Source organism: Papaver somniferum, chromosome 6, assembly GCF_003573695.1.
Source record: "Papaver somniferum cultivar HN1 chromosome 6, ASM357369v1, whole genome shotgun sequence".
Lineage (NCBI taxonomy): Eukaryota > Viridiplantae > Streptophyta > Magnoliopsida > Ranunculales > Papaveraceae > Papaver > Papaver somniferum.
Genome location: NC_039363.1, coordinates 56,778,187 through 56,850,275, shown reverse-complemented (window position 1 = coordinate 56,850,275; position 72,089 = coordinate 56,778,187). Strand labels below are relative to the sequence as shown.

General features: G+C 36.3%; 3 protein-coding genes across 4 annotated transcripts; all 3 read right to left on the bottom strand.

The window, feature by feature from the left end:
* Positions 1-26,472: 26,472 nt before the first annotated feature.
* Positions 26,473-27,441, bottom strand: LOC113290822 (probable cyclin-dependent serine/threonine-protein kinase DDB_G0292550). Its single transcript, XM_026540415.1, has one exon. It carries the CDS (start codon positions 27,439-27,441, stop codon positions 26,473-26,475), a length of 969 nt encoding a protein of 322 aa, XP_026396200.1.
* Positions 27,442-30,216: 2,775 nt separating this feature from the next.
* On the bottom strand, positions 30,217-34,178 carry LOC113287638 (lipoyl synthase, mitochondrial-like). Of its 2 annotated transcripts, XM_026536437.1 has the most exons (5): positions 33,594-34,178; positions 32,766-32,977; positions 31,029-31,408; positions 30,521-30,672; positions 30,217-30,373 (listed from the first exon to the last, which is right to left on the bottom strand). In XM_026536437.1, the coding sequence occupies exons 1-4, from the start codon at positions 34,070-34,072 to the stop codon at positions 30,550-30,552; spliced, it is 1,194 nt and encodes a 397-aa protein (XP_026392222.1). In that variant the 5' UTR covers positions 34,073-34,178; the 3' UTR covers positions 30,217-30,373; positions 30,521-30,549. The 2 variants fall into 2 exon arrangements, with proteins under 2 accessions (XP_026392222.1, XP_026392221.1); XM_026536436.1 differs by having other exon boundaries at positions 30,314-30,672.
* Positions 34,179-37,777: 3,599 nt separating this feature from the next.
* LOC113287637 lies at positions 37,778-42,189 on the bottom strand. Its single transcript, XM_026536435.1, has 10 exons — positions 41,717-42,189; positions 41,473-41,627; positions 41,272-41,365; positions 41,066-41,136; positions 40,868-40,974; positions 40,641-40,762; positions 40,225-40,313; positions 39,724-39,783; positions 38,634-38,741; positions 37,778-38,314 (listed from the first exon to the last, which is right to left on the bottom strand). Exons 1-10 carry the CDS (start codon positions 41,994-41,996, stop codon positions 38,198-38,200), a joined length of 1,203 nt encoding a protein of 400 aa, XP_026392220.1. The 5' UTR covers positions 41,997-42,189; the 3' UTR covers positions 37,778-38,197.
* Between the last annotated feature and the right edge of the window lie 29,900 nt (positions 42,190-72,089).

Here is a 72,089-nt window from a genome sequence, read left to right as displayed (position 1 = left end):
TCTCGATCTCGTATCCATAGGCGATCACACGAAGTGTGAACCATTAGTTGTATTGTCTCGACTCAGTCCATAGACAATCACTTTCGGAGAAAGAACTTATAGGTGGAAAAGTTTTAAATTGAGGTATATTTGGGTACCCTCGTCTTTTCAGATTCCACGATATCTTGTTTCGCTACCATACGATTAAGATTATTGTGAGGTGATTGATAATACTAGGTTTTTCTTCGGGTATATAAGTTCGGTTTATCAATTGGTTTTTGTGCACCTTGATTTATAAAAAGATGGAACAAAACTCGTAGGTATTTTTGTGGGAGACAGATTTATCTATTTCAATAGACTTTTATGTATGAGACAGATTTGTTTATCAAGTCTTCGACTTTGGGTCGTAGAAACTCTTGGTTGTGGGTGAGATCAGCTAAGGGAATCAAGTGTGTATTATCCTGTTGGAATCAGAGACGTAAGGAGCGCAACTGTACCTTGAATCAGTGTAAGATTGATTAGGGTTCAACTACAGTCCAGTCCAAAGTTCATTGGTATGAGGCTAGTGTCTGTAGCGGCTTAATACAGTGTGGTGTTCAAAACTGGACTAGGTCCCGGGGTTTTTATGCATTTGCGGTTTTCCTGGTTAACAAAATTCTGGTGTCTTTGTTATTTCTTTTCCGCATTATATTTTGTTATATAATTGAAATATCACAGGTTGTGAGTTGAATCGATCAATTGGGAAATACAACCTTTGGTTGTTGATTGAAATTGATTGATCCTTGAATATTGTTCTTTGTTACCGTTCAAGTTATTTCTCTTATATTCAACCGGACTCGCAAATTCCTATTTGCTGATTACGGATTAAATTGAGAGATAGAGATATAAAACTCTTTGATATACTTTTCTCTAGATTGAGTCTGACCGTTTAGTTATTATCTTGAAAGTATATTGGAGTTTGTTTATTCAGATTGCCAAACGAAATATTGGGTGTGGTTGTTAGACCCCCGCTTCTTCAATTGGTATCAGAGCAGGCAAACACGTTAAGACCTCATAAGTCTGTGTTTGTAGCGATATGAATATGGATAGAAGTGTTATCTCTGATAAACACATCACCAGAAATAAAAGTTATGTTTCTATGAAATCTATTAAAGAGAAGGGTTATTTTGTTTTTGGTACTCAAATTTTGACCAACTTTGTTGTTTGGTCTAACATTTGTCCAGCTTGGTGTTTGGTACTTGGAAATGACGTTGACCCGCGTGGACTCGGTTTGACCAACTTCTAATTAATTAACAGAGAAGTGGACACGTCAAGGTCAAACCGAGTCCACGCGGGTCAACGTCATTTCCAAGTACCAAACACCAAGCTGGACAAATGTCAGACCAAACAGCAAAGTTGGTCAAAACTTGAGTACCAAAAACAAAATAACCCTAAAGAGAAAGATTTGTCAATCTCAAATATAGAAGAACCCTGTGTTCCAATGAAACAGACTTGCATTGAGAAGTGTTACCCGGATTACCTTACTAACGAGTCTGACTCTGAAGTTGAAAGGGAAGCAGCCAGAGAGAGTGCAGTGATTCTAAAACTTGTTAGAATTCAGGATGATGATGTCAACCGGTTGAAACACAAAGTCAATGCTATAGTTGGTATAGTAAATGATCATGACTCTCTTCTAAAAGTCCTTCGAGAGGAAAATGCCTCAGTCTGTTCTTCATGAACTCTTCTTGAGGAAAATCTCAAGGAGGATGCTTTGGAAACTGAACTTCCTTTGAGTAAACTCTCCATTCAAGGATGTTCCAAGGATTCTACTATACCAACTGCTTCTGATTTAACTGAAAAATTTCATTTCCAGAGGCAAAATCGAAATCCCTTCCTGTTGAAAATAATGTGCTTGTGTCTTCCTCTAATCAAGGAATATCCACATCACATGGAAGAAAGAGATATTCCAATGATGGTGTTAAGACTGTTCAGTCTAATCACTCAGGTGATCAGAAAGTGTGTCTCTTTTGTGATTCAAAAGGACAAGGTGAACAAAAGAGGAAATCTATGTTGAATGACAATTCTATTGTTCGTCTTCAACACACCTCAGATTCCATTCACAAAGGTGTAACTGACATTCGTATGTCTATACCAATTGCTTTGAGTACTCACCCTGTGTATCCCACCAGGAAAGTCAGTTCGATGTGTTCCTCAAATGTTCAATTGCAAAACAGTCTTCCTAAACCATTTCGTCCAAGAAGAACTCAAGGATCTTCTTCTATTAAAAAGGGAGAAAATGTTGGTCATGATGTGAAAAAAGGTACCATAAGAAGGAAGCAAAAATGGAGATGTGGATGACAACCTAAAAATGATAATTGAAGGTTATAAAGAAATCATTAACAGGTTGTCGATTCCTTCTTGTCAGCATTCTTCAGGTAAGAATACGTACTATGCACCGTATTTTGATGATAGTAAATTTTATGATAACTTTTCACATCATAACGGTTTTCCTCTAAAGATCACGAAAAGGAGGTTTAAACGAAAGCATCGTTCATTTGATGAGTTCAAGGCTCATACTTGTGCTAGTTACTCACAAGGTTGAAATCTCACTCACAAAAAATTCTTGGTTGAGTGAGATATAATCAGGTATACTTGTTGGCAAAGTGTTTTCTGATTCTCTTGCTATTTTCTTATTTTTCATAGCCGTATTATCATTCACAAACACTTTTTTCACAAGTATGTCTGTGCTTTTGTTTTGTCAAGCATGTATTTTTTTTTCTTTTCTTGTGTGTGTCAAAAATTGCTATTCTTATGCTCTAAATTTTTTTCTCCTGTGAGAATATAAAATGTATTGAGCTAAGGCTTGTGAATTGTTTCACTCAGCAAAACACTGCTTTGAAAATTGTATCCTTGAACTGCATCCGTCATTACTATGGTGTGTTTCTCATGGGACAAAGTCTCGGTCATACGGGCACTCGTGTTACAAGTCACAGACCATCTTTGAAAACCCTAAAAATTAGTTCCTTATGAATCTATTTAAATACCAAAACCTTTTTGCTTGAGTATGCTTACTCCAGGTTATCTTGTCAAAAAATGGCAGCTCCTTCGGGAACCTGTAACTTCGCAAAAGGTTTTCTTGATAAGGGTTGTGGTTTCAAAGAATAGGAGAAAATAAATTTTGTGTAAGTTAATGACACCTCTCCTCGATCTCTTAATAATTATTCAGAATGTGAGGATGATGAAGAGATTTCTGCTGAAGTTGTTCAAGGTTTTATAGGTCAGTTTAATGATGCAAAACTGCTTCTTGTTGATACCTTAAGAAAACTTGATATGTTAGGAACTGAGTTGAAAAAGGTTAACTCTGACCTTGCTCTCATGAAAACACATGTTAAGGATCGTCTCAAGAAGAATATTTTGTCCATAGATGCAGTCGATACAGTCTGTCACAAGCTTGAAGCTCTTGAAACCCATGAAGCTTCCCTACATGAACGCTGATTTGAATTTATGGTCGGTTTTCTCTCTATAGTTGTCTTTTTTGTTCTTTTTGATTAATATCAAGAAAACTTCTTATGAAAATTTATTCTTGTGTTTTTAAGAAGGATAACTAGGGTTTGGAATAGTCATTATTGTGAATACACATATCTATTGCCAACGTTTTCATCTTGCTATGTTTTAGATTTATTTGTTTAAATTATAAAGTTTATTTGGAAGATGATTTTTGCAGTATTAATCTTTATGGTTTTATATATTACAAAGTGTTATGGGATATGTTGTTTACGTCCGTGAACCTTGACTATCCAATATTTGTTCAAAAGTTGAAAGTATGATAAAAGATAGAATGAACTTTTGACTACAAAAGTTAAGACCTTTATGTCATTATGCAAATATTGATGGAAGAAAGGATGAACTTTTGTTTTCAAAGATTAAGTCTATTATATGTCATTGTGCAAATAGTGATGAAAAGTTCAATGAATCTTTGGTTATTCCGTAGTATTGGTCTTTCCCTGATCCACATCTTGGTGTATGTATTGTGTTGCTCCGTAAGTTTTCTTACGTTGAGCATGAAAAATTGAATTGATCATTTTCCTTGTGGTTAATTCAATTGAGATTTTTGGATACAAGTTCATGTTTCATGTGATTTGTTAATGTCCAAAGAAATCCTTATTTTATTGTAAAAGTAAGGTCGCTCTTGTTGTTCTTTAGGGAATGACATTTTATGGGGGAGAGTTCTTAATTGAACTTGTGCTTTATTGCCAAATCTTTGTGGGAGTGCGGATGTGGAATATTGTAGTGGTTATCTTGTATCTTTATAAACTCCTTGATGAATGCATTTAGTTTCGGCTATGTGATTGCATCTAAACAAGTTGATATGTTGTTCTCTTTTGGTCATGAAGTATCTCTACGAAAATTTCATGAGGATCCCACTAGTTTTCTTACCTTTGCTAATTTATATTGACAAAAAGGGGGAGAATTAATGTGTAGTTCACACTACAAATACATATGGTTTACGGATCATTATGTAAGGGGGAGTGGTTTTCATGCGAGACGAAGTATTGACTAAGGAGGAGTGATACATATTACCATAGTATTGTTGTCAAAGTTGTGATACAATTGAACTTTGATGTTGTGTAATAATACTATGACATTGTATAACAATGATTAAGAGCAACTGTTTTCTCATTGTTATTGCTATGGATCTTGAACAACGGTGATGGCGGAATTGAATGCATTTGCAATCATTGGAGTACTTGTAAGTGAAGAAGATTTCGAGTAATCTTGAAGAACCAAGGAGATCAAGCATTGGATGAGAAGCTACAAAGTTTATTTATTTTGTAATCCATATGTATTGATAGTTTTGTCACTAAAATTGACAAAGGGGGAGATTGTTAGAGCACTGCTCGGTCGAACTCGCAAGCGTTGCTATCTCAAGCTTGTTTGTCAATGTTAGTGATCAAAACTATAATTCTTGATTTCTAGTCTACTTATAGTGATGTCTCGGACTAGGATAGATTGTGTAGTTGAGAATTAGACTTCACGACGATCATCAATTGAAGACGAAGAACTACTAAGGCGAGCTTGTGGAACTTCATCAATAAAAGGTATGTGGATACTAAAACTCACCTATCACTTGGAAAGTATATTTCTACTCTATATCCTATATTGAGACACAAGTCGTATTACTATGGTTTTCGTTTATACACATTTGAGATTTCGAGCTGAGATTAACTCGCTTACATATTTCTCGGGATATGTGTTGGTAAGCTTTTGCTTCAACCAAGTTCATCTTACATTCTTAACGGAAGTCAAAAGATGATCATGTGAAAAATTTCCAAGTAACATCTTACATGGTTTGTGTGATACAATCATTTGGTGTAGACTTGGAATGTTTCGTAATGATTATTTCAATAACTTGAAAATTGCTTTGATGCTAATAGTGTATGAAAACGGCTATTGTCATCCTATAAGAAAGTTTCAATGATTGAAATAAAGTTTAGAACTATTGGATTATGAACATAGTTTGCATTTTTGCATGTATGTTATCCATGACCGGAACTATAGTATGCATACCCGTATGCGTACTTGTAGTTGTGAAATTTCGTGTACCAAGTACACATACCGGTACGCATACTGGCGAACCCAAACTCAGACCGGCTACTTAAGTATGCGTACCCGTTTGCATACTTGAGTGGATAAAGTTCTAAAATCGGTTTGTTTATGAACTAATACATTTATATATTAAGGAATGCATTCTTTGCAAACCATGGCTATAATGTTCATGAATTGATTCGAGTGAATCAAACCGATTTTGCTTCAATTTTGTTCTTGTATACTTCTATGAGAATATATCAATTGGACAACTCTTTAACTAGTTTCATTTGAGTCATTTGAACTAGTTATGGTTCAGATGAATAAGGTTGATATGAGAGTGGTTATATAGCTAACCTCGGTTAACTACTATTGAGCCAACATGGTGTACATGTTTAGGTACAGTTACATAAACCTAAATGAGGGTACATTTCATTCGTGTATAACAAGCTAAGTTTGATATAACAGTTGAAAGATTTTAGCTTGAATATAATTAGTTTTTCATCTAACGGTGAATATTGAATGCTTTATGACCAAGGTAAATTAGATTGCAAACCCTGATTTGAAAACTATATAAAGGAAAACTCTAGCAACTGAGAAACCTAATCCCCACACCTCCTGTGTGATACTAGTTGTATAAGCTAGAGTCAATTCTCCTTTAACCTTAGGTTTTTCACGAAAACCTGTAGGTTAACGACTTGAAGACTTCATAGGGATTGTGAAGCCAAACCCAACTATTTTATCTGTAGTTGCTTGTTCTGATCTTACTTTTACTATCGTGATTGAGTATTATCTTTGCTAAGATTTTCTTGAGATTTATCTCCGATAGGTAAGATTAAAAGTAGTCACAAACATCTTCGTCTCATCATTTGTGATTTCACAATATCTTGTTTTGCTACCATGGGATTAAGATTATTGTGAGCTGATTGATAATACTAGGCTGTTCTTAGGGAATATAAGTCCGGTTTATCAATTGGTTCCCGTAAACCTTGATTTATCAAAAGAAGAAACAAAACTCGCAGGTATTTCTGTGGGAGATAGATTTATCTATTTCAATAGACTTTTTGTGTGAGACAGATTTGTTTATCAAGTCTTCGACTTTGATTCGTAAAAACTCTTGGTTGTGGGTGAGATCAACTAAGGGAATCAAGTGCGTAGTATCCTGTTGGGATCAGAGACGTAAGGAGCGCAACTGTACCTTGAATCAGTGTGAGATTGTTTAGGGTTCAACGATAGTCCAGTGCGAAGTTCATTGGTAGTAAGTTAGTGTCTGTAGCGGCTTAATACAGTATGGTGTGCAAAACTGGACTAGGTCCCGGGTTTTTCTGCATTTGCGGTTTTCCTCATTAACAAAATTCTGGTGTTTGTGTTATTTATTTTCCGCATTATATTTTGTTATACAATTGAAATATCACAGGTTGTGCGTTGAATCGATCAATTGGGAAATCCAACCTTTGGTTGTTGATTGAAATTGATTGATCCTTGAACATTGATATTTGGTACTGTTCAAGTTATTTCTCTTATATTCAATCGGGCTCGCATTTTCTGATTGCAGATTGAATTGAGAGATAGATATATAAAACTTTTTGATATACTTTTCTCTAGATTGAGTCTGACTGTCTAGTTGATTCTATTGAAAGTATATTGGAGTTTGTCTATTCAGATTGTTGAACGAAATATTGGGTGTGGTTGTTAGACCCCCGCTTTTTCAGCCTCATATATGGCTTCATTGTTAGTTGCGATGAAAGACAGGATATAAGAGTGCTCTATGAAACTATTTTCTAGGGTGATAGTGAGCACTCTGGCACCTCCGCCTCTTTAATTTGAAGCTCCATCTACATATACTTTCTAAACCCCCAGTATGTTCAGTGATGAATCATCATATGTAGGTGACACTTCTGGTTCAGTCTCATACGAAATTTCTAGTTGCTCTTCACAGATTTGAGATCCAATTGAGAAGTCAACTAGAAATTCAGCTACTGCTTGTCCTTCGATTTCCTTTTTTGGCGTATAATACAGTCTGAACTGATTGAGATGAATTCCCCACTTAAAAAGTCTTCTTGTTTTGTTCACTTTCTACAACATATCTCAACTGGGTACTTCGTGACAACATTTATCTTCCAGCTCGATAAGTATAAATTCATCGTAACATAATAGAAGTATATTGCAAAGATAACCTTCTCGATATGTGAGTACCTGGTTTTTGGGGGTTGTAAAAGTCTTGCTAATGAAATTGGTCGGCCTATCTTGGGATTGTTACTTATATGCAGATATAACTCTTCACTTGGTACTTGGGAAGAAAGAATTGACACGGATGATAGATAAGCTTTAGTCTGCCCGAATGCCGCCTGATGGTGGGCCCGGGAAAGCGTATAAAATTGAAGCGAAATGAAACGGGCCTACAGTAATACCGCAAGTGCACGGTCGTCAGATGTAGCTCGTGCAAGTACGGGTTGATCCACAGAGACTGGGGGTGTTTGGAGTTTCTAACTATTTGGGCTCTAAATTGCTATTGGGCTTCTAATTGTGCTTTGGGCTTAGTGGGTTTGTTTGTAACAATGAAATGGTTTTGGGCTCAGTGGGCTTTGTAGTGCACTAGGCTTGGCCTTTGAAGTGCACTGGGCTTTGAGTGTCAATGGGCTTTGAGTACCCTTGACAGTGAACTGGGACTTTGGTGGACTGAATTGGACTGGGCTTGTGATGTGATTTGAGCCTTGGGTTGAGCTGGGCTTTCAAAGTGAACTTTCACAGTAAAAGTGAACTGGGCCTTAGTTTGAGCTAGGCTTCTGAGCTATGAACTAGGCTTTAGCCAAGCAAGAGAACAAATGGGCTTTTAAGTGACAGATCTTGAAACTGAAGTAACAAAAGTGTGTGAGAATGTGACAGTGAACACATCAAAAGCAAAACAATGAACAAGAGCAAACAGAACAAAAGTATTATGAGAAAGTGACAGAACAATGAAACTAAACAGAGAACAAAAGCAAAACAAAATGGAACAAAGTGAAAGTGAGAAGGTGACAGTGACAGTGGAGAGTGATAGTGAAGAAAAGCAAAGGAAATGGTGAAAATGGCAGTGAAGATGGCAATGGAAATGAAGCAAAGAGAAAGAACCAAGGCCTAAGCCAAGGGCAATGGCAGGCAGTGCACTGATTTCAGTGCACAGCAAGATGTGAAGTGCAAAAGCTAAATAAAACAGCAAGGAAAACTCAACTGAGCAATAAGAATAACAGAATTAGAGTTGCAAGTGACTGTAAAAACAGATTGTGGGCTAAGCTAAGGCTTTGAATCCACCCTTGTGTCCTAGCCAAGCAATGTGATCCTAGGTTGAATTGAACATCCTATGCATACATCTAGAATGGGAGGAAAATCAGCTTGCTCACTGATATGCCCCTAGTATTGACTGTCTTTTGACAGCACAGTCAATCACAGGCATACCAGAGCACTAATTTCTTCCCATTGCACAAGCAAAACAGGCACTAAGGCTTCTAACCTAACATTCCACTACCTAACAGTCCACTAAAGCTTCATCTGAGCCTCAGCTAGTGAGACTTAGCTCATGACTAACATGCTAACACTAACATACATCATACAAGATAATTGAAACATGAATTCAAAAATTGAACATAAACAGAACATGAACATTACACAGTGAAAACCAAGAATAGAACATATACAGAACAGCAAAGTTCTGGACACTGGCTAGTCCAGCATAAGCCTTTACATCACACCCACAGTCATATTTATACCCAATTACAAGTTAGGGTTCTTCCCAAAAAATCCCTAAAATCAAACAGAAATTAGGTAAATTATTTCTACCTAATTTGACAGTACAAATCAGACCCATATCTTCTATAATGCTCCTCCATGCTTCTCCCTGACAGTAATTAGAGTTTACTCGAAAATCCCCAAATTAACTGAAATTAGGGTTTGGGTTTTTTTTCTTACCTTGATGTGACAAATCTCCTCAATTAGCATCGACCCATGTCTTCTCTGCTTCTCCTGGTGCCTTTCCCATACCTTGATTTCTTCTCTAGGTCACCTACTTCATCAACCTCTCACGTTAAGGGTTTCAGGGAAGAAACGTGAGAGATTGAGGGAATAGGGGGCTAGATAGTTAGGGAGTGATGATGGGTTGGTAGTTTAGGGATGATGTGAGACAGGTAGAGGTGGTGGCGTGGCAGTGGAGTGGGTAGTGGTGATGATGGAGAAGGTGGTTCCGTTGCAGAGAGGGGGGGGAAGAGAAGAAGTCGATGGAGAAGAAGGAGGGGGCGTTTGGTTAGGGTATAGGTATAGGATACTAGTGTGTTGAGCAGGTGTAGAGGATTTTGATGTTTCGCGAAGCTGGACCGTAGGATTATAGGATGATGGAATGATCCAACGGAGCGATGGAAATGGATGAGGGGAGACCGTTGGATGACGAGATACATTAAAACTGACGGCGAAGATCGAGGTTAGGTGTTGTAGTGTTAAGCGGAAGTATCGAGATTTGATGAGCAGGCAAAGAAGCGACCGTAGGATCTAAATGTGATCTAATCTGAAGGCTTGGAATTTAGGTACTATGGTGTTTTGCAGGGACTTCAGATTTTGATGAACGATGAAGAAGCGACCATTGGATGATGAGATGGATCCGATCTCACGGCTGAGAATGGAGGCGGGTATGGATATAGAAAATGGGTTTGGGTAAGGGTTTTGGGCCTTGGGTATGCCAAGCCCATATCTTCTTTAAGAACAATTCTTCCTTCTTGAGCCCATTCCTAGCTTTTTGGACGTGCGCTCCATTCTTTGCGGCTTCCTTGCGTAATTCTTCCTGGCTTTTCACCACTTTTCTGCTCCGCAAGTCATCCGACTTTATTTATTACCTAAAAATGCAAAATTAATTAAGAAAAATATTTATTCTTGAAAACAATGAAAATACATAATATGGGATAAAATGTAGAATTAATGCACAAAAGATGAGTTAAATGCCAAGAAAAATATATAGAAATATACGCTTTTTAGCACTCATCAAATACCCCCAAACCTGAATTTTACTTGTCCTCAAGTAAAACAAAACTAAGGAAATCCTACCTGTACCACTGTCGCTGGTCTCTCGAATGCATTTAGCATATGCACTAAGCCTTTTAAACCACTAAGTGTCCCTAGTGGACGAGTTGAAGTCTCGTAAAGGTTTGCTTAGAACGTACCTACAAAGTTCTAGGTCAAAATATGAGCTCAGAATCCATGAAACGTGACATGTGCAAGTCAGTTTAAGCTCATAGCAAAATGGAGATGTCAATCTAGCTATCAAAGGCACAATCCTAGCACTGATAACAAATAAAGACATGTGATAAGAGTGTAAAGTGTATCTACACATGTGTAAAGAAATATCGGATGTTATGACTACTAATCACCAAGAGATAGTTTCTCAGGCTAAGAACCAAGGTCGAAATCTAGCTAGCTGTCCGGACTTTACGAGAATTGTGAATGAGTTGGAGGTATTTCACAATTACTCGCGTTGTACATCAATGGCATACACCCTTCCTTGCTTATTACAATGAAACAACAAAATGACTATTTACATGACTCTTATTTACATTGACTACTCTCTTTTATTTTTGGAACAAGAGAGAATGGAATTGATAAATACTTGATTTTTTTGTATTTTTCTGATTTTTTTTTTTTTTTTTTGATAAAGAAACACTTTTGATACATATACAAAAGGAAACAAAAGATTACATGACACTTTGCAAGAGGTAGCACTTTTTGATGCACCCAGTTAAATTCGATGGTTGTCTTTCTTAATGTAACCTCCACCTTCTATCCCAACCAACCAAAGAACAAGCTAGTCAAGTTTCGTTCAGTATTCTAAAGTGATTGGCAATCGTAACTTCCTATCAAACACATTGAAGATCGAGGCCATACATGTATTGGTAGATCGTGCGCGTGCAAATTTCTTATCACTATGTGAATTGTGCTAGAATCAGGGTGCCTAAATATCTAGACTAAGACTCCTAATAATTACATATTTGCACAAGAGTCAACATTTCAAGGTAAATGAGCTCCATTTTTATGATTTTTTTTTTTTAATTTTTTATTTTGATTTTTTCATTTTTTTTCAAAAAGAAGGAGTTCTTGTTTTCAATTATGGCATATTATCAAAGTATCTACTTTTCACCCCCAAACCTAAACTAAACATTGTCCTCAATGTTTCAAAATATGAACAAAATTATAATACAACATATGAAGAGGATCATGTTGAGTAGAGAAAAAGGAAAGAGAATACCCGATTTCGGCGAAAGCAATATTAGAACTCCGTTATTCAAGGCAAGAATCCAACATATGTCAGCCGAGATCATATTGGATTAGCAAAATATATACAAAAGGAACAAAAAGGTTTTTAAGAAATTTTATCTACTGGATTATATACAAAAATTCACCATACACCAAAAGTCTAAAGAGTTGAGGATCAACCCAAAAGACGAAGTGTTGAAACGTCGATAGTTTCAAACAACTAAAATTGGACTGAAAAGAGAGTGAAAAACCGGATGGATCACCCCCAAACCTATATTTTTCAACAGGTTTACTTTTAAGCACAAAATCTTTCAATTTTAGGGGTGCAGGATTCATAAGGTCTAACTCAAAATGGACTGTGTTTGGGATGGTCAGAGAAATTAATTCCAACTGTGTTTCTTTAAAGATGTTATATTTAGATGCAAAATGGTCCAAAAGGACTTGGGAGGCACACAGTTCCAATCCTAGATTAGGGACTCTCAGAATAGTTGGTTTAAAAATTTTGTGACAAACCAAATCTAGCTTGGGTGGAAAAATCTCAATCTGTGATTTAGGCGAGAAAGTAGGTGCATCTAAGTTATTTTCATTTGTACGATCAATAGTACTAGCACATACTTTCCCTAAATCAGAAACAGGTAAATCATGCACACATTCATGGAACAAAACATCAAGACCTAAATCGGGATCATGATTGTCCAAAGTACTCACATCAACATCAGAAGGGACAGCATCTTGTGACTTAGGCATGGAATCAGACACAACTAATTCATTTTCAATTATAGGAACATTAGTGTCTACAGAAGATTCAATTTTTCCTATATCATGCTCATCTTCAATGAACAATTGTACAAGCCCCAAATCAATCTCAAAATCATATGAGTTGCAATGATTATTAGAATTAGAAGAAAAACATTCATGAAGGTCGAGGGCGAGAAGCCATATGTTATTGAACCAAAAGGTTCCATAATGTTTTCATGTTCTTCTAACATAGCATCATCATCATAATCATCATCATGGTAACATGCATATTGGTCCCTATTAGCAATTGTGGTATCCTTAGTCGACTCATGTTCCTCTAGGTTAGGATCATATTCAACATCATTTACATGAATGGGACTAGACACTTCATTAGGAACAACACACATTTCATCATGAATTTTTTCATTTTGTTTAATAAGCAACATCCGATCTAAACATGCCTGCATTCGCAATTCCAATCTAGCATTATTTTGATCAATGAGTCTGAGATTTTCCATGATAGATTCGTACTTCATAGGGGAACAAAATTCTTCATGTTCGAATTGTGGTGATGGGTACATGTGTGCATGGTCATTTGGGTTATAAAAGATTGATCGCAACCCTCAAAGGATTGATTATGGTCCCAATGACTACCAGCCTCACAATTTGTGGGCATTTCATAATTTGGATTTTCATGGGACTCTCTAAATTGTCTAAATCATGCAACATATAACAGTTCTCAACAGGATGGTCTAAACCACCACATAAGGTACATGCATAGATTTCAGGTTGTGTTGGTTGATACATGTGTGAATAGTTATCAGGGTATTGAGGCTCCAGACTATGAAAATGTCCATAACAATCCCTATAACTATTGACATCATGGTCTATGGAGGGCTCATAATGTGGCACATGCCCATAAGCAAGTTCTCTAAGAGTTTTATTTCCATCCCCAAGAGTAGACCAAAATCCAGACATGTTATGTTTATCAAGCAATTACACAATTAAAAAGAGAATAAGGCCCACAATTTTCAGTAATGGGTTTCAAAATTTTGGTTTTAGACTTTAAGGATAAAGCCTATTTTGGGAATTTGGTTTAAATGGGAGCAATTTTTGGTTTTTTTTTTTTTTTTTTTTTTAAAGAAAATAAAATTTGGTTTTTGAATGGGAGCAAGCCCACTGTTGGTTTTGTGTTTGCTTTGGCTCAACTGGTTTGAAAACGCTTGGTGAAACTGAGTCCAAAATCTCGGCCTAGAATTTGGGTACTCGGCCCACTAACGAGTTAACCTAGCGTGATCGGTTACAAGCTCAGCTGGGTTTAAAAACCCAGAATACAAAATACCAGTCCAAATTAAACAAGCTCACAAAAATTAAATACAAGCCCACAAATTAAACAAACAAGCCCACAAAAATTAATTACAAACCCAACAGAAAATAAAAAGCCAAAAATTGGCTTTAATATTACAAGCCCACAATTAAAAATTGGAAGCCCACAATTCGGGTTCTCTTAAATGGGTTACCTTTTAAGCACAGCCCAGCTGCTCTGATATTGTTGCAAAAACCCAGTTGGGCTTTGGTTCTATTCCTTGGTGGCGTCCCAGCAGAGGAAAAACTGGTCCAGAACAGCAGGTCCAACAGCAAATGAAGTGAAACAGATGCAGATGCAAGTGCGATGAAGTGAAATGCAAAAATAGCTAATAAAACTACTAGAGAAACAAACCCGAGTCCCCGGCAGCGGCGCCAAAAACTTGGTTGGCCCGGGAAAGCGTATAAAATTGAAGCGAAATGAAACGGGCCTACAGTAATACCGCAAGTGCACGGTCGTCAGATGTAGCTCGTGCAAGTACGGGTCGATCCACAGAGACTGGGGGTGTTTGGAGTTTCTAACTATTTGGGCTCTAAATTGCTATTGGGCTTCTAATTGTGCTTTGGGCTTAGTGGGTTTGTTTGTAACAATGAAATGGTTTTGGGCTCAGTGGGCTTTGTAGTGCACTAGGCTTGGCCTTTGAAGTGCACTGGGCTTTGAGTGTCAATGGGCTTTGAGTACCCTTGACAGTGAACTGGGACTTTGGTGGACTGAATTGGACTGGGCTTGTGATGTGATTTGAGCCTTGGGTTGAGCTGGGCTTTCACAGTGAACTTTCACAGTAAAAGTGAACTGGGCCTTAGTTTGAGCTAGGCTTCTGAGCTATGAACTAGGCTTTAGCCAAGCAAGAGAACAAATGGGCTTTTAAGTGACAGATCTTGAAACTGAAGTAACAAAAGTGTGTGAGAATGTGACAGTGAACACATCAAAAGCAAAACAATGAACAAGAGCAAACAGAACAAAAGTATTATGAGAAGGTGACAGAACAATGAAACTAAACAGAGAACAAAAGCAAAACAAAATGGAACAAAGTGAAAGTGAGAAGGTGACAGTGACAGTGGAGAGTGATAGTGAAGAAAAGCAAAGGAAATGGTGAAAATGGCAGTGAAGATGGCAATGGAAATGAAGCAAAGAGAAAGAACCAAGGCCTAAGCCAAGGGCAATGGCAGGCAGTGCACTGATTTCAGTGCACAGCAAGATGTGAAGTGCAAAAGCTAAATAAAACAGCAAGGAAAACTCAACTGAGCAATAAGAATAACAGAATTAGAGTTGCAAGTGACTGTAAAAACAGATTGTGGGCTAAGCTAAGGCTTTGAATCCACCCTTGTGTCCTAGCCAAGCAATGTGATCCTAGGTTGAATTGAACATCCTATGCATACATCTAGAATGGGAGGAAAATCAGCTTGCTCACTGATATGCCCCTAGTATTGACTGTCTTTTGACAGCACAGTCAATCACAGGCATACCAGAGCACTAATTTCTTCCCATTGCACAAGCAAAACAGGCACTAAGGCTTCTAACCTAACATTCCACTACCTAACAGTCCACTAAAGCTTCATCTGAGCCTCAGCTAGTGAGACTTAGCTCATGACTAACATGCTAACACTAACATACATCATACAAGATAATTGAAACATGAATTCAAAAATTGAACATAAACAGAACATGAACATTACACAGTGAAAACCAAGAATAGAACATATACAGAACAGCAAAGTTCTGGACACTGGCTAGTCCAGCATAAGCCTTTACATCACACCCACAGTCATATTTATACCCAATTACAAGTTAGGGTTCTTCCCAAAAAATCCCTAAAATCAAACAGAAATTAGGTAAATTATTTCTACCTAATTTGACAGTACAAATCAGACCCATATCTTCTATAATGCTCCTCCATGCTTCTCCCTGACAGTAATTAGAGTTTACTCGAAAATCCCCAAATTAACTGAAATTAGGGTTTGGGTTTTTTTTCTTACCTTGATGTGACAAATCTCCTCAATTAGCATCGACCCATGTCTTCTCTGCTTCTCCTGGTGCCTTTCCCATACCTTGATTTCTTCTCTAGGTCACCTACTTCATCAACCTCTCACGCTAAGGGTTTCAGGGAAGAAACGTGAGAGATTGAGGGAATAGGGGGCTAGATAGTTAGGGAGTGATGATGGGTTGGTAGTTTAGGGATGATGTGAGACAGGTAGAGGTGGTGGCGTGGCAGTGGAGTGGGTAGTGGTGATGATGGAGAAGGTGGTTCTGTTGCAGAGAGGGGGGGAAGAGAAGAAGTCGATGGAGAAGAAGGAGGGGGTGTTTGGTTAGGGTATAGGTATAGGATACTAGTGTGTTGAGCAGGTGTAGAGGATTTTGATGTTTCGCGAAGCTGGACCGTAGGATTATAGGATGATGGAATGATCCAACGGAGCGATGGAAATGGATGAGGGGAGACCGTTGGATGACGAGATACATTAAAACTGACGGCGAAGATCGAGGTTAGGTGTTGTAGTGTTAAGCGGAAGTATCGAGATTTGATGAGCAGGCAAAGAAGCGACCGTAGGATCTAAATGTGATCTAATCTGAAGGCTTGGAATTTAGGTACTATGGTGTTTTGCAGGGACTTCAGATTTTGATGAACGATGAAGAAGCGACCATTGGATGATGAGATGGATCCGATCTCACGGCTGAGAATGGAGGCGGGTATGGATATAGAAAATGGGTTTGGGTAAGGGTTTTGGGCCTTGGGTATGCCAAGCCCATATCTTCTTTAAGAACAATTCTTCCTTCTTGAGCCCATTCCTAGCTTTTTGGACGTGCGCTCCATTCTTTGCGGCTTCCTTGCGTAATTCTTCCTGGTTTTTCACCACTTTTCTGCTCCGCAAGTCATCCGACTTTATTTATTACCTAAAAATGCAAAATTAATTAAGAAAAATATTTATTCTTGAAAACAATGAAAATACAGAATATGGGATAAAATGTAGAATTAATGCACAAAAGATGAGTTAAATGCCAAGAAAAATATATAGAAATATGCGCTTTTTAGCACTCATCACCTGACACTCATAGTCCCACTCAATCCATTGAACATCCAGACCCGTTAAATTAAGGGCATTTATATAGCTTTCAGAAACTATATTGAAAGTTTAGAAAATCTTTGGGTGTTATCCATGACACTTTTATAAATAGGTGGATAGTTTAGCAAATCTTAGGGTATTTTCTTGGGGTATATATATATATATATATTTGAAATCCATAACTAGGATTTACTGGTTAATCCAGTTGGGAAGACCCATTTAATGAATAATCCATCCGTTAAAACTGTTTTAATCGGGACCAGATTTTTTACTCGCTCATTCAACACACGTGCGGGTGTTATTAAATACTTTTCAAAAATTCCAGAAATACCCCTTTCTCTAATGATATGCCTTAAACACCTTCTACATCAGATCCATTTTTTATGTTTTCATTCCTTTTATAACAGTGGAGAACTTTAGGAATGGGGATTGATGAATAAAAACCATAGAAACCACTTCAATCAACTGCGTCTTTCCAAAATCTCAGATCCGTATTATATTTTCTGATGATGTTTTTAGGGTTTTCGTTTGCAGATCGTTCTATTGCTATGTAATTATCTTCGTCTCCATCTAATCCAGGTACGTTCTACGATAAGTAAGTGATGGTAAAGAAGAGAAGCAAGCGAATAATAAGAGCAAGAAGATTCACATCCACGAAGAAGAAGAAAAAAGAGATATAAATTCATTAATTTTGTGTTTTGATTTATACTCTTCAATCTTCTTTTTCGTCTAGATCTAATGCTCAATATTGGAGGACGAACGTTGTCTCTTCAAATGACATGGTTTAATCGATATGATGTTATTTTTATTTGGTTTACTTTACTTTTTATTAAAATCATGATTATTTTTTGTAGATTTCGTATAATAATACAGTACATATCAATATATACCATGGGATTATACACTTTTTCTTCAATCTAATGCTCAATATTGGAGGACGAACGTTGTCTCTTCAAATGACATGATTTAATCGATATGATGTTATTTTTATTTGGTTTACTTTACTTTTTATTAAAATCATGATTGTTTTTTGTAGATTTCGTATAATAATACAGTACATATCAATATATACCGTGGGATTATACACTTTTTCTTCAATATATATTGTTAGATCGATATCCACATCGAAATCTTATATTTTATTCCTTTAATACTTGTTTTCCTTTATGTATGTACTATTATGTACTCTGGGATCATACACATTTATCTTTGGTACTTATTTACCTTAAGTGTATATTAATATATATTGCCGGATCGATTATATTGTGGGATCATATATTTTTCCTTCAATACCTATTTTACTTCCAGTACATACCAATATATACTCTGAGATCATACACATTTTTCTTTGATACATATTTCCCTTCAGTACATAATAAATATGTACTGTTGGATCGATATGTACCGTGGGATCATACACTTTTTCTTTCTGTACATAATTCCTTCAGTACATATTGATATGTACTGTTGGATCATACACTTTTGCCTTCAGTGCATATTTTCCTTCAATACGTATCAATACGTACTGTAGGATCATACATATCATTGTGTACTTTTCTTGGCGACTAACATAGTTCTTCTTCTTCTTCTCTTTTTATTTTTATTCTTCACTGGATCTCGATAATTTTTTATTTCGGTTCCCAAACTTGATTTTAAGTTTTTAGTTTTTGGTGATTTTTGATGATTGATTTTTAATTTTACAGTTGTGAGTTTCGGTGCCCAAGTTTTCGATTTGGATTTGGGAGTAATTTTCCATTTTCTGGTTTGTGAAAGAGTACGTGATATGGTTTTATGAATCACACGTTTTTTGTTATGCGCAGGAAGTTAATACTATATATTCAAAACCCTTTTTGGACAACCGTTCAATTATTTTTCCCGCTGGACTATATGATATAACTACTATATATATTTTAAGACTATCGAGCAAATTTCCCAATCCATACCTAGGAATTAGATTGGATGCGGATAAGGGAAAACCTGCTCATGCTCACCCCTAAAATTTAGAACCCTGATTTTGGGCATACCAAAATCTTCTTAGGCATACAAAACACTAGTCCTAACTTGGGTGACCTTATAATGGGTACCCTATGGGGTGGTTCAATTATCTATATGCCCTTAAATCCTTTAAATTACTACTAATCTATTCCTAACCCTAATACAAAACCTATAATCAACTACACCTAAAATCAGTTTCATTCACCTTCTTTTTATTCCTCTCCACAGCCGAACTCATTCACCCTTCCCTTTCTTTTTTTTTCATTGCGGAAATTTAATTGTCGATTCGTGAAAATTTAGTCGACGATTAAACTCATCTATATAATGGGTCGTCGTAAGCCAGTATCTCGTTCAAATCGATCGACTCAACAACCCATTGAAGAAGAAGAAGATTTAGAGAGTGAAGAACAAACTCAAAATAAACCACAAAATCAACCGGAAGAAGAGATTGAAGAAGAACCAACTCCGGAAATGAGAATAAGAAGGTTAGTTCTACAAACCCATCTCGTATTTGATGTTTTAGATTGGTTTGGTCGATTTAATTCGTCAAAATCATGTTTCTGCGGCGGTTACAGGGTATGGTTCGGCGCAAAAAAAATCTTAGATGTGCGCCGAGCTGTTCTTAAAACTGAACCCTGAAAGTGCATATGAACGGCTCAGCGTATATCTGAAATCCGTTTTGAGCCGAACTTAGTGACACAGAGACTTATATTTAGGATCGGCTTATTCGATGGTGTTAGTTTTGTGCCGAATATGTTTTGTGAATTTTCAAAAACTTTTAAAAAAATAGCCGTTACTTATATAGGTTCGGCTTATGTTCTAAAATTTCTATAAGCCGAACCTTTACTTTTTTTTCACGAAAATCTATGAACGACTCTTTTTTTGAAAGATATAGCCGTTGTAAAACTATATTCTATATATACCTACATGTTTTTTCATATCCTTAACCACATATGCTCAACAAATGGCACCCCCAACTCCTAAGTTTACTCTAGAAGAAGATTTATCTCTTTGCAATAATTATGTAGCATACTATCCAAAGAAGGGTGAAGAACGACGAGTAAATGGTCTGATGAGTATGTACTACTTGGTTAGAATTCATGAAGCCTTCAACACGGAAACAAGTAATCCTCACAACCGGGATAGTGCGTCCTTGTTTTGCTGAATTATAAGTATTAAAAAAAAAGTCACAGACTTCATAGCTTTAGTTCGGATTGTGAGTCGATATCGACTCAAAGGTGAAACAAACTCTGAGATTGAAGTTCGAGCTCTAGAGGAATGGCGACGATGGAAGGGAAAGAATTTCAAATACAAAAATTACTACCACATTCTTAGAAGGTTTCTCATTACCCGTTTAGGATATTAGAAATTAATTGCAAGCCTACTATGTAGCAGGGATGTAATCCACAATTTCTATGAATTTGAAAAGTCTATTTGGAATGATATAATAATTCTTGTGTTCATGAATCATGAAAGGTTCGGCTTTCTTCAGAAATATACTACAAGCCGAACCTAGCAAAGTAATTCTGGTTTTTTAAAGTTTCAAGGTTCGGCTTGCAGTGAAATAATATTATAAGCCGAACCTGACAAAAAAACTATGGTATTTTTTTGTTGTCAGGTTCGGCTTTCAGTGAATTGTTCTTATAAGCCGAACCTGACACAAAATAAACGGATAAATCCATGAAACATTTTTTATGGAGATCCTAAACGAATCTCATCCTCTTCACTGACCTCTTTTTCATCATCTTCACTGACCTCATTCTCATCATCTTCACTGACCTCTTGCTTAACATCTTCATCCTCATCACTTGAAAACGTAATTACTTGTCCACTTGGAGGTTGCACATGCAAAGATTTCCAAAGATCCATTTCTGTCGCATAATTTGCACACCAATCCATCGCAAAATTATTTTCAAATCTAGGCCAAAAGGCTGCACTCATCAAGGGTGGTAATGGGAAACCGGGTCTAAGTTTGAGGCCGATAAAATAACAATTTTGAACAAATCCAAGAATAAGTATTCTATCCTTTACACCATCATTGCAAGGTTTTGTTGGAGGCGCGTACGTAAAGCTACTACCCGTCCATGCGACAACATTAAGGTAAAAAAAAAGTTCTTACATACCAAATCATTTTGGAAGTGATCCTTGGTATCCTTGTGAATTATGTCTACTGGATCAGGTTGATTTTCCATGGGTCCAAGCACGATCTACAAAGAATATCACAAGGTTAAACACTAGAAAAGGAATATAATAACAAGGTTCGGCGCATTCGATAATCACATTATGTGTCGAACTATAAACATTTACAGGTTTCAGCTTATACGATATCCTCAATATGTGCCGAACCACGAACAATATTTTAACCCAAAAATTAACAAATTCATGTTCGGCTCAGACGATAATCATATTATGTGCCGAACCTTGAACATAAGAGGTTTCGGCTGATACGATATTCTCCATATGTGCCGAACCAGTAACAATATTTCAACCCAGAAATTAAAAAATTATGTTCGACACATACGATTTTGGATATGTAAGCCGAATTAGTAATGATTCTATTCCGGGCTATTTAGGATGTTGTTCGGATTACTATGAAACTTTCATATAAGTCGAACTAGTGTCTAGCAAAAGGGTTGGAATTGGAAATTATAGGTTCGGCGCATGCAGTAAACAGATTCAATAATCCGAACAGTTCATCAATTGGTAGATTCGGCTCATAGATGTGAGCCGAACCTCAACCTGTTTCGCCGAACCATAATTCAAAAAACCTAACTTTTGATAATTGAGAGCTATAGAAGTGAGATTAAGTATAGTATATAAGTGTACATGCGTATTAGAAGCATTGGGTTCCTCATCAATGTCTTCATCATCAGTATTTGGCTCATAAAAATCATCATCTTGAGTTTGTGTTTGAGTTTGAGCTTGAGTTTGGGTGGATGTAAAATCATTCTCATAATCTAAGAAATCAGCCATTTCTGGATCATTGTTGTAGTTGATATGTATTTTCCTAGGTTTTTTAGATGAATGATGACCCTCCTCATCCTCCATTGAATCAAGAATTAGAATTTTCTCACTTTCTCCTTCTCTTTCTCTCCTTCTTAACCAAAACAAAACTTTGATTTTTTTTTCCTCAAATTTTTCATCTAAACAACTCTTATAATTCTGAAAATTATTTTAATCACTAAACAAAATATTTAATCACTAATCAAGATTATTAACACTAACACGTAAAGGGCAGATTTGTCATTAAAAAAATTGGGTTAAGGGCTTATCTGATTTTGCTATTTCACAACCTTTTTTTGTCTTCATTCAGTATGCCTTGGAAGATTTTGGTATGCCCAAAATTATAGTTCAAAATGTATTATTCATCCAGTGCAATTTGAAATCTGAGATTGAGGCCCAGGAGTTTACCCATGGGTTCCCTTTAGGGGTGAGCATAAAAACCCGAACCGCGGATTTGACCCGTATCCGTCCGCAAAATTGCGGATTTCAACCAAACCGCAAGACGTATGGGCCGGACACGGATGGGATTCTCAAATTCGCACGTTTTAGCGGTTTGGGTGCGGTTGAATATTGAAAACCGCGGATTCAACCGCACCGCATTTGGGTCACTAAGCCCAGCATTGTTTGAATGTAGCTATTTGGACTTTGGAGGGCTCAAATAGTCACGGTGGACCTATAACGTGTATAGCCTTAACATGGGCTATTCCTTCTGGACCTCGAATAGATCTGTAGACCAAGAAGCTGTTGTTGCATCGGTGATAGCCATGATTAGTGACTCAAGCAGTGGACAGTGAGGTGTTGGCACTTGACATTTTGGCAGTGTTTTTTTTTTTACCCATAATTCGCGGTTAATCCGTAACCGGTCCGTACAATCCGCTGATCCGCAAAGGTCAAATCCGCGGATAATTGGGCCGGTCACGGTTCAATTTTCCAAATCCGCAACTTTGACGGTTTGGTTGCGGGTGACCCCTAATCCGCAACCGTCCGTCCGTTGCACACACCTAGTTCCCTTATTAGCGTCAAGCCGCTTTTAACCAGTATTGGGGCCTGGGCCGTTGCGCAATTATTCATGAAGTAAAGAAGCTTAGAAGGTGAAAAGATCCTCCCGAGGTCGTCCTGAAAAGTTCTTGTCAGTTGTGACGACAGTAGCTGGAATGACAGTAAGGATATTCATTTCACTGACGAATAAGCAATCGGAGAAGTCTCTGCAAATTTTTATCGAGAGGACACTAGAAAAAACTGAACAAGTATCGTCAGTAGACGATTGGAATCCGCCTGAAGCATCTCGCTTGTATTTTCGGGGAGGGGCTGTCTAGTTTCCAAAAAAATGGGTTGCATTTTGAAGGGATGATGGAAATTGAACAACCACTACAACAAGGCTCATGTGTCTTCCACCATCAGAACCTTGTGAGACGTAGTTTGTCAATATGGCTAAAAACCCCGATGCTGGACAGACCGAAGCATTATGCACAGTTCAAAAAACCGAAGCGCAGACTAATTTTGGTCTATAAAATTTTTGAAAAGCAGAATAAGAAGAAAACAACTTTTCTGTAAAGCGAGGTTTTAAACACGGATCAACCTGGGGGATTTGAATATGACAACGTAATTTATTATTTGAATTTTAAACCTCCCAACAAGTACCTAAGCCCATCACTATCGGCACTCCACTCTGTCTCTCTTTTTCTCTCAACTTTGCAAATTGATTTTGATTTTCTCTTCTGCAAGATCTAAAATCGCTTTCAGTTGTAATTTTTTTTTTTTGGAAGATCTCTCAACTGAACCAAAAGAACAAACAAAATAAAGATTAGAAAATATAAGACAAGTCTCTCAAAGTTCAAAGATGTTGTTCTTCTTTTGTACAGGACCACATTCTACAGTTACACACTGCATAGTGGATCCTCACTAGCACTTTCCACCTCAAATACAACACAACAGTGTGATCACACTTAGAAAATTCTTCTATGAACTAAACTACAACAATGACCTTGTCCCATTTGGGTTTTGAGCTGAAAAGAAAGATTTAAGTAAGGATTATGGACATCAAAAGTAGGCTTAACTGTTAAGTAATGCTGTTCACCAGACAAGGGTCTCTCACACCATAATGAAGGGATATCTCTCTCATCAATTGAGTTGAACAGTACTTTGTGGTAGAGAAAAGTTACCAGGCAATTAAAACAAAAACGCAGAGAAAAAAAAAACTTCAACTTTAAAGTGAAAAGGAAGAAAAAGGGTAATCAGTGGATTCACCAGATTTTTCGTCCTTTAGAGCCGACAATAAAGAACCATGTATGGGAGGCAGGCATGGAGGGCGTGGACTGTGAAATTGTGTGGAACGGTGAAACAAGGAGGCTTCTTTTTCAGTACGTTCAAAAGTTTCAGAGTTTTTCATGAATGAGTGAAAATCAATTACTTCCTCATTTCCCGCCATAAAATTGACTTCAATCTTTCATCTGCCTCAATCTTTTGGTACTGTAAGTTTGTTGCTTCACTTTTTACTGGCTTGTACCGATAAATATTCACATCGTCCAGTGACTTTATCACTCTGCACAAGTGTTAGACTTAGGTCAATTCCTATGGAATGAACAAATTTGGAGTTTGTTCATTTTGTTCCCACTATACAATGAACAAACATGAAAAATGGATGTTCAAATCAATAAATCTGATATTTTGAACATCGAGTCAGAACAACCAGCGCGAGTCTGTGGTAACGACGGCGATCTTGCTACGAACGCTGGGGTTGCAAGAACCAACGCGCGTTCATGCCAAAAACGCCAGCGATTTTCTCATTGGCGCCCGCACCTCTTGATTTAATGCCAAGCACAATCTCTGATTATTTTACTACTTTTTAATCTTATTTTATCTCACTTTATCCTATTTTATCTCACATCATACTATTTTATCTCACTTAAATTTTACTTTCTCCTTCCCTATTATAAAGGCGGAGTTGTAAAAATTTGTAGTCACATTAGATAGGCAGACTTTCAATTTCAAGATGGGTTTTTTCATATATTGCCCTTATTTATTATAGGTAGTTATCACCACAATTAAGTTAATGTTTCTAGTGTTGTAAATTGTACAAAGGATAAAACAGAAAAGAGGATGGAAATGTAGGAAATCAAAAAAGTTTCTTATTCTAAGAGAAACTCACTTCTGGGAAGGAGGGAGTATATTTTATTTTTCATCTTTATCCTACAAAACATTTTATATTAAAAAGAAATACTAGTGGGGCCTAGAAAACCAAATCTGTTTATTTTACTGCTTTATCATAGTGGAGAAACCCGTTTGCCCATCCACGTGGCTCAACAAAATTTTGAATTTGAACATTACCATAGGAACTGCTCTTAGAGCGAAACACTCTTTCTACAAACGGAGGCTTGTCTCATATACAAATTATACTAAAACAAACCTATATTTTTGAAACAGAGGCAAAAAGCCTATACTTATTTATCACTTAAAATACACCTGATTTATTTTCATTTTTCTGTTGAGTTCTACATTAAAATCGCAGAAGCTGGATCCAATGCTTGTGAAAAGAAGTTATATGACTTGGATTTTTAACAATCAAAAGGAGCAAGATAGATTCACTGCTTTTGAAAACAAAGAGGCGTATAAAGTCTCAATTCCTAATTGTTAGGACATTTGCATCTCAGTTGCAATGAAGAAACTCAACTCTGCCGATTTTCTTGAGACGATATAAAGATCAGCTTTTCTCTAGACCATGTGAGAGGATTCATCCAGCTACCAAGTCGTTCAGCAATTATCCAAAAACATGAATCGCAAAAACATTCTTGAGGTTTGACACATTACTTGATGCTTGTCCAGAGAGGGGTCACGACTCACAGACATACACTTATTAGTAGTAACATGGGGGCATTGGATAATGGATAAGCATAAAGTGAGGGCAAAACCGACCAACAGTCGATGGAAAAATAATATGAAACAGTAATTAGTGCTTGATTCATAGACGAGGAGGACAGAGACAAAGATAATGTAAAAACTAAAAACGCAGAATTATACAATTATAGCAAGTACCATTGATCCACAATTGTGAATATACGACCATAAAAAACCAAACTAAAAATTACTAGTAAAACTGTCAACTGATTAGGTCTTTTACTATGAATTCGTGAAAAAGAAAATACATTAAACTTATCTGAGACTGATCACGAGAAAAAGATAATTATGTTGTCATCTTCACAACCCATCATTTTCTTTTCTTCTTTGTTTATCATTCCTCTAAAAACACACATTTTTGCTGTTACAACCATGAAAAGTAACAGAAACCTTCCGTAGTCTGCCTACTATTTTGTTTTGGTTCTTCAGCCCGTTGGATTATTTACAAACCAAAAAAACAAAAAAAAAGGACAAAAAGCTAGTAAAAAACAAAAACAACGGCTATATTTCATGCTTTACCGGTAAAGAGAAGCCGGTCAACGTCCTCAACCTCTATTGAAGATTCTAACTAAAAAAAAAAAACGCCACCATTTTCCCCGGCGATTACAGGAAAATGAAGCATTCTAATGAAACAAGAGGGTTTTCAAGAGATTCATTACCATTTCCTTCAACATCTTCTTTACTTGTCTCTGATTTCGAACTGTTCTCTGACGCCATTGGTGGAATACGAGCAGGAGATCTTCCAGCTTTTCTTGCCGATGGACTTCGACCCATACCCGACTTGTTCTGCCCCATTGCTTCATTATTGTTATTACGCGTTACTGATGGAGACCTAGACCTTCTACCTGAACTCTCCCCTGGATCTCTCCAACTTCTGTTGTTATTACTATTATTATTTGCTGTATAGATCCGTTGCCTTCTTCCTGTCTGACCCATGTCTGTATTATTTGACCCGAATTTGAAACCATTGTTGTTGTTGTCATTTCTTCGATTTGGTGATGGGTGTTCGGATGATCTTCTTACAGGAGATCTTCTTTCTCTGTTATTATGATGATAATCAATTCCAGAAATCCCGTACTGATAATCATTAATTGAGTTTTTATTGCTTGATGATCTTCTCCTCTGTGGGATTTTTGATGGAGATCTTTCAATTCTTTGTTGTTGGCGGACTTCGCCTTCTTCAATATCTTCTTTAGTAAGTGTAGTTGTTGAATAACTTTCACTCAAACTACAGATCTCTGAAACTTCGGACACTGATACTTCTTGAGTTGTTGTTGGTGTTGTCATATAATAAGGGACTTGTTTGTTTTCAATCTTCTTCTCTTCTTCTTCTTCTTCTTCTTCTTCTGAGACCTCACTTTTAGGAAATGAAGGTAAAATGGTTGGGTTTAGTTTCTGTTCTTCTAGTTTAGTAAAAGGTCTTTTTTGAGATGGAGTTTCAGAAAGGACTTCTTTTACTGTTTCTTCTTCAAGTTGAGGTGGTGAAAGAAGAGAAATGCCTGATTCTGGAACAAGTTTAGGAGGTGGGTTCTGCTCAGAAGCTTCATGATTTCTGCTAAAACAGCAACCCATTTTGAGATATTCGTTACTTGGTTGGATTTTTTGTAATAGAAAATTGGGGGTTTTATGGATTTGAGAATGGAGGAAGAGGGATTAAATAGCAGGGATGAAGGGGAGGGTTTGAAGAGGTGTAATCATCATTGATTCGGTAGGGAGGGTTGAGTGAAGATTTTAACCTGCTGATTTCTTCTGTGACTGAGTGATGAGATGAGACTCTGTTTCAAGAGAGAGGGAAGAGTAAACGAAAGGACTGAGATGATTGAAGGGTTTCTTGTTTTTTTGGTCAATCACAGTATTTATTAGAGTGAGTGGGGGGATGAAGATCCGGTATTTCAGTGTTTACAGTTCAGTGAGTAAGTTAAGACAGAGGGATTATTTGGTTCCACTTGTATTACGGAATTGCCATTGTCTGGTTTCCGTAGTCAAAACACACCTAGACCTAGCCACCCAGGACTTGGCCACTTGAGGGAATTCTTTCAAGGTAAAAGTTTAGTCAAAAGAGGGGAAGTTAAGAAACTTCCCTGGTCGGAAGGTAAAGGGCTTAGCCAAGTGATCCCAATGGAAACGGAGCTACGACTGAATCTAGGTGTGTCATCATGCCCACAAAAGAAACCCTACTGCTGCTGAAGTGCCTTCATTTTCCTCGTTGCAGGAGACTTGCGCATCCTGTAGAGGTGCTGGCTTGACCGAGTCCTTGTCCTTGTTTTTAAACAATTTAGTTATTGCTGTCGTTCAGCAGATGGATGGGTGGGGGGTCCGTGTGTGTGACTCTTGAATGAGAACATGCAGTTATGTAAAAAAGAATTAAAAAAATTACAAGCACGGATCCATTCGCTAATGGAACTCTTAAGCAAGTCTTTTGATGTATTTTTGACAAAATCACCTTTGTGGGGGTGATCTTTTCACGTACTTCTATTGGTTAGAGAACGTTGTACCATAATTTTGTTGGTAGGAGGACTGATATAGGATTACAAATACAGAGAAATGCATCATGCTGCTTCCAGTGCAATGTTCGGCTTGCAGAAAGCAATAACTCATTTGGACTGTGATTCATGATAAGGTTACTGTCTTAGACTTGTGTTTTGTTTGACCAGGATTTGGGCTTGTTTCACAATTCACATATTCATTCCACCGCTGCATTCACGGATACAAATGGCTAGAGATTACACTGCAGCGCTACGTAATTGCTTCATAAAGAGATACAAGCAAGAAGATACCACTTACCAGGGGATCAGCCATCCACTCTTTATCTGTTTTCCTACTTTAGCTTTAACAAGCAATGTCTAGCGACTCTTACTAGAGAGATTTTAATCTAATGGTTTTGACGTGTTGGTTGGTAAGTAAGACTGCAAGAGTCAAATATCATGAATGAATGTGGCGATTGATGAACATTTTGACATACTTTTGGTCATATGATTACATAAATTTCCCCAATCAAGGGCTTAAAACTCTTTTATCATTCAGTAGTTGCAACAAACACACTCTTTAGGTTAAGGTGGTTAGAAGTAATAACTTTTCATTCTGCAAAACTTCGGGGTCATAAAATGACCACCTCACTTGGTCACTTGTGCTACTAACCATTATTTATGTTTTCTATTTACAAGTTACTTCTCGTATATCCATCCATTACACTAGAGTCATGTGAATCTCCGGTTTATCTCCGTATTTAAGTTCTCCCAACAGAGAAGGAAAATGCGCCTCCACAAATAGATAATTCCAAAGGTAACAGCTACTGATGCAATGGATCAGAGTAAATGATTCAGAATAGAGTAAACCCCATCACCTGGGGATGTCTTTCTATTTTGTTTTGGCTAGGTGGTTGGGTGTCTGATTTTTTACATTAATCTTTTAGATGTTCTGTAAATCTACATCACTATGGCAGACTGGGAGAGTATCCTATGTAGTATATTAGTGATAGAGAGAAAATTATTTTTGGACTTGCACAAAATGGTTCCACATGTAGGACCAATAACTTAGATCATTATCTATAGATTAATTAGATAATGAACTGTATATTTTTATGATGTTCTTAACGTGATGAATTCTTACGTATAACCTGGCAATCCATGTGATAGGGTCACATTATCTGTTGGGGAAGAGGATCTACCACACAAGAAACCAACAACACATAAACAAACCCATAATTAACAAACAATACCTAATAACATTCCGAATACGAAGTGTACTGATAAGCTTGGTTAGTCAAGAATCAAAGTTGATGGATTACCAGAAAAAAACAAAGATGAAAACATTTCCAATCATTAGTCAAGATCTAACTCCATCAAAAATTAAATGTGGGTCCTACTTTTCTTTCCATTTTCATAATCCATGGATTCCATCCTATTCGGATCAACTCTAATGAACACTACAACTATCTACCTACAATGTACATGACCTAAAATATGAGACTTACGACCTATGGATTTGGTTTTATCCTCTAAAGTTCTAAAGATGGTGTTACATAATGTCTGGTTCTAAACCATAATAATGTCGTACATGAAAAATTTGACAATAGTGTGAAAAGAGTTAAAAGTGTACCAAACCTTTTTACCCAATTAAATGTCCTACCGATGTTTGGATGGTAAAATTTAATGAGTTTCCCAGAAATTTTGCTTTTAACATGCAAACTTGGATTTTAAGGTACATTTCTGGAGATTTGGGTACTGTTACTGATGAACATTGTATTGTGAGGGGTCCATATTAGAACCTGTCAACACTATGGAATCCTTCGTCATGAAAGATCTTGTGTGGGAAAGGAAGACTTGAACAAACAAAATCGGAAGACTCACGTGGGTAACTGAGAAGGCCATTAAGAAGATGAAATGTAAAGAAGAAAGAAGCAGAGTTTACTTTCTTTCATTTCTGTGACGAACTTGACTATTAATTACCAGCTTTAAGACAATTTTGCATAAATAGCAATGTGGTTGTTTTCTGCACAGAGAAGCTGAGAGATACAATTGATCAAAAGTGTATGAAAATAACAAACTTCATTGGCATTTCTCAATAAATGAGACGAGATGTTGAAAAGGTTACATTGAATTGAATGTACAATCAGGAAAAAGAGCAAGAAATTAGTTGTTGAAGTGCTTACCTAATAGGCAACATAAACCTGGGGTTTCCTTATGAAACAGGAAGTGCAGAAGAAGGTTTGGCTCGATCTGTGTCTATCATGGATCTGATGTAATACTCGCCTGCCTTGTATGAAGATCTGACCATGGGACCAGATGCCACATATCGAAAACCCTGTTCACATTATAAAAGCACTCTAAGCAACATAATTGACATGATGATTTCAAGAATGAGCCATAAGGGAACACTGCCAAATGGGTTCTAAAACAAAGATAAAGTTGATTCGGTTCCAGCTGCTCCAATGTACTCGTCAGCTATGAATTGCAAGCTTCTAAAGACCTAAGGTACTCTTATTCTGGTACGCGAAGTGGTGATAAAAGATGAGACAAGAACTGCTTTCTCAAAAAATTGGTTTGATCAAAGTGGAATAAAATAATTAACTGTTCTACTTGATATGGAAACTTAAGGAGTAAAGTATTTCAAGTTATGAAGAAATTCCAAAAAATAGTGCCAAGATAGAATCAGCATACCATGTCAATGCCAAGAACTCGATACTTCTCAAATGCTTCAGGAGTAATGTATTCGGAAACTGGCATGTGTCGCTTAGATGGTCTCATATATTGACCAAATGTCATGACGTCAACCCCTGCAGCCCTCACCTTCTCCATTGTTTTAACCACTTGATCAGGCGTCTCGCCACAACCCAGCATAACAGATGTTTTTGTAAGGGTACCAGCAGGAGCATATTCTTTGGCCATCTTTAGTACTTCAATTGACTGTTTGAAATTAGCACGGTGATCCCGAACTGCACTCTGAAGCTCTTCAACTGTCTCGATATTGTGAGCAAAGACATCTAATCCGGATTTTGCGACCTTCTCTACACAACTTAAATCTCCTCGAAAATCAGGAACTACACAAGTACGACAACAGTTAGTCAGTTTCGCTGAGAAGGAAAGACCACTAATAAACGAAGCCAACGTAACATCATACAAAAAGTTATATACATTACACGATTATAATGGCTACGAAACAAGTATCACCGTGAAAATTAGTTCACCTGTCAAGAGTTTCTTGGTCGCCAAATTTTAGCACACTAATGCAGCTTTAAAAATACTGTTAGCAATACTATTATCGTGCCATTACGTATCTATAACTATTTTCAAGGTCAGAAACTTATGAAAAACTCTAGTCTGTCCTATTTGGAAATAATACTAACCAAAAGGCAACAAGAATCCAACACATTTTTTATGTGTACGCTCTATCAACTTGGACACTAGGACAAATAGTGATGCCAATTCTGGTTGAACGTAAGAATAGGACTATCAGGTCGAAATGCAAACATAAAATGTCTAATGCCACATTAATTTTTCTGGATCTATGTTTTCTGAATGTCCATAAACTATATTTAAACCTCTCTACAGACAATCCTATATCCATATATCAAACTGAAATCCCCAATTCCCATATTGAAAACCCTAGCATATCCATATTTTATATTTGACGTATTAGTTTAGCTATCCCTGGTATTTTGGTTGTTGTTGTTTCTATGGGAGCCAACCTCTTTTTTGCAGTAGATCAGTCTTTCGGTTTTAGACAGAAAAAGAAGAGAAGAAAAAAAAACTCTTTAAGACACTGGTGTTTCATTAGTTCAGTATAAACAATAGATATTGTTGGAATTTCAGCTCCTTAATGATCATCACTTGAACCTAAACATGATACTAACCAACCTTATGCCGTAATCAGAACTTAACACTAGTATTAGCATACTCAACAACACACAAAAACAGTACCATATGCAGCAAGAACCCTACATATAGCTCACGCTAAAACAGATTGTAGTACAAAGAAATAGAACACACAAGACACTTAAACTTTCATGACTTATATTATCAACTTCTATTTCCTCACATTTCTTGATGATGGATGAAAATAGAAGTGAGTCCAACCTTTCATGCTTGAGTGAGTCCAAGTGAGTCCTAGTCATGCTTGCCACATGTCACTCCAACCTTTCCATCATGAGTTGGAGGACACCTCATGGCTACATTGGACAGCTCATAGAACAAGAGTCATGTCATGCTAGTTTCAACCTTATCTAGCATTAACCTTAAACAAGACTTAAGTGCATGATTAAACCATAAACATGCTTTCAACAAAACAGAGATTAGCTTATACTAGACATGCATTAGCTTAGTCTAAACATGATTTGTTGCGCAAACCATAAAAAGTCTGACAGATATAACTTGATTAAGAATGAGAATAATTCATACCAAGTGCTTCTATCAGTATCTCTGGCTTTAGGATCTTTAACTTCTGCACTGTCTCAGTAAAATGGTTACTTCCTTGATCAGGTAAATCATCTCGATCAACACTTGTAATCACTATATAATCCACACCCCATGACGCAATAGCCTCAGCTACATTTGAGGGTTCATTTGGGTCAGGAGGAGGTGGAGTACGTGATGTCTTCACATTGCAAAATCTGAAAGATGAGAAATTTTAAGTACACAACCTAAGCCCAGATTACTGCTTTAGCATAACCAAGACAGCAAAGACAACACTTGTTACTTATCTATAGGCCACAGTAACAACATTAAGGCTGCATTTGGCATCCGGCAAAAGTATTGCATGGTGCAATGCACAAGATACCTATTTATGGGGCTCATTGTAAGATCTTGAGCGAATTTTGCAGTTTGGAGTCTAACAATTACCCAGTTCTATATGTGATGCAGATTTTCATAGTATTTTGGCATCCTATTTTGCATCATGCAAGTTCCACCTAACACAAACTACAGTCTGTGTACATATCAACTCCTCGGCCCTTATTTCAAGTTAGATTGCGAACTAGGCTGAAATTAACTAAATTCATTTGGTTGGAGGGTATTGACATTGCACTAGTATCTCCAATGCACCGGATAATAATCAAATTAGTTAATTGAACTTATCACAAACTCCCTATATGAAGCATACCTAAACCTACTAAAATTTCTGAATTGAAGCCTCTATACTCTTTAAATTCAATAAGAAAGTCCCTAAAACAATACAGTAAAGTTAGACCATAAAAAGTAACAAAATAATCAATTAAAAAAAAAACGAACCTGCAACCTCGAGTACAAGTATCACCAAGAATCATAATAGTAGCAGTAGCAGTACCATTTTCACCACCAGACCAACATTCACCTAAATTAGGGCATTTAGCTTCCTCACAAACGGTATGAAGATTCAAATCTCTTAATTTCTTCTTAATCTTAGCATATTTAGCTCCACCAGGAATTGATTCTTTCATCCATTTCGGTTTAGGTAATGGATTTTTCTTAGTACCAACATCTATAGAATATTCATCACTTTCACGAAGACGTGTAAAATCCATTAACGACGGTGATTCATTTGCTAATCTTTCTCTTAATTCAGCTAGGGTTTGTGGAAATTCAGGTTTCACGGTTTTGTTAGATTGCACGTTTGTTGATGATGCAGCACACAAATTTATTGAAAAAAATGGAGATACGGATTTGTGGTGTGTAATAGAAGATTGAGATGAATTGAAAGATCGAACCAAGGTTAATAGACGAGGATACATTTTACCTTGATTGATCTTTCGGCTACTGAATTTTTTATGTTTCAACAGAAACCCCAAATTCGTTCCTTCGGGAATTTGTCTGTGGAAGTTAATAAGGGTATATGGACCTTCGTAAGTTATAACCTTGTTTTACACAAAGGCCACTGAATCACACAAAGGCCACTGCATCGGTATTTTGTGTTTAGGTGGCTCCCTCGTTTCTAAACTGACTGAGTCAACCAGGGAGTTAACTATTTTGCCATCGATACAACTCTTGATCTCACGAATTCACAATAATTTTTCATCCGATCGATCATTTCTTTCGATTTTGATCTCACAATTTCAATTGCTTTCGATTTTCAATCGTGAATTCTGATTTTGGTTCTTCTAAGGAAGAAATGGAGACAGATAAAATATTATATGAAGAAGAGGAAGAAATGTGCATGGAGTTTTTGCGTCACATGGATGAAGATGCAATTCAAGATAGAAGGAGGAGAAATTTTGTGTTGCAATTACAAATCGGGATCATACCAAAGCCTTTAGAACCATATGAAGTTATGACTAGAAGATGGATGTGGCGAGATCGACATTTTTACCACGACAAAATGATGCATGATTATTTTAATCATGATTGTGTCTATTCCGATGAGGATTTTCAGCGACGATTCCGGATGGACCGCAACTTGACGCAAAGGATTATTGCCGAGCTTTGTCAGGTACAACCTTTATTTAATTATCAGTATGATGCACGACATGTACGAGGCTTTAGTCCCGAACAAAAGGTCATTGCGGCCCTCCGTATACTATGTTACGGCGTACCAGCGGATTCCACAGATGACTACATCTGTATGGGCAAAAAAACCGCCTTTAGGTATCTCAAATTGTTTTGCGAAACAATAGTCGATCATTTTGGTCCAACCTTTTTAAGAAAGCCTACTCAGGAAGATGTTCAAAGAATAACTGCAAAAAACACTGCGAGGGGTTTTCCATGAATGCTCGGTAGTCTTGGATGCATGCACTGGACGTGGCATGCGTGTGCAGTTGAATGGGCAGGCCAATATAAGGGTCATTATCCAAAACCAATTGTAATTTTGGAAGCTTCAACTACTTATGATTGTTGGTTTTGGCATGTTTTTTTTTTGGACTCCAGGGTTCAAATAACGATCTCAACGTTTTGTATAAGTCACCATTGTTTGAAGATTTTAAGCATGGGATCGCGCCGCAATGTAATTTCACCATCAACAGTCATGACTACACTCACGGTTATTATCTAGCAGACAGAATCTATCCAGAATGGTCAGCTATGGTTCAAGCTTATAGTCAGACAGGTTTTGGACCGACGAATTTGAAGGATAAGAAGTACTTTAACACCCAACAAATGAAATGCAAAACGGATGTTGAACGCGCTTTTGGTATACTGAAAAGGAAGTTCGTCATCATAGCTGGGCGACACGCTTTTTTTATTTTCAAGAAATTAACAAAATTATGTTGACTTGCATCATTCTGCATAACATGGTCATTGAAGAAACCAGATGTGCCCCAACCTGGACTTGTTTTCCAGATGAAGATTTGAGGCCGGGGCTTGGGCTGCAGCATGGGCGTCTGGCAAGAGAATATAGACTTGCTACTGACAGAATCCAAAATCCTGGAATCTATGGACAACTAAGAGAAGATCTAACTAAGCACCTTTAGGCTTTAAAAGGAGCAACAGACGATGCGCGTGGGCGAGGCAGAGGCAGATAGATGTTATTTTTCAATTTAATGTTGTTTATTTTAATTAATAAAGTTGTTTGTTTTCCAATTTAATGATTTTTATTTTCATGCAGTAAGACTAAACTTAAAATTAAAATTAAGACAATTATATTAAAAGTAATTTAAATTAAACCATTTAAATTAAACTTAACTACTAAAAAAGAATTAAAATTGGTTACATCCAATCAAGACGGTATTCATGTTCGTCTTCTTTCGAGGCATCATCGACATTGGCTTCGTCTTCTTCCACATTCTCATACTAACCAGTTTGTTGAGGGATTTGTTGTTCCGCCATATCCATTTGCTGGATTAGTCCATACAGCAAGTTGTCGTGCATTCATTGTTGAAGTGTTCAAGAAGAGTAGCTTGTTTGGCTACAATCTTTGTAGTATTGTTCTCGCGAAAGACGAATTTTTCGTTGTTGCTTTATAGCAATGTCACGGTCCCTGGCTCTATCTGCTTCTATCTTCATCTCGAATTCCTTGTGCTCAGCATAGTTGAACTCGTTTGAACCTCCTTCTAATAATGCTCGTTGGGCTGCGTCTCTCGCTGCTTTTCCAGCTTTCTGACCTGCCTTTCTTCTTCTCATGACGTTGGTGTTAATGTCTAGATTGGAGTTATGTTGTTCCTGACTACTTGGAAACCCGGTATATGGAGATCCAGTTCCTTCAGGTGAGGAAGCAGTCCCACCATTTTGAAAGTTCTGCGAGATTGGAACATGTGGTGATCTTGCAGGCACTTGATTACCTTCCAGCAAGTATGGATTAAACTTGTTAAGCACCCTCAGAATGGTGAAACAAGTTTCATGTCGGAAACTCGTTCTGTGGGATCTTTGGCACTCTTCCCGGCATCTTCGTTCTACCTACGGTTCACCTTCACCACTTTTTTTGTTGCGCCACATTTGCATGATCAAAGTTACGTATTCACTAACGAATGCTGAAATTGTGTGAAAACAATAAGACAACCCTTCGACATCACGATTATTGATGTTACCGGTTTCTTCACAAAATTTTTGTAAAATCCTTCCATAAAAAGTATTCTTTTCTTGATAAATACCATTGATTTGATCTAATGTAAATTATACATAATTCCTACAAATTGATTCGTCTTCTTCCATCGTATACTTGGCACCACGAATTCTAACGTTTCTTGGTTGTGATTGTTGTGTTTCTTGTTGTGATTGTTGTTGTATTTGTCGTTGTGATCGTTGCGATGAGGATGGCATAATTGTTAGAAATGGAATTTATAGAGATCTTTTCTGGTAGATTGAGTTGATATGAGTAGTTGTGTTTGAAATGAAGGAAAAGTGAGTATTGAGATGGTATGAAATTGTGAAATTTTGAGGTAAAGATGAAGAAGGTGTGAGTTTTAAGTTTGAAGATGAGGTGAATTTATAGGGAAAGGAAAGGAACAATAGCCATTGGATGACGAGATTGGAAAGTAGCTGGATTCACTTAAAACGCTGGCATGTAGAAGAAAAACTGATGGTTTTGGATCACACGCCAACGTGTTTGGTTCAACCGCGCGACTTTTCATCAAGCGCGCGTTTAGTCCACTACCGCACGCAACAAACCCTCAAATTTATTGATTTGCGCATCCGTTTTTCATGTTTGTTGAGTCCATAGTGGGAGTAAAATGAACAAACTTCAAGTTTGTTGAGTCCATGGAACTACTCTTAGCAATGACTTTACCACTGTTCACATCTGCAGTGCACCTGAATATATTCTCCAAACTTTCAATATTTTTCTTTTTTTGATGGCTTTTTTTTTTGATGGTTTGGAACAGTGGTCTTGGAATACATCCTGGTGGTCGTAACTTTCGATAATTATGAGAACCGAAAAAGAAAACATGATTTAAAACTAAGAAGGAAACACGGTTCATTCATCCCACTCCTAATCAAGCCCAGCTGATCCAACGTATTGCTGGCGAGACTCAAGACTCGCGGTTGGATCCTTGATATCATCAACAAACAAATAGTGGTAACATAAAATTCAATTAACAAAAATAGACAGTTTGGTTGTCTATAAAATTGAACATCGTCACAGATAAACATACATCTGCAGCAAAATTAGATCCATTCCACAATAAAATTGTAGTAAAACTAACCAGTATCTGATGAAACTAAACTACATTCTGATGATTGAATTTTCAAAATTGTAGACGTACACAGTAATTTCTTCACCGGTCCAATATGTTCACAGATCAATAAGATTAGATTTGAAGAAAAACAACAAGACCCAAGCTATTTGACGATTTTCACTACAATTTCCATCCTCCAATAGAAGAGCTTTTATGTCTGAAAATAGCAACATAAAGCTCGTATAGGAGAAAGAAGGCAATTGAAGTACACGACTATGCAGGCTCTCAACATACAGTATCTTGCGACTAAAATGATTAGCTGGGAATTGCTTCTTTATTAAGATCCTCCAGATTTACAGTAACATTCAGGCCCATGTTAAATAGGCTGGTAATCATCGCAGGGATATCATTTCTCAACGAAGTTGCCAGTGCCTGAACAAAAACATCCGAGATATGTGGGTTAAACCTAAGAAGTACAAATAGTAAAGCTGAACTCGGAAAAGAGAACCATATACAAGAATACAACTAATGCTAAATTAGTGTGCTAACTTAAAGAGAGGAACAACTACTCATTTGAGGTGCAGAAAATGTCAATAGGCATCTCGGAGAAGTTAAGATATATCTCCTTATAAGTTGATTACTAATATTTAAAAAAAAAACAGATCCAAAAAATCTAAAAAATAGTATTTTCTTGCTGAAAATTGGCTCAAAATGCAAAACAATACTAGTACTATATGCTATCGAGGAATACCTTCCTGTCTTCTTCTTTTTGATGCTTTATGACTTCTACAGGCCATTCGCTAACCAGATTTTGGAGTTCAACTGTGATCTTTGATCTCTTCTTCTTCTCAGGTAAAGTCTGTTGCAGAAAGAACGCAGTGAAAAGGAGTAAAAGTCAGATACTATAACAGTATCATTTCATTTAGCTTCAGATATTGAAAGCTACAGTTATACACATATTTATTTATTTTTAATTCACACTCACAAACAGCATTATTTCTGATTTCAATGCCATCCTCTTAAAATCTGTTTGCAAAACACCCCTAAGGAGTGAGGATGTCTTTCATCAGGTCAGCTCGCAGTGAGAACCATGATATGTAACGATCCAGGATAGGATGGTGCCAACTTTTGGAGAATAATCTCATTTTTTTCATCTTATGCTACACGGACCCAATTAGAACAAATCGCTTAAGAAAATTATGAATCTTGTGTCAACAGTTGGACGAGGTACCTGCTTGCAATATTAAACCGAGCAAAAAATGGTAATTCTGCTACATCCCACAATATTCAGTCTAGAACGATTATGTCGACTGATATCCAGCTTTGTGTCAGTCTAAATAGACCTAGTTAGGTACAGATCAAAAATAACTATTCTTAGAGCCAACAAGAAAGCATCGAGATTGTGGAGGGTGTCAGCCTATTTCAGTTGCTGCTCATGAGCTACAAGGAGTTGAATTGGGTCTGAACTTAGCTATTGAGCATATGATTCATATTAGTATTGATTCTATCGCCATTTTTCTCTTATTAAAGAAGATTGAGCTAAAGCCACCTTGGAATTTATATCACATTTGGGGGAGAATCTGTGCTTTGCTGGAATGGTGCTTGTAAGCACCCTAGCAACAATTTAATATGTTCAAGGTTTGATCAGTTTAACCAAGACTTTCAGGTGATTTTTTAATAGGAGTAGGAAAGTGTATCTGAGATAGTTGGGCCTTGTTTTTTTGGTTCTCTTTAATTGTTTTCTGTTTTGTTTTGGGTTTCTAACCTTCTGACTGTATCAAAAAAAAAAAACACCGAGATCATACAATTCAAGTTTTTTACCACTGTGATATAATTATCACCTGATTAAGGACATGAATAATGGCTGCAGCACTTTCAGGCTTACTTTCAAGTAGAAAACCCTACAGAAAATAAAATATCCGAAATTTAGCATTCTGCATTCATGTGAAAATATGACTAAACTTTGTGAAAAATAAATCAGGATGCATCTTCCCAAAACTACCTTAACTTTGCCAATTTGGACAAATAATAAGCGCTGTAGTACTTTATGTAGGGTAATCAATTGATTGTATTAACCTCCCAATAAATTAAAATATAAGCTAGGGCACTGTATGCAGATACCCACCAACTTGTACACAGACCCATAAGACCTGCTGATGCACCTGCCTAGCTATGTGTGGTGTATAAGTATAATAACATGACTAGAATGCATCATAAAAATCTAAGAGACTACCAATTATTGCTTCATATTTGCAACCTGGACTGAATTGAGCATGGATAATATGGAATATGAGATTCCTGAACTGAATACATGGATCCAAGGGAGTAACAAGAGAGGCTACCTTTGCACACGAAAATGCAGATGCAAGACTGTGTTTATCGGTTACATCTGATCTCATCTTTTCAATCTTCCATAGATACTCCACATCTCCTACAAATTCCGAGAGCAAAAAAATTATAATCATATGATCACATATATAGTGACCATTATCATCGGCGAAAAATCCAAGTGTCAAGTATGAAGGAAAGAAGTGACACAGGGAGTAACAGTAAAGTCATACAATCCAATGCCTGATTAAATGTCAGACCAGTCTACCTACCACATAATACTGATGGACTGAAATTTCAAATATCTCAGTTTACAAATGAGATGTGGCATCTCAGCAAATTTACTCAAAGCAAAGGTTTGGTCAAAACAAGTATTGCAATACACTTAAGTTCTTTAGGAAAAGAAGAGAATATAAAGGGATGTGAATACCTCTTTTGGAAGCAAACTCCATCCACGTGCCAAGTGTTGTCAGACGGAGTTTCGTTCCAGATTTCAGAAACTTTTTCGAGTATTTCATCAAAAGCTCCCAGTTATCAGTTTCATAACAAGTGCTGAAATTTGTTAAGCAAATATGAAACCACCATCCACAAATGAAGTTCAATGCAATACTGAATATAGACAGAGAGCTCACAGAAATATGAATAAGCTTATAGTACCTGAATAAAAGATCTGCAGTACCAGGTTGCAAAGGTAAATGATTCTCTTTGAGGAGTTTCATGATATCTTCCATGAGTGCAACATCCTTCTGCTTCTTAGCATACATCTGTAATCTCACGGAACCCAAAAGTTGAGCACTCCCGCTCTGGGATATAGAAATAATTGAACTCAAGAAAATGCTGAACATCATTTAGTACCAGAAGTCTGTGAGCAGATCCAATAAGTGGAGTCAATCCATATGCATTATGCTCCCATAAGGTTTTCTTTCCTGAAACAAAAGTTTAACAACGTCCAAAATAGATCATTCTCATGACAAATAAAACTTTCTAAGAAAAAACTTATTTCCTGCAAAACAGGTCAAGTACAAATAGCAGCAATGAATAAAGAGAACCCCTTGACATACCGTAATCAATAGCACCTACACGGGTACATGCCTCCACAACTTTTAAGCAAAGATGGTCATTGAAATTTGAACTAATTTGAAGGTTTGACAGCCTCTGCAAACAGGAAACTCAATATTTCTGAGAATTCAAATTCCGAAACCTAAGAATTCAAATAGTATTACCGTAAAATTCATAAAGTAGTAAAAGAGTTTTTTACTCACAAATATCCGAAGGCTTGCCAACATTTGAAATAGAAGCTTAATGTCTTCTGGGTTAGAACATTTATAAACTAATGACCACGTCCAAACATTTGGAGGCATTGTTCTTCCTTCAGTAATAGATTTATACATTTTATCATATATCTCCTTCACTTCCTCTGAAACCAACAAAATCACAAAATACTTATTTCAGCAATGGAAATTTTAAATTCAATAAACACTTGAAATAAAACAGAAAAGGAAAAACCTGTTGCGGCTACATCTTCTGTGGTTGATTCAGTAGTATAATAAGCTCTGTGATTCAATGAATTATACCCTAGGTTTTGCCCATTCGATGTTACTCCATTGCTAACTCCTAAAACATTTGAGACTTTAGCAGAAAAATTTCTTTGATTCTGCGATAGAAAAGAGCTGTGTGGATGCTGAATTTCTTCAACATTAGAGACAATTAATCGCTCTGACTGTAGAAATATTGGAGTACTTAAAACCCTAGAAATTTTGTTGGCATTCGATGCGATTCGTAACATCTTTCTACTTTTGTTTCTCTGTCTCCAGGTATTGCTTTGCTTTAAGGTTGTTTAGTTCTTGCTAGCTACTGATTTGAGAAACCCGGAGGAGTTTACTTTCAAAGTTGATTCAGAATCATTTTCAACATCAGAGAGGTTTTAGTTAGTGATGAAGAACGATCATAACACAATTTTAGGGCTGAGCTGCGGCTCATAGCCCATGGGCTCTCTTAAAAAGAATGATTTTTGAGTGATCATGGTTTTTTTTTTGAGTGGACCATGATTTTATTAGGCCACCTTCCCTATAGTGATAAGGGGTGTCCTAAAACGTTGAAATGACTAACCTGTCCTTAACCTAATTTAATTTAAAACCAACCTAATAGCCACCTATATATATATAACCACCACCTCCTCCCACCACCACCGCCGATTACCACCACCACCACCTCCGATTATCACCACCACCAACCACCGATTACCATCACCGTCGATTACCACCTCCGATTATCACCACCACCAACCAATGATTACCACCACTACCAATCACCACCACCTCTATATATATAGCTTAATTTAAAACTTTAACAAAGATATTCTCACAAACCCATTACTTGTCATTCGTTTTTGGTTGAATAAATGAGAAGTAATCATCAAAATGAGATGGAAGTTGCAAAGAGGTTTAATGGAGTTTTTTTTTTCAGAGATAAGTTCTTTTACGTCGCAAAAAACAAGTCTCAGCCGAACTTTTAGTTCGGTTACGTCGCAAGACGTTCGGTTTCGTCGCAAAAAGTTCGGTTATCACGAATTAATTTTTTCTTAACCGAACTCTGCGCAAAAAATACTTTTAACCGAACTCCTTGTATTAGAACAACACAAGTCCATAAGTTCGGTTCCTTCGCAAAATAAGGATATCACCGAACTTTAAGTTCAGTTGGTAGAGCAATTTGATATATAACCGAACACATAAGATGTACCCAAATAAATTGTTAAGTTCAAAGTTCGGTTACCTACCATTTTATACTAGGTAACCGAATATAGCACTGTAACTTTGGTTTTTTTTTTATCGGTTAGATACGCTTTTTGATAAAAGTTTGCGAACCAAACGAACTTCTAGACCCTAAAGTTTGGTTACATTGCCGGCAAACCGAACATTACACTGTACGACCAAAACCTCCATTAACGAGCGAGTTCGGTAACCTGCGTGTTTGGAAAACGTAACCGAACTACACTTTCAGGTGTGTTCGGTTACATGTTCTTGACATATGGTAACCGAACTGGCCCAAATCTACATAAAAAAATTCATTTTTTTGAAAGTTTGGAGCAATTAAACCAACATTATCTAAGTTTGAAGCATACCTGATAACCCAAATGCTCTTCCTTCGGTTGTGGTTGGTAAAATCCATCGTTTTCATCTTGAGATTGAGTTTGGGGAAGAATACAACCACCATCTAAGAAATAACTCATATCCGGATCATTGTGAAGATTAACAAATACTCTAGGAGAGGAAGGAGATGAAGATTCAGATGTGCTATCATCATTGAATCATCATCACTTGAATACTCAAGATTAGTGAACTCAATTTTTTTTCCATGTTTTTCTTCTTCATCTTCTCTGACTTTACTCTCTCGATAATTCTACTTCTTTAGCTTAATGATTTCACTAATGATTTTACTAATCATTATCCAAAATTAATCATGAGGGTAGTTTAGGTATTAGTATAAATATCTAGATAAGGGGTGACCTAGATTTACTTCTAAATGTCTTACTAAAAATAGAACCATGGTCCCCCCAAAAAAACCATGGTCCCCAAAAAATCGTTCTTAAAAAAATTCTTTCCGAGCTAGTTTGGGATGCATAATTTCAAAATCATTTCTAGAACCGAACACAGATAGTGAAAAATACTAGAACCCCCACACTATATGGGTTCAATATATAAAAGCCCTACAAAATGGATCATTCACTATCAACTCCATACTTTCACTTTTTGATATTTCTAGGCCCAAAACTATTAATTTTGGGGCCAGATTTTGAATTCTTTCAGATTGCTGACATCATCAAAAATTTTAATAAATCTAAAAATACCAAAAATAACCTCCACTATTTACAGTAAACTTATACAGAAACAGAAAATCAAATCAATTTTTTTTTACTCTCTCATCTCTCTTCTCTCCGGCGATTTTCTCTTCATGATATCAAATCTTTCGAATTCGAATCATTTCTTCACAAAATCGCTGCATTGAAGAACAACAAACAGGTGCGTTGATTTTTGATTCGCTGTATTGAAGACGAGAGGAAGAACAACACGTTATTTCTCAGAAAATCGTTGAATTGATTCAGTTGTTTTCAGATCTGATGAGAGGAAGGCGCTGCATTGAAGAACAACAGATAGGTTTGTATCAATTTTTATTTTTTGTTTGTATAAAATAGGTTTGATTCACTAGTTTTGCCGATCTATTTTTTTTTCTTCGATTTTCTACTGTTTTTTTTTTGCTTGTATTTGTTGAGTCTGAGAAGAGGAAGAAGACAGGTTGGAATAAAGAAATCAACATAGGTGTGTTTTCAATCTAGTCTTGAATTCTATTGATTTCGATTTTTATTATTTGGATCTTTCTTATTTCGTTTTTTTTTTTTTATTATTTGGTTGATACTGAGAACATGATTTGGTTGATACTGAGAACAAGAAGAGAAATAACATTGTTTCAGAAGAAGGAAAACAAAAAATCTAGGTACGAATTTTATTTGGTTTGATTTCAAAACTTTTTTCAATTTTTTTCGATAATTTGTTGTTCTTGCATGTCCGATCCGAGAATTTATTGTGAATTTGTTGTTTATATATTGTTGGTACTGAGAGGAGGATGAAGAAACAATTTTGTTTCAGAAGAACAACTTCAAATTGATGAAGATATGTTGTTTTTTGTTACAGTATGTGTAACTTGAGGTTACACATATATCATGTTGTATTTTTAGCATGGAATTTGTATTTATCTGTTTGTTTTTTGTGAATTTGTGAATTTGTTGTGAGTTTTTTGTTTGATACTGAGAAGAGGATGAAGAAACAATGTTGTTTCAGAAGAACAACTTCAAATTGATGATGTAGACATGCTGTTTTTTTGCTACAGTATGTGTAACTTAAGGTTACACATATATATCATGTTGTATTTTTAGTATGTGTAACTTGAAGTTACACATATATATCATGTTGCATGTGTATTTGTAAACATTTGTAGCTTTAAGACACATTGTATCTATTGCTTTCTGCATATGATATATTTCTCCTGTTGAGTATGTTGATGGCTTATTTTATGTTTAGCTTGTTGCATAGGATATATTTTTCACGGGGGGGAGGGGGGGGGGGGGGGGGGGGGGCAACGCCCACGAGTGAATTTCATTCGTTTGTTTTTTGATATTTTTATTGTATGCTTGTATTTTTCAGGTTGTCATGGCTGCTGTGAGTTGCATGGAACATGGGACATGGAAACTTCCAATAATGGTTTGTTTTGGTTTGGAACATGGAAACTTCCAATAAATCTACCAGGGTTCAAATATGCAGTTGATCTTCATTTTTGTTATACAAGCATCACAAGTCTTTTTGGCTCATTTTTTTTTTGCATTAATTTGTTATTGCTTTAATATGCAAGAACGAGTAATTATATTTGTGACCCAGATTCAATTTTTTGTTCATACAATTTGTACTTGAGAATATTCTGATTGTTATTGTTGTGAAAGACTTAAAAATGAGAGTTGTAATGAATAAGAAAAAACAGACCCAGAATAGAACAAGCTATATTTATGTGTAACTGCGAGACACACATGCTAATTGGATATGTAGATGCAAGTTACACATGCTTACTGGGTGTGTATACACAAGTTACACACGCTAAGTAGATATGTAGACGACAGTTACACATGCTAATTGGATGTGTAAACGAAAGTTACACATGCTAATTGGAAAAAATAAATAAACTCAGAGATGGAAAAACCCTGAATAAAATACACAAGTTATATGGATGTGTAGATGAAGGTCACACGTCACACATGCTGATTGGATGTGTAGCTGCAAGTTACGCATGCTAATTAAAAAGAACAAAAACAGACTTGGACTTGGAAAATTCCTGAATCAAGTACATAAGTTATATGGATGTGTAAATGCAAGTTACACATGCTAATTGGATGTATAAACAAAATTCATACATTCTAATTGAAATAAAAAACATACTCAGATCTGGAACAAACTATACATGTGTAACTGCGAGTTACACATGCTAATTGGATGTGTAGATTCAAGTTACACATGCTTACTGGGTGTGTAGATACAAGTTACACATGCTAAGTGGATGTGTAGACGAAAATTACACATGCTAATTGGATGTGTAGACAAAAGTTACACATGTTGTACATCAGTACATAAACAGTAACAAAATTATAGTTACAGACAAAGACAACAAATATCTAAAATAAAATTGCATTTGATTGAACAAGATCATTAATAATAAATACAAATTTAAGCATAATATTAAATGTAGACAAGATAATCAATCAATGTAGACAAAAAAAAACACAAAACATTACTCTTAAATCAAATTTTATAGGCAGATCACTCAATGTTGATCTTCGTTCTTCGCTTTCAACAATTGATTTCACTCCAAATTCACTTTCAATAGATCTTCTACCACCACTACCACCGGCACCATCAATACTCATGTAACCACCACCACCACTGTAACAAGAGTGCCATAACCAGAAATGCAAGTTAATTAATATAAAACTTATCATATAACAATCACTAGCATAACCACTATATCAATATCATGTCAGCTACACACTTTTGGTGCCATCCAAGATCATATATACCTACTCTCAATATCATGCATATGTAATCTGAATAATTTAACTACAAACACAGTTTTATGAGTATAACCTACAGATCAAGGCATTTCAATACAACTTTGTAAGAGAAACTCATATTCATCTAATTGTATGAATGTGTAACTTCGAGTTACACATGCTAATTGGATGTGTAGATGGAAGTTACACATGCTAATTGGATGTGTATACGCAAGTTACTCATGCAAATTGGATGTGTAGACGTCAGTTACACATGCAAATTGGATGTGTAGACGTCAGTTACACATGTTGTACCTCATCACATAACAAAAGTCATCTTACAACATGAACTAGAACATCAACATGAACTTGATAACCCAATATACATGTGTACTTGTATCAACAAGAACTAGGACATCAACTACAATATCTATCAACAACGAATTTTAGGTTGTAAATAAACCCTAAATTTATACATAAAAATTACATGTATTCAAAGGAAAAATCATTTGATTCAAAAGCAAATATCCCTTTGTTCTTTTTTCTTGGATCTGTAATAAAAAAACAAATCAAATTAACAAATCGATTGATTCAAAAACAAAAAAATTGAAACTTAAAAATCAAATTAACTAAAGAGAATAAAAACGACGAATCATTATCTGAAATAGCTTCAAAATCAACTGAGTAAACCTAGATTCAAAACAAAAACTTAAATCAATTGAAGCTCGATTGAAGAATGGTTGAATATTTACTAAATAATGATCAATTGATTTCAGAAATAAAAACATATATTGGAGGAAGAAGAAGAAGAAAAGAAACCAAATCTTACCTCTGTTATTCTCTGTCGATTTTGGTTGATTTTTATCTCTATTTCGTTTATTTTTCTTTTGAAACTTCAAGGAAACGAATTAAACATACAATTTCCTTTAGTTTGCATCTTCTTGTTCTTGATTTCTTTTGCAAAACTCGTTTTTCTCTCGGATTCATATTTGATTTTTGGTTTTTGATTTTCTAGATCTAGTTTTCTTGATCTGGTTTCTCTCTCCAACAAGAAGAAATGTCGATTGGTTTTGAGAGAAACCTAAGTTTGGATACATTTATAACCAGGGTAACGTGGTCATTTCACTTTTATTATTAATTTAGGGCCTGATTATAAACTTCTTTTAATTAAGGGACTGATATTATGGATAATCCATGGGTGGGGCCTTAGCAAAATTTTCCCGAACATATATACCTGTTTGCTATAGTTTTCAAAAACAGTTTTTTGTTGCTTAAAAAAATTTGCTTCCCAAGCTAGTCTGGGATACATAATTTCAAAATCATTTCTACAAACAAAAAAAGATACTTGTTTGGTATAGTTTTCAAAAACAATTTTCTATTTTTAAAAACAGAGAAAACAGAAAATGGGAGAAAACGCGTTTGGCAAGACATTTTCAGAAAATGTTTTCTATTTGTTTTCTACTTCTGAAAACAACAAATTATTGTTTTCTGTGTTTTCTCTTTTTTCTTTTTTTGTTCATTCTTCTTCTTTTCAGATTAAAGTAAGAGATCGGGAGAATGACTACAAGTGAGTCATGGCCAGTATCACTATCTCTTGGACAAGTCTTTACATTTGATTTGATTTGATTTAGTTGATTTTCCTTGGTTTTCAAAAACAGTTTTTATCCTACCAAACAATTTTTAGAAAATGAAAACAAGGAAAAAAGGGTATGTTTTTAAAACAATGGAAAATTATTTTTAAAAATTGTACCAAATGTGCTCTAAATTTTTGTGAAGCAAATTATTTTTGTTTCTGACTTTTAGAATTTATTTTTGTTTTTGGTATTTAAACCCCCTCTTAAGTAGTTTATAAGTGGATAACTCGGTTATTTATAAAAATACAAAAAAAAAAACTTAATAAGTTTGTACCGTTATAAGAACGATAACAATTAGATTGATCTTCGATATTAATTTGTGAGGTCGTTCGAGAACTCTTCTACACAATTAGGTTCACAGACTTTGTTCTCTAGACATATTGATTGTGGAAGAGAAAGAGAAAAATTATATGTACATATTGTTCAAGGATCTTTAATTATATTTACTTGCAATTGCATTACGTTTTTTTCCATACTCTTGCCGAACGAAAAAGTTGGTGGTGTACTTTGTACCATTTCCTTTTCAATTGGTATTAGAGCAGGTAAACACAGTTAGGCCTAACAAGTTTGTGTTTGTGGCAATTTTAATCCGTGGACAAGAGTTCAATCTCTATTAACGTACCACCATCCTTCGATAACAAAAATTACTTATGATGGAAATTAACCATGCGCTCCTTCTTACAAGCTTGTTCTTTCCAAACATGGTTACTTGTCGTTAGAGGACATAATCCGCCAACAGTTACAGAAGGCGAGAGAACTATTGTGAAAGGCATAGTTATATATAGAAAAGCTAAAATGAGTATTGCAAAGCATAATTATGATGGATTAAATGTTATTATCCATGCCATAAGCCAAGATCTTCAACATCATGTGTCTACATGCACTACGTTGAAACAAGTTTGGAATATCTTAGAGACCGTATTTGAAGTGTATACCTCAGAAAAAGAAGCAAGGCTTCAAAACCTAACTTCTGAGAAGGAAAACCTTCGTATGGCTGAGAAAGATTTTCGTTTGAGGAATTTAATCACAAATAATCTGAGATAGTGAATGCCTCTCATATGTTAAGTAGAACTATTTCTGAAAGGGATATTGTGATGAAAATTCTGAGATCTTTGCCAACTTGATACGAGTCTAAGAAACATGCCATCACTAAAGGAAACGACCTTACAATACTTTCCAGAAGCATTCTCATTATAAAGTTAAAGATCTTTTATCATGAACAACACATTAATGTCGGAAAAGACATTGGGCTTCAAAACCTTGAAGTACTTAATAAAAGTGAAAGTGCCAGTGCCTCTGAGAAATGTCATGTTGATAATTTCGATTTTTCAAACGAAGATCTTGATAATTAGGTATCTCTTATCACAGGACAATTTAGAGATCTTTTTAAGAAGAGAAATAAGTGTTTTTCAAAGAACATCCTTCATCATCAAATAAGTTACACAACAGTTTCTTCCTAATAACAGGGATTCTGACGATAATGAAGATGTAGATATGCCTCAATGTTTCAAGTTTAGAGGCTTCAGTCACTTTTTTAATGAGGTTTCAATGATCCTAATACCATAAACCATAAAAAAAATCTAGCCACAATTCACATCCCGGATATTATATTCTTGCAAGAAACAAAAAATAGTTCTCATAAAGTCCTTATGTTGTCTAAAAGCTTGGACTACCCTAACGCTGATTTTGAACCTTCAATAGGCCTCTCTGGTGGTATTCTTTTCTTGTGGAAAGATGATTTAATTTTTAAATAGTGCATCCATCCAAAACCATGTTTCATTGTTTAGTCAAACATGACTCATCCAAGTCTGAATGGTTGATTTCCTATGTAATCCTCAAGACAAGAAAACTCAATAGAGTTTTATTAGAGACTTAGGTCTAGAAGTGTCTCAACCTTAGATTTTAATAGGAGACTAAAATGTCATCCTTGATCCCAGTGACAGAGTTAGTAGTAGTGATGCTTCGAGCTCAACATCCCAACCTATAATCCAGTGTATTCACAAAGACGGTCTAATTGACCTTTGTTCTAATGGCAAACCTTACACTTGGACCTCTAATAAACATTGTGTTAGAGGACTGCTCGATCGAACTCGCAAGCGTTGCTATCTCAAGCTTGTTTGTCAATTTTAGTGATCAAAACTATAAGTCTTGATTTCTAGTCTACCTATAATGATGTCTCGGGCTAGGATATATTATGTAGTTGAGCATTAGACTTCACGGCGTTCATCAATTGAAGACGAAGAACTACTAAGGCGATCTTGTGGAACTTCATCAACAAAAGGTATGTGGAGACTAAAACTCATATATCACTTGGAAAGTCTATTTATACTCTATCTCCTATTTTGAGACATAAGTCGTATTACTATATGATTTTCGATTATGCACATTTGAGATTTCGAGCTGAGTTTAACTCGCTTACATATTTCTCGAAATATGTGTTGGTAAGCTTTCGCTTCAACCAAGTTCATCTTATATCATATGAAAATCGCCGAGTAACATCTTACGTGGTTTATGTGATACACTCATTTGGTATAAACTTCGAATGTTTCGTTATGATTATTTCAATAACTTGAAAATTGCTTTGATGCTAATAGTGTGTGAAAACGGCTATTGTCATCCTCTAAGAAAGTTTTAATGATTGAAATAAGAGTTTATAACACTTAACCAACATTGGATTATAAACTTGTTCTGCACTCTTGCATGTATGTGATCCATGTCCGGGAACCATAATATGCATACCCATATGCATACCTGTTGGTTTGAGAAGTCTAAGAACCTAAGTGCGCGTACCCGTACACATACTGCGTAGGTTTTTGGCCGAAAATTTATGCTGGGTTTGGAGGTATGCGTACCCATTCGCATACTAGCGAAAACAAAACTTGGTCCGACTATTCAAGTATGCATACCCGTTTGCATACTTGAGTGGTTAAAGTTTTAAAATCAGTTATGACATGGACAAATACATTGATATAATAAGGAATGCATTCTTCGCAAACCGTGGCTATAATGTTCATAAATTCATTCGAGTGAATCAAACCGATTTTGCTTCAATTGTGTTCTTCTATACTTATATGAGAATATAGCAATTGAACAAATCTTTAACTAGTTTCATTTGAGTCATTTGAACTAGTTATGGTTAAGATGAATAAGGTTGATATGAGAGTGTTCATATAGCTAACCTCGGTTAACTACGGTTGAGCCAACATGGTGTACACGTTTAGGTACGGTTACATAAACCTAAATGAGGGTACATTTCATTTGTGTATAACAATATAAGTTCGATATAACGGTTGAAAGATATTATCTTGAATCTAAACAGGATTTCATCTAACAGTGGATATTGAATCTTTGTTACCAAGGTAACTTAGATTGCAAACTCTGATTTGAAAACTATATAAAGGAGAACTCTTGCAACTGGTAAACCTAATCTCCACACCTTCTGTGTGATATTAGTTGAGACTAGAGTCGATTCTCCTTTAACCTTAGGTTTTTCACGAAACCCTGTAGGTTAACGACTTGAAGACTTCATTGGGATTGTGAAGCCAGACCCAATTATTTTCTTTGTAGTTGCGTGTTCTGATCTTACTTTTACTATTGTTATTGAGTATTATCTTTGCTAAGATTTATTTGAGATTTATCTCTGATGGGTAAGATTAAAAGTAGTCACAAACATCTTCGTCTCATTGTTTGTGATTCCACAGTATCTTGTTTCGTTCATCGATTAAGATTATTGTGAGGTGATTGATATTTCTAGGATGTTCTTCAGGAATATAAGTCCGGTATATAAACTGGTTCCTGTTCACCTTGATTTATCAAAAGACGGAACAAAACTCGTAGGTATTTCTGTGGGAGACAGATTTATCTATTCCAATAGACTTTTCTGTGTGAGACATATTTGTTTATCAAGTCTTCGACTTCGGTTCGTAGCAACTCTTAGTTGTGGGTGAGATCAGCTAAGGGAATCAAGTGCGTAGAATCCTTCTGGGGTTTAGAGACGCAAGGAGCTCAACTGTACCTTGATCAATGTGAGATTGATTAGGGCTCAACTACATTCTAGTCCGTCATTGGTCGTAGGCTAGTGTATGTAGCGGCTTAATACAGTGTGGTGTTCAAAGCTATATTAGGTCCCGGGGTTTTTCTGCACTTGCAGTTTTCCTCGTTAACAAAATTCTGGTGTTTGTGTTATTTCTTTTCCGCATTATATATTGTTATATAATTGAAATATCACAGGTTGTTCATTGAATCTATCAATTGGGAAATCCAAACTTTGGTTGTTGATTGAAATTGATTGACATTGAACATTGGTCTTTGATACTGTTCAAGTTATTTCTCTTATATTCAATCGGGATCGCAAATTCCTATTTGCTGATTGCGGATGAATTGAGAGATTGAGATGTATAACTCTTTGATATACTTTTCTCTAGATTGAGTCTGACTGTCTAGTTGATTCTCTTGAAATTATATTGAAGTTTGTCTATTCAGATTGCCAAACGAAATATTGGGTGTGGTTGTTAGACCCCCGCTTTTTCACATGGTACTGGTAGGATAAAATATGGATTGGATAGGGCATTAGTTAATGATGATTGGATCATATTTTTCGTGATGCAAAACTATCTGACACATCCTAGTTCAGATCATACCCCTATTTGTCTTAATCTTTATAAAGCTAATAGTTACATGAGTAGGAACTGGAAGTTTTTTACATGTTGGTTACAAGACAGCTCTTGTAAGAAACGGATTGTCAAAGCTTGGAATGATAATATCCATAGAAGTGCAGCACATAATGTAAATCACAAACTTACCGCTGCTAGGAGTCCTCTGGCCTATGGAATCGCGAAATTTTTGGGAATATAGGCACAACTATAAAACAACTACATTCTCAATTGGACAATTATCATCTCCAAAGTAGTCATATGGACAATACGACAGATATTGTGGTGTTGAGAAAGAGATAAAAATATGGAAGGAATTAAAAAAAAGGTTTTGGATGAAGATAAACATGCATAATTTCTCAGAGAAGTTGAAAAACCAAATTTCATCATGTAAATGCAAACAGAAGACGGTCTTGGAACAAGAGATGCCTTGCAGGACAAGAATGGTACTTGATGCTCCGATAAGGATGCACTGTCCAAGCTTAATTCAAAGAAATCACTTCCAAGAGATTAGTACCTTAATATTGCCTCCTCTAATGAAGATTTCCTACAACACATAAAGCTTGCGATCACTTCACAAGACAATGAAAAGTTGATAGTTATTCCTACAGAAGTTTTAATTTTTTAAACTCTAAGAAGTATGGACCGGTGGAAAGTTCCGGGTCCAGATGGGTTTACATCGGGTTTCTACTTAACTCAATAGGACATAGTCAAAGAGGATATGGTAACAAGGGTTCAATATTTATTCTGAAGTGGGTTCTAAAGCAAGATGATGAATCAAACTAGACTTATGCTCATACCTAAAGTTAAAATCTCAAATTGACCATCAGTCAACCGACCAATAACACTATGCAACACCTCTTATAAGATTATTATTACGCTTATGGCTTGGAGAATGAAGCTACTTCCCAACAAGATTATTTTTCCTCTCCAATCAGCGTGAGTAATAGGCATGTTAATTTCAGATAACATTTCTCTTGCACGTGAGATAATTCATAATCTGAAAAGGAAGAAAAATGTGAGAATTACCAAGTCTGAAAACTAGATATGTCGAAAGCTTTAGACATGCTTGAATGGTGTTTCATTATTGAAGTGATGAAAAGGATGGATTCGAAGATAAATGGTGCTCGCTCATATATTAGTGTATCTCTACTACTAAGATATTTGTACTTCTCAATGGCTCACCATGCGTACCTTTTAAACCCACTCGTGGAATATGGAAAGGCGACCCTATCTCACCGTATCTTTTTGTTATTACTATGGAGGTATGCTCCAGGGAAATGGTGGCAGCAGAAAATTCAAAAAATTTAAGTGAGATTAAAATAGCTAGAATATCACCTCTTATCAACCACTTATTATTCAAGGATTGAAAATGCGGGGGTGTAACAACCACACCCAACAATTCATTTGGAAATCTGAGAGGACTTACTCCAATACACTTCCTAGAGAATCAACTAGACAGTCAGACTCAATCTAGAATAAAGTATATCAAAGAGCTTAATATCTCTAACTCTTAATTCAATCCGCAATCAGCAAATAGAAATCTGCGAGCCCGATTGAATAAGAGGAGTAACTTGAACGGTACCAAAAACCAATGTTCAAGTGTCAATCAATGTAAACCAACAACCCAAGGTTGGATATTCTAATTGATTGATCTTAACGCACAACCTGTGATATTTTAATTATATAACAAAATATAATGCGGAAAAGAAAAAACACAGACACCAGAATTTTGTTAACGAGGAAACCGCAAATGCAGAAAAACCCAGGACCTAGTCCAGATTGGACACCACACTGTATTAAGCCGCTATAAACACTAGCATACTACCAATTAACTTCGGACTGGACTGTAGTTGAACCCTAATCAATCTCACACTGATTCAAGATACAGTTGCGCTCCTTACGTCTCTGATCCCAGCAGGATACTACGCACTTGATTCCCTTAGTTGATCTCACCCACAACCAAGAGTTGCTACGACCCAAAGTCGAAGACTTGATAAACAAATATGTCTCACACAGAAAAGTCTATAGGATTGAATAAATCTGTCTCCCACAGAAATACCCAAGATTTTTTGTTCCGTCTTTTGATAAATCAAGGTGAACAAGAACCAATTGATAACCTGGACTTATATTCCCAAAGAACAACCTAGAATTATCAATCACCTCACAATAAACTTAATCGACTAGCGAAACAAGTTATTGTGGAATCACAAATGATGAGACGAAGTGTTTGTGATTACTTTTCTATCTTGCCTATCGGAGATATAAAATCTCGAGCCAATTATTTCAATTGTAATCAACACGATAGAAACAGAAAGATCAGATCACGTAACTACAAAGATAATAGTTGGGTCTAGCTTCACAATCCCAATGAAGTCTTCAGATCGTTAACCTACATGGTCTCGAGAAGAAACCTAAGGTTAAAGGAGAATCGACTCTAGTTATTCAACTACTAACACACAACGGGTGTGGGGATTAGGTTTCCCAGTTGCTAGAGTTCTCATTTATATAGTTTTCAAATCAGGATTTGCAATCCAAGTTACCTTGGTAACAAAGTATTCATAACGGTGAAAAATCTGATTCAACCAAGATAATATCTTTCAACCGTTAGATCAAGCTTAGCTTGTTATACACAAATGAAATGTACCGTCATTTAGGTTTATGTAACCGTACCTAAACGTGTACACCATGTTGGTTCACAAATAGTTAACCGAGGTTAGCCATATGATTACTCTCATATCAACATTATTCATCTCAACCATAACTAGTTCAAATGACTCAAATGAAACTAGTTAAAGAGTTGTTCAATTGATATAGAAAACACAATTGAAACCAAATCGATTTGATTTACTTGAATCAATCATGAACATTATAGCCACGGTTTGCAAAGATTGCATTCCTTATGATTTAAATGTTTAAGTCCATGAACTGACTGATTTGACAAAGTAACCAGCTTAAGTATGCGTACGGGTATGTGTACTTAAGCAACCGGATTTGAGTTTGTTTACGCATACTTAAGGTGACTAGTTAAGAGTTTGTCAAAACCAAACTCAACAGAAATTTTCGGTTCGAAAACTTCCGCCAGTATGCGTACGTGTACGCATACTTAACCTGTCTCCTTCACCAATTTCGTATACACACATATGCATACACTTGGCTCCCGGTTTATGGATTTATACACTAATGTGCGAACACACTATATATGTTAATATCCAAACATGGTTACATTCTCAACTCTTTATTTCAATCACTGAAACGTTCTTCTGTAATGACAATAGCCGTTTTCAAACACTATTAGCAGCAAAGCAATTTTCAAGATGTTGAAATAATCATTGTCGAATGATGAGTGCCAAATATTGTATATTTTTATCCCTTTTTGTTGGAAATTAACTCATCTTTTGTGCATTAATTCTACATTTTATCCCATATTCTGTATTTTCATTGTTTTCAAGAATAAATATTTTTCTTAATTAATTTTGTATTTTTAGGTAATAAATGAATTTTGGATGAATTGCGGAGCGGAAAAGAGCAGAAAAGTAGTAGAAAGCCGGAAGAAATTACGCAAGGAAGCCGCGAAGAATGGTGCGCACAAGTCCAAAGAGCTAGGAATGGGCTCAAGAAGGAAGAATTGTTCTTAAAGAAGATATGGGCTTGGCATACCCAAGGCCCAAAACCCTTACCCAAACCCATTTTCTATATCCATAACCGCCTCCATTCTCAGCCGTTAGATGGGACTACATCGAAATCCTACGGCCGCTCCTTCGTAGATCATCAAAATCTGAAGTCTCTGACAAACACCACAGCGCCTAAATTCCAAGCCTTCAGATTAGATTGTAGTTGAATCCAACGATCGCTTCTATGCCTGTGTATCAAAACTAGATACTCCCGATCTACACTACAGTACCTAACATCATCTAACACCGTTGACTTCGTTGTGTTTCAAAATCCAACGGTTGCAGCGATTCATCTCTCATCTCACCGTTAGATCTACCAACCATCTTCGCATCCCGCAGCTCAGAGTCGCAGAACATCAAAATTTGATGAAGCCGCTCAACACTCTAAAAACCTAATACCCATACCTCCAAATCGACCACTTCTTCTTCTTTTCTTTCTTTCTTCTTCACCCATCCCTGTTGCAGAACCACCACCACCTACCCTGCCACTGCCATCGCCACCACCTACTCCATAGCCACCTAAACACCACCAAACACCTAACCCTTCATCATTAGCACACTCTACACCTCCCTCAACAACCAATTTCACCTCCTCTCACGCCACAGAAATCCTAGGTGTGAAATAGGATGATGAGATGGAGATAATCAGAGGCATGGAGAGGAGCAGGAGACTAAGGAGAAGAATGGGTCGAAGTCAGTAGCGTGTAATCGCATCAATTTGGGTAAGAATTTACCAAACCCTAGTTCTGTCAATTTGGGGTTTTTTACATAAATCCTAATTAGGTTGAGATAGAGCATGGAGAAGATAAAGTGGGTGATATAGGGTAGGTAATTGAACCTAACTGTGATTTTCTGTCACATTAGGTAGAACCCTAATGTCTACTGTTTTGGGAATTTTTGGGTGAAAAGGGTGTAAACCCTAATTATGTAATTGGGTATAAAAGGGGATATTGGGTGAGTGTTGGAATCATGCCTGGATTAGCCAGTGTGTCCAGAACTGTGAGTTCTGTAAACAAATTCCATTTTTTTTGCTCTTGTTTTATCCATTGTTAACTGTTACTGTGAGGTTATTGTTGTTGTTTTCTTTTAATTTCAGTTTTACCATGTTTTAGTTTGTCACCTTGCTGAGGCTCATATGAAGCTTTAGTGGACTGTTAGGTAGTGGAATGCTAGGTTAGAGCCTTAGTGCATTGTTTTGATTGAGCAATGGGAGAAATTAGTGCTCATCTGTGTGCTTGTGATTGATTGTACTGTCAAAAGACAGTCAATGCTAGGAGCACATTAGTTGAGCAAGCTAATTCTCTTTCCATTCCATTTGTATGCTTAGGATCTTAAGTTGGCCTTAACTGTCACTTAGTTCCATTAGGGACTCAACCTAGAATTACATTATCTGGATAGGTCACAAGGGTGGATTCAAAGCCTTAGCTTAACCCACAATTTGTTTTCACTGTCACTTGCAACTCTAATTCTGTTATTCTTATTGCTCAGTTGAGTATTCCTTGCTGCTTTGTTTAGTTTTTGTGCAATCTACAGCCTGTTGTGCACTGAAATCAGTGCACAAACTCCCCCTGCCCTTGGCTTACAGCCTTGGTTCCCTGCTATTTTTATTTTATATCCTCTGCCATTTAATCTTTGCTGTTTTGCCATCTTGTGTTAACTGCTTTGGTTTGTTAACTGTTTTGGTTCTTTGCATCTGCCATATTACCTTGCCTTGCTCACTGTCATAGTTCCTTGTCTCCATTGCTAGCTTAGGAAAATTTCTCGTATGCTCCCACTCCCTGTGGACTGATCCCTTGCTTACCTTCTATACTAAAACTTGGCCTTGTATACTTGCAAGAGTTTTTGTGTGTTTTCCATTTTCACACCAAGTTTTTGGCGCCGCTGCCGGGGATTGGTGCTGTGTTTTTCTTGTAGTTTTATTAGCTATTTTTGCATTTCACTGCATAGCATTTGCATCTGCATCTGCTTCACTTCATTTGCTGTTGGACCTGCTGTTCTGAACCTGTTTTTCCTCTGCTGGGACGCCACCAAGGAAAAGAACCAAAGCCCAACTGGGTTTTTGCAACAATATCAGAGCACCTGGGCTGTGCTTAAAAGGTAACCCATTTAAGAGAACCCGAATTGTGGGCTTCCAATTTTTAATTGTGGGCTTGTAATATTAAAGCCAATTTTTGGGCTTTTTATTTTCTGTTGGGTTTGTAATTAATTTTTGTGGGCTTGTTTGTTTAATTTGTGGGCTTGTTTAAATTCTTTCATTGGACTGGTATTTTGTGGTCTGGGTTTTTAAACCCAGCTGAGCTTGTAACCGATCACGCTAGGTTAACTCGTTAGTGGGCCGAGTACCCAAATTCTAGGCCGAGATTTTGGACTCAGTTTCACCAAGCGTTTTCAAACCAGCTGAGCCAAAGCAAACACAAAACCAACAGTGGGCTTGCTCCCATTCAAAAACCAAATTTTATTTTCTTTTTTAAAAAAAAAAAAAAAAAAACCCAAAAGTTTCCAAATGTCTCCCGACAAAACCAAAATTTTCCCAAAAAGTCCAATCCCATTAAAAACCAAATTTTCTTGTAGATAATGTGTTAGTTAAATTTCCTTTTGTATATATTTTGTGCTCATCCATTATGACTCCGAATATGTTGGAGTTTTGCCTTGGATAACGGAGTTTTAATTCTGCTTTCGCCGAAATCGGGTATTCTCTCTCCTTTTACTCTACTCAGCATGTCCCTTTCCATATGTTGCATTTTTATTCTTTCCATATTTTTAAACATTGAGGACAATTTTTAGTTTAGGTTTGGGGGTATAGAGTAGATACCACGATAATATGCCATAATTGAAAACAAAACTCCATCTTTTTGAAAAAAAATTGAAAAATTCCAAAAAAATTAGAAAAATGATAAAAACATAAAAATGGAGCTCATTTACCTTGAAATGTTGACTCTTGTGCAAATATGTAATTATTAGGAGTCTTAGTCTAGATATTTAGGCACCCTGATTCTAGCACAATTCACATAGTGATAAGAAACTTGCACGCGCACGATCTACCAATACATGTCTAGCCTCGATCTTCAAGGTGTTTGATAGGAAGTTAGATTGCCAATCACTTTAGAATACTGAATGAGACTTGACTAGCTTGTTCTTTGGTTGGCTGGAGTAGAAGTTGGAGGATACGTTAAGAAAAGCAACCATAGAATTTGACCGGATGCATTCGATAAGGGCCACCTCTTGCTAAGAGTCATGTAATTATGTTTTTCTTTTTGTTCATGTATCAAAAGTGTCATTATGTTGTAAAGATCAAAGTTATTTCTTCAAAAAAAAAAAAAAAATTCAAATCAATCAAGTATTTATTTATTCCATGTTTTGTCATGTTAAAGACAATAGTTCTCTCTTGTTCCAAAAATAAAAGAGAGTAATCAATGTAAATAAGAGTCATGTAAAGAGTCATCTTTTTGTTGTAAATAGTCTTGTAATAAGCAAGGAGGGTGCAGCCATCGATGTATAACGCGGGTAAACTGAAATATCACCAACTCATTGGGTGAACATTCACAATTCTCGTAAAGCCGGACAGCTAGCTTGGCTTAGAATTCGGTTCTTAGCCTAAAAACTATCTCTTGGTGATTAGTAGTCATAACTTCAGATCTTTCTTTACACATGTGTAGATACACTTTACACTCTTATCACATGTCTTTATTTGTTATCAGTGCTAGGATTGTGCCTTTGATAGCTAGATTGACATCTCCATTTTGCTGTGAGCTTAAACTGACTTGCACATGTCACATTTGATGGAATCTGAGATTATATTTTGACCTAGAACTTTGTAGGTACGTTCTAAGCAAACCTTCACGAGACTTCACTCGTCCACTAGGGACACTTAGTGGTTTAAAAGGCTTAGTGCATACGCTAAATGCATTCGAGAGACCAGCGACAGTGGTATAGGTAGGATTTCCTTAGTTTTGTTTTACTTGAGGACAAGTAAAATTCAGGTTTGGGGATATTTGATGAGTGCTAAAAAGTGCATATTTCTATATATTTTTCTTGGCATTTAACTCATCTTTTGTGCATTAATTCTACATTTTATCCCATATTCTGTATTTTCATTGTTTTCAAGAATAAATATTTTTCTTAATTAATTTTGTATTTTTAGGTAATAAATGAAGTTTGGATGAATTGCGGAGCGGAAAAGAGCAGAAAAGTAGTAGAAAGCCGGAAGAAATTACGCAAGGAAGCCGCGAAGAATGGTGCGCACAAGTCCAAAGAGCTAGGAATGGGCTCAAGAAGGAAGAATTGTTCTTAAAGAAGATATGGGCTTGGCATACCCAAGGCCCAAAACCCTTACCCAAACCCATTTTCTATATCCATAACCGCCTCCATTCTCAGCCGTTAGATGGGACTACATCGAAATCCTACGGTCGCTCCTTCGTAGATCATCAAAATTTGAAGTCTCTGACAAACACCACAGCGCCTAAATTCCAAGCCTTCAGATTAGATTGTAGTTGAATCCAACGATCGCTTCTATGCCTGTGCATCAAAACTAGATACTCCCGATCTACACTACAGTACCTAACATCATCTAACACCGTTGACTTCGTTGTGTTTCAAAATCCAACGGTTGCAGCGATTCATCTCTCATCTCACCGTTAGATCTACCAACCATCTTCGCATCCCGCAGCTCAGAGTCACAGAACATCAAAATTTGATGAAGCCGCTCAACACTCTAAAAACCTAATACCCATACCTCCAAATCGACCACTTCTTCTTCTTTTCTTTCTTTCTTCTTCACCCATCCCTGTTGCAGAACCACCACCACCTACCCTGCCACTGCCATCGCCACCACCTACTCCATAGCCACCTAAACACCACCAAACACCTAACCCTTCATCATTAGCACACTCTACACCTCCCTCAACAACCAATTTCACCTCCTCTCACGCCACAGAAATCCTAGGTGTGAAATAGGATGATGAGATGGAGATAATCAGAGGCATGGAGAGGAGCAGGAGACTAAGGAGAAGAATGGGTCGAAGTCAGTAGCGTGTAATCGCATCAATTTGGGTAAGAATTTACCAAACCCTAGTTCTGTCAATTTGGGGTTTTTTACATAAATCCTAATTAGGTTGAGATAGAGCATGGAGAAGATAAAGTGGGTGATATAGGGTAGGTAATTGAACCTAACTGTGATTTTCTATCACATTAGGTAGAACCCTAATGTCTACTGTTTTGGGAATTTTTGGGTGAAAAGGGTGTAAACCCTAATTATGTAATTGGGTATAAAAGGGGATATTGGGTGAGTGTTGGAATCATGCCTGGATTAACCAGAGCATCAGTAGAATAGTTTAGTTTTGTTATTTCCATGAACTGTAGCTTTGAGGGTTTCAATCTTTTCAATTCCATGATTCTCAATTCAAATGCATTGTTAATTCTAGCTGTTCTGAACTCCAACATGTATTTAATTTGAGTGTGTGATTGTTACATTTTATATCAAGCTCCTGTTCATGTTTATCTTGATGCCTGTGTTTGTTTGAGCAATGGGAAGTAATCAGTGCTCTGGTATGCCTGTGATTGACTGTGCTGTCAAAAGACAGTCAATACTAGGGGCATATCAGTGAGCAAGCTGATTTTCCTCCCATTCTAATATATTGCATTGCTTTACTTTCTGTCACTAGAAAAGTAGAAACAACACCAGCTCCCTCCTTGTCCCTGTAGACTTCCCCTGCTTTTCATTATCTACTATCTGACCCTGTATACTTGCAGGTGTAAATATAACCATAGTTTTAGGTTTAATTCCTTAGCTATCATCGAAATATTCCAAGCCTACATCAAATGATTGTATCACACAAACCATGTAAATGTTACTCGGCAATTTTCTCATGATATAAGATGAACTTGGTCGAAGCGAAAGCTTACCAACACATATTTCGAGAAATATGTAAGCGAGATATACTCAGCTCGAAATCTCAAATGTGTATAGAGAAAACTATATCTTAACACGACTTATGTCTCAATATATGATATAGTAGAAATAGACTTTCCAAGTGATAGATGAGTCCAAGTCTCCACATACATTTTGTCGAAGAAGTTCAACAAGCTCTCCTTAGTAGTTCTTCATCTTCAAATGATGAACTCTATGAAATCTAAGCTCAACTACACTATCTATGTCCTATTCCGAGACATCTATAAATAGGATAGAAATCAAGACTTATAGTTTTGACTACTAACATTGAAAAACATGCTTGAGATAGAAACGCATGCGAGTTCGACCGAGCAGTGCTCTAACAATCTCCCCCTTTGTCAATTTTAGTGACAAAACTATCAATACATATAGATTACAAAATAGATAGAAATTGTAGCTTCTCATCCAAATGCTTGATCTCCTTGGCATCTTCAACGCGACTCGAAATCTTCGTCACTTCCAAGTACTCCATGATCCTAAAGGTTGTAAGTTCAGCATCACAGTTATTGAAGATCAGTAGCGATAACAATGAGAAAACAAAAATGCTCTCAATCATTGTTATACGGTGTCATAGTATTATTACACATCATCAAAGTTCAATTGTGTCACAACTTTGACAACAATACTATGGTGACATATATCACTCCTCCTTAGTCAATACTTCATCTCAACATGAAAACCCCTCCCCCTTACATAATTATCCGTAAACCATATGTATTTGTAGTATCACATTACACATTAATTCTCCCCCTTTTTGTCAATATAAATTGGCAAAGGTACGAAAACTAGTAGGATCCTCATGAAATTTTCACAGAGATAGTTCATGACCAAAAGAGAATACCATATCAACTTATTTAGATGCCATCATAAATCCGAAGCTAAATGCATTCATCAAGGAGTATATAAAGATACAAGATAATCCCTAATATTCCACAGCCACACTCCCCACAAAGATTTGGCAATTAAGCACAAGTTCAAAATGAACTCTCCCCCATAAAATGTCATTCCCGAAAGAACAACAAAGGCGACCTTGATTTTACAAAAAAAGAAGGATTTCTTTGGACAAAATCAAATCACATGAAAACACGAATTTGAATTCAAAGTATTCAAATGAATTATCCACAAAAGGATTCATGATTAATCCAATCGAAAAGCATAATTAAATTAACCACAAGAAAACCCATGATTAATTCAATCGGAATTACACAACTAAATTAACCACAAAAAATGATCAATTCAATTGATCATGATCGACATAAGAGAACTTACAGAGAAACAACTAAAATAACCAAAAGATAATGATCAATTTAGTTGGCCATGCTCAAACATAAGGAACCTTACGGAGCAACACGGTATATGCACAAAGATGTGGATTGGAGATCGACCAATACTACGGAATAAACAAGGCTTCATTCTATTTTCCATCACTATTTGCACAATGACATATAATAGACTTAATCCTTGTAAACAAAAGTTTTATCCTTTCTTCCATCAAAACAATGACGTAATAGGCTTTAACTTTTGTGATGTCAAAAGTTCATTCTATCTACTATCAATAAATTCATACCGACATAATAGAGATAACTTTTGAACAAGTATGTGACAGTCACAGGTTCACGAACGTAAACAACATATCCCATAACAATTTGCAATATATAAAATCATAAAGATTAAAATTGCAAAAATCATTCCAAAAACTTAGAATTTAAATAAAGAAATCTAAAAACATAGAAGATGAAAATCGTTGGACATAGCTATGTGTACTCACAATAATGGCTATTCCAAACCCTAGTTATTCTTCTAAAAATATAAAAAGAAGATTTACTAGACAATCAAAGTTCCTTGAGAACCTCATACCTTTTAATGAATCCAGCATAGAAGGTGTCACTGATTTCCTTTACTCTCTTGACCGTAGACACTCCATATTTGTTAGTTATAACACACACTTTTCGATCAACAACCCGAGCAAGTTGTCTAGCTTGACACAGTCCATGATGAGAATTTTCTGATTCCGTATCAGAATATTTTGATTTGCAAGGATTTTGGCCTGACCATCCAAGAGTTGGTTTATTTGCAGTTGGAGATTTGCAAACTCGACCTTTAAATCGTTTTGAAAACGAGTTAAATCCTTGACAGAATCATTGATCTAGGAGTTGTGATCCTTTCTTGCAAGCATTTTCTTTAGAACCAGCTCTTGAATTGACTCACGTCCTTGAGTGTCTTCCTCCATATCAAGATGCACAATCTCTTGAGATTTTGCAGAGTTCTCCATATAATTTTTGTTAGGGATAAATTAATACAATATAGGATATATATGTATTAAGATAAGACAATTCTCATTAAGGAAACCATATGAACTCACAGAAGTAGGACACGGACGTTCACGGACCGTTCAAGAGAAGGATGGATTTAAACTAAGTCCAGTAAGAGGAAAAACACAATGTTTGTCAAATATTGCTCAATAATCCTTAGAATTAGAGCCTGAGTCATAAAACAGACTTTCATAACTTTGTTTGATTGACAAAATAAAACGACACACAATAACGTACAACAAATATTTAGACTCCCATAGTCATCATCCTTGTACCTCTCAAGATAGATTCAAGGATGAGGTTACCTAAAGTTAGGTAAAGGAGTGAGAAGTGATCTCACTACCAAACATGGGAGAAGGGTTGTACAGGTTGTTTGACCGCTTACTTGTATATTCCCCCTTTTCCATTGATTATAACGTATTCCAGAGGAATCAGTCATAAACCCTTTCAAAAGTCCATCTGAAGGATTTTTCTGGGGACTGAGTCTAAGACCTTTAGAAATAGGTTCCAGAAAAGGGAATTTGGAGTCTTGATCTAGACTTACCAGACTTGTTCTTATAAACATAGGGAAAGTCTTCATTAGTGGCACAAGAGTTTATACCGTAATGAGGAACATGCAACCTGTGATGATTTCTTGAAGATAGATCATTTTTATAAGATTTATGGTTTTTTGTCGGCAAGAGATTCATTGTAGATGTCGTCAAACGATTTATTCCATTGACAGTAGAAAGAAGCAAATTATGGATAATAGAAATCTGTTTCTTTCTGGCAAAGAAATGAAGAGCAAAGTGATTCTTTTTCCCGCAGAAGGAATAACATCGTGGATTAGAAACATGCTTTCCTTGATCCATGACTTCTTCTATCATATGCAGATTTTGCAAGTAATTCACAGTGGGTAATACTTTAGAAGAACCATTAATACTAGGTAAACCATTGTGAGAAACAGAAGAAGGTGCAGGAGATGATTTTTTCATCAAAACTGAGTTTTCCCTTTTTAAGGTATTACACTGTTCTCAGGCATTTGAAGAGATGCAACAAGTTTCTCTTTTTCAACACGAAAACTTTTAATTTCTGATGATTGAGTCTTGACTAGGCGTTCTTCTCTAGCCGTGTTTTCTCTGACTGTATTTTCAAGCATACTAATTTTCTCGTGCTGTAAAGTAGTTTCTTGAGCCAGTTTTTCGATACTGTTAGAGAGAGATTCAACGTAACTATAGAGTTCACGTTCCCTGTCAAGAGATTTCTCAAATTCATCAATAAGCTGATCATTCTTTTCTTCAAGAGACTTGATTTTGGCCGCTTGGCAATCAATGATTTCAGCAGATTTTTTTAACGTTCTGGTGAGTTCCATTTCAGATTCTGACACGATCTCACAAATCTTGTTTTTCCCTCGGGATTCAGAAGAATCTACTAAGGAGTTATCCTTTGAGGCAAACCCAAGATTTTTGGTGTAATCCGAATCTTTGGAAGAATATCAATATGCCTTATCTTGAGAGCTACTTCTCAGGTCCTCATAACACAGATTGCAACAAACACAGACTTATAAGGTCTTTAATGTGTTTGCCTGCTATGATACTAATTGAAAATGCGGGGGTCTAACAACCATACCCAATAATTCGTTTGGCAATCTGAGAGGAATTACTCTAATACACTTTCTAGAGAATCAACTAGACAGTTAGACTCGATCTAGAATAAAGTATATCAAAGAGTTTAATATCTCTAACTCTTAATTCAATCCACAATCAGCAAATAGAAATCTGCAAGCCCGGTTTAATAAGATAATAACTTGAACGATACCAAAAACCAATATTCAAGTGTCAATCAATGTAAATCAACAACCCAAGGTTGGATATTCTAATTGATTGATCTTAATGCACAACCTGTGATATTTCAATTATATAACAAAATATAATGCGGAAAACAAATAACGCAAACACCAGAATTTTGTTAACGAGGAAACCGAAAATGCAGAAAAACCTCGGGACCTAGTCCATATTGAACACCACACTGTATTAAGCCGCTACAGACACTATCCTACTACCAATTAACTTCGGACTGGACTGTAGTTGAACCCTAATCAATCTCACACTGATTCAAGGTACAGTTGCGCTCCTTACGTCTCTGATCCCAGCAGGATACTACACACTTGATTCCCTTAGCTGATCTCACCCACAACTAAGAGTTGATACGACCCAAAGTCTAAGGCTTTAATAAACAAATATGTATCACACATAAAAGTTTACAAGAATAAATAAATCTGTCTCCCACAGAAACACCTACGAGTTTTGTTCCGTGTTTTGATAAATCAAGGTGAACATGAACCAATTGATAACCCGGACTTATATTCTTGAAGAACATCCTAGAATTATCAATCACCTCACAATAAACTTAATCGACTAGCGAAACAAGTTATTATGGAATCACAAACAATGAGACGAAGTGTTTGTGATTACTTCTCTATCTTGCCTATCGGAGATATAAAATCTCGAGCCAATTATTTCAATTGTACTCAACACGATAGAAACAACAAGATCAGATCACGCAACTACAAAGATAATAGTTAGGTCTGGCTTCACAATCCCAATGAAGTTTTCAAGTCATTAACCTACAGGATCTCAAGAAGAAACCTAAGGTTAAAGGAGAATCGACTCTAGTTATGCAACTAGTAACACACAAGAGGTGTGGGGATTAGTTTTCCCAGTTGCTAAAGTTCTCCTTATGTAGTTTTCAAATTAGGGTTTGCAATCCAAGTTACCTTGGTAACAAAGCATTCAATATTCACCGTTAGATGAAAAACCCGATTCAACCAAGCTAATATCTTTCAACCGTTAGATCGAACTTAGCTTGTTACACACAAATGAAATGTACCGTCATTTAGGTTTATGTAACCGTACCTAAACGTGTACACCATGTTAGTTCACAAATAGTTAACCGAGGTTAGCCATATGATTACTCTCATATCAACCTTGTTCATCTCAACCATAACTAGTTCGAATGACTCAAATGAAACTAGTTAAAGAGTTATTCAATTGTTATAGAAAACACAATTGAAACCAAATCGATTTGATTCACTTGAATCAATCATGAACATTATAGTCACGATTTTGCAAAGACTGCATTCCTTATGATTTAAATGTTTAAGTCCATGAACTGACCGATTTGACAAAGTAACCAGATTAAGTATGCGGACGGGTATACGTACTTAAGCAACCAGATTTGAGTTTGTTTAGTTTCCAAACTCAACAGAAGTTTTCGTTAAGATGACTAGTTAAGAGTTTGTCAAAATCAAACTCGGCAGAAATTTTCGGTTCGAAAACTTCCGCCAGTATGCGTACGGGTACGCATACTTAACCTGTCTCCTTCACCAATTTCGTATGCACACATATGCATACACTTGGCTCCCGGTTTATGGATTTATACACTAATGTACGAACACACTATATATTCTTACATCCAAACATGGTTACATTCTCAACTCTTTATTTCAATCATTGAAACATTCTTCTATAATGGCAATAGCCGTTTTCACTCACTATTAGCATCAAAGCAATTTTCAAGATATTGAAATAATCATTATCGAAACATTCCAAGCCTACATCAAATGATTATATCACACAAACCATGTAAGATGTTACTCGACAATTTTATCATGATATAAGATGAACTTGGTCGAAGCGAAAGCTTACCAACACATATTTCGAGAAATATGTAAGCGAGATATACTCAGCTCGAAATCTCAGATGTGCATAGAGAAAAATATATCTTAACATGACTTATGTCTCAATATAGGAGATAGTAGTGAAAAAGCGGGGGTCTAACAACCACACCCAATATTTTGATTAGCAATCTGTATTGACTAACTCCAATATACTTTCTAAAGAATCAACTAGACAGTCAGACTCAATATAGAGAAAAGTATATCGAGGAGTTAATATCTCTCTCACCTTTGATCTTTACTCAAGCAAATAGAAATCTGCGAGTCTTTATCAAATACAAGGATAATAACTTGGATGGTACCAAAGACCAATATCCAAGTGTCAATCAATTTAAATCAACAAGCAAAGGTTGGATATTCTAATTGATTAATCTTAACGCACAACCTGTGATATTTCAATTATATAACAAAATATGATGCAGAATAGAAATAAAACAGACACCAGAATTTTGTTAACGAGGAAACCGCAAATGCAGAAAAACCCCGGGACCTAGTCCAGATTGAACACCATATTGTATTAATCCGCTACAGACACTAGCCTACTACAAACTAACTTCGGTCTGGACTGTAGTTGAACCGTAATCAATCTCACACTGATTCAAGGTATAATTGCTCTCCTCACGTCTCTGATCCCAACGGGATACTACGCACTTGATTCCCTTAGATGATCTCACCCACAACCAAGAGGTTTTACGATCCAAAGTCGAAGACTTTAATAAACAAAATTTGTATCACACAGAAAATTCTATGATAGGTAAATCTGTCTCCCACAGATATACCTAAGATTTTTTGTTCCATTTTTTGATAAATCAAGGTGAACATGAACCAATTGATAATCCAGACTTATATTCCCGAAGAACAACCTAGAAATATCAATCACCTCACAACAATCTTAATCGTATGGTAGAGAAAAAAGATGTTTCGGAATCACAAACGATGAGACGAAGATGTTTGTGATTTCTTTTTATTTTGCCCTATCGGAGATAAATCTCAAGCCAATTATTCAATTGAACTCGTACGATAGAAAATGGCAAGATCAGAGCGCTCAACTACAAGAGAAGTAGTTTCGTCTGGCTTCACAATCCCAATGAAGTCTTTCAGTCGTTAACCTAAAGGGTCTCGAGAAAAAACCTAAGGTTAAAGGAGAATCGACTATAGCAAACTAATTATAGTATTACACAAGAGGTGTGGGGATTAGTTTTTCCAGTTGCTAGATGTCTCCTTTATATAGTTTTCAAATAAGGGTTTGCAATCTAAGTTACCTTGGTAACAAATCATTCAATAATCACCGTTAGATGAAAAACCTGATTCAATCAAGATAATATCTTTCAACCGTTAGATCGAAACTTAGCTTGTCATACACAAATAAAATGTGTTTCATTTAGGTTTGAGTAACCGTACCCGAACGTGTACACTTGGTTGGTTCACAAATAGTTAACCGAGGTTAGACATATGAGTACTTTCATATCAACCATATTCATCTTCTTCACAACTAGTTCAAATGACTTCAAAAGAACTAGTTGAAGAGTTGTTCAATTGTTTGGGTCTTTATACATAGACACAATTGAAACAAAATCGGTTTGATTCACTTGAACCAATTCATGAAAAATATAGCCACGGTTTGCAAAGATTGCATTCCTTATTGATTTATTGTTTTAAGTTCATGAACTTCCGATTTGAGAAATAACCAGCTTGGGTACGCGTACGGGTACGGGTACCTTAGCTACCAGATTTGAGTTTGGAAACTCAGTAGAAATTATCGGTTCGAAAACTTCCATGAGTACGCGTACCTAAGGTGACTGGTTTTCCGGTTTGTAAATTACAAACTCCAGCAGAAAATTTCGGTTAGAAAACTTTCGCCAGTACGCTTACCCAACCTATCTCCTTTACCAATGTCGCATGCACAAGTGCACACAATTGGTTCCCGACACATGGATTTATACACTAATGTGCAAACACACTATATATGCTTATATCCATAGTTGGTTACATAATCTCAACGCTATATTTCAATCATTGAAACATTCTTCTATTTTGTTATAACAGTCGTTATCGTCATCAAAGCTATTTTCAAGATTGAAACGTCATCATGACTTTCGTCACGGATAAAGATGAAAAGTGGTTAAAGCGAAAGCTTACTGTTGATGGTGGATTTTTGGCAAGGGCTAGAATTGTAACTTTATATATTCCTGATCCAGTAGTCAGATGAATATTGAGACTTATGTTTCTCATTAAAGCATGAATACCCATGCCACAAGAACCTCTGACTGAGTATATTATCTCCCAGAGCATACATGAATATGCAGTCCCTCAATTGAGGCAATGACACATTTCATGAATACTGAACAATTTCAGTAATCACTTTTATATAGAATAGAACGATTGGACGGCTCCTAGACAGCTTGCCTGCTAGTATAGAGCAATAACGTCTTCAGGATGTAACAATGTTTTCTCTGACTATATAAAAGACATGTGTATAGAATCATTATGATTGGACGGCTCCTAGACAACTTGCCTGCTAGTATAGAGCGATAACGTCTTCAGGATGCAACAACGTGTTTTCCCTGACTATACTACAGTAAAACCTTCTTAAAATAATAATCTCTCTAAAATAATAAAATTATTTAGTCCCAACTAGGCTTGCACAGGTTAAATTTCTTCCCGCTAAAATAATAATCTCTCTAAACTAATAATTTTTCTCGGTCCCAAGGCTATTATTTTAAAGAAGTTTTATTGTGTACATAATAAATATGACGCTTCAACAAGCTCATATCATCCAATTCTCGAATAATTAACGCTCCTAGACAGCTTGCCTGCTAGTATAGAGCCATCAATTAATTATTTCTAGTCATTAGATTCATAACTGAATCCTAGAAAACATTCTACGCTCTTCAAAATATTTCATTACTTCAATTCATGGCTCTTCCCAGCATAATTCCATGGGTTAGTAATAAATATTCAACGTACGGGCATCTGAGCCGCTATCGAGTAAGCCCCGACCAAAATGGTGCAAGTGTACTCAACAATAATTAACGAGCACCTGAATGCACGAACGAGCATTCCAAAATAGGAAGAAAATAATAAATAATAAAATATTAGCTAGGGTGCTAGGGGACTGGACCCACCGGCCGGTCAGTCACGCCGTGGCAAGTCTCACGCCCAATTCTATATTTTATCATTTTTTTTATCATTTTCTTGATCTCATGAAAATCCATTCATTTGAACAAATATCCTTCATTTTAAGGAAACTCCTCAGTTTCATGGTGTTTCCTTCACATCAAAGAAATAATATAAAATTGGGAAAGGTGTCATGGGACCGTGTCTAATAGCCGGCCGATTATGCCCTAGTTGTGGCC

What these genes read in the sequence shown, in the direction of transcription:
- LOC113287638 (XM_026536437.1), bottom strand. Translation starts at nt 34,072, where the DNA reads ATGTATCCTCGTCTATTAACCTTGGTTCGATCTTTCAATTCATCTCAA. An exon ending in ACTTGTACTCGAGGTTGCAG is followed by an intron (nt 32,978 to 33,593) that starts GTTCGTTTTTTT and finishes CTCATCTTTCAG; the next exon opens with ATTTTGCAATGTGAAGACAT. An exon ending in GAGTTCTTGGCATTGACATG is followed by an intron (nt 30,673 to 31,028) that starts GTATGCTGATTC and finishes TAATGTGAACAG; the next exon opens with GGTTTTCGATATGTGGCATC.
- LOC113287637 (XM_026536435.1), bottom strand. Translation starts at nt 41,996, where the DNA reads ATGTTACGAATCGCATCGAATGCCAACAAAATTTCTAGGGTTTTAAGT. An exon ending in GGAGTTTGCTTCCAAAAGAG is followed by an intron (nt 40,314 to 40,640) that starts GTATTCACATCC and finishes CGGAATTTGTAG; the next exon opens with GAGATGTGGAGTATCTATGG. An exon ending in TTATTCATGTCCTTAATCAG is followed by an intron (nt 38,742 to 39,723) that starts GTGATAATTATA and finishes TTTCTGCAACAG; the next exon opens with ACTTTACCTGAGAAGAAGAA.
- LOC113290822 (XM_026540415.1), bottom strand. Translation starts at nt 27,441, where the DNA reads ATGGGTTGCTGTTTTAGCAGAAATCATGAAGCTTCTGAGCAGAACCCA.